At 47.6% G+C, this 72089-nt stretch overlaps 2 pseudogenes; both read left to right on the top strand.

Annotated features, from left to right (window-relative positions):
- The first annotated feature begins 23751 nt into the window (after window positions 1–23751).
- LOC149367435 (uncharacterized) lies at window positions 23752–45741 on the top strand (annotated as a pseudogene).
- On the top strand, window positions 29509–30123 carry LOC149367436 (large subunit ribosomal RNA; annotated as a pseudogene; the record flags this gene model as incomplete).
- Window positions 45742–72089: the final 26348 nt, after the last annotated feature.

Below are 72089 nucleotides of genomic sequence, written 5' to 3' on the forward strand. Positions count from 1 at the left end.
CAAAGTTTGATATTCTTCCTGTGTTTTGTTTATACAATTATAGGTTGATTGTACGCTATAAAGCTTTCGTTAAATTTCATATGGATTATGCAATTCGTCTTGCAGGACTACAGGTGAACACAAGTGATCGTCAAACCAGATACAAAGATATATGGTCCGTGCCCACCCCTAGGACATCCTACGATGAACAATCATTATCTTACACGTTGCCCTCATTGCTAAATTTACTAAACCGTGTGGAGTTTGATCCCACCTGTAACCAAAACGACATCGTCAAACACTTTTGCCAACTTGTTTTTTTGCAAGACTAAAATAATTTCATTTTGTTCGCGACAGCTTCTGTTGATTTGTACCGGCATTTTTGTTTGAGTTTCATTTGCGTTTGCCTTTTTTTAGTGTGTCCTTGATATTGTCTGTTTATTTTTTATGTATGACTGGCCGTCATCTTGCTGTTTGCCAACCAGTAAGGGGTCGGGACCTCGTCAAGCTCCCCGAGCTTTTAGTCCCGCACTCCTCCTTCTCAAAGGAAATAAAGGTGATTGATTGATTGATTGATTGATTTCAGTTGAGGCATTTAGTGGGAGTCCTAACGCAGCCTTATAGGCCTGCCGTATCATACTATCAAATTTGTCCTTTTCTGCTTTCGAAAATTTGAGATAAGGGGTGGCATAGAGTATCCTGCTTAGCGCAAAGGCCTGCACTAGTCGGCATAAATCTCTTTCCCTCACCCCTTGTCTGCGGTTAGCTATGCGGCGGATTAATCGCGCCGTCGCTTCTACCGTGCGTTTTAGCTTAGTGAGTGTGTCAGTATTCTTTCCATTTGTTTGTAAATACAACCCCAGTATTCTCATGGTCTGTACCTCTTTGACAGATCGTCCATTAACATAGACGTTTATTTGCGGGGGGGTTGTCGTGGTACGCCTACCTCTTTGTTTACGACGGATCACTAAAAGTTCAGATTTTTGCTCAGAACAAGTGAGGCCGGATTCCCATGCGCATGCCTCAATGATGTCCACTGCTGCTTGGAGTGTGTCTTCTATGTAGCCTTCGCATCCTTTGGTTACCCAAAGTGTGATGTCATCTGCATAGAACGTGTGATGTAGGTCTGGTATTTGTGCCAGTTTGGGGGGAATTTTGATGAGGGAGAGGTTAAAAAGGAAAGGGGACAGGACGGAGCCCTGTGGCGTTCCTTTACTTCCTAGTGTGATTGGGGCGGACTCTATTGTTCCGACCGTTATCACTGCTGTTCTGTTAGTGAGGAAGGATCGGATGTAGTTGTACGTCCTTTCTCCGGGGTTGATTTCTGACAAGTTTGTCAAAATGGCTTTGTGGGTGACGTTGTCGAAAGCTTTAACAAGGTCTAAACCCAATATTGCTTTCGTTCCTGTTCCCTCGTCAGCTTCAATTATGTCCTTGTTAAGCTGCAAGAGTATGTCCTGGGTAGATAGTTGGGCCCTGAATCCTAACATTGTTTCAGGTAGGAGTTTCATGTCCTCCGCATAGTTTTGGAGCCTATTGAGGATGACATGTTCCATGAGTTTGCCTAGGCATGATGTTAATGAAATTGGGCGTAGATTCTCAGTGCTGAGTTTCTTACCCGCTTTAGGAATAAAAGTGATTTTCGCGTGTTTCCACTCTGGTGGTATGTTGCCTGCATGCCAGTATTTGTTCATAAGGTCTGTAACCGCCGCGATCGACGTTGCGTCTAAGTTCCTGAGAGTCTTATTTGTTACTTTGTCTGGTCCTGCCGCAGATGTTGTCCGCAGTTTTCCAATTGCGTACCAGACCTCTGCGTCTGTGATGTCTGCGTCTAAATTTGGATTAGGAGTCCCCCGGTAGTCTGGTTGTGTGGTACCATCATCCGTGTTTAGATAACGTTCTGCTAGCTCTTTGATTAGGTCTTCAGTTGTACCCTCATATTTATGTATGAGTCTGTACAGTTGACTTTGTTGCACGGGACGTGTTTGTTCTGGGTCGAGCAGGTGTCTTAGAAGATGCCATGTCTTCTTATTTCCGAGCTGTCCATTGACGCTTTCACATATTTGGTTCCATTGTTGTGTTTGGAGAGTAAGTGTATGTTCCTCGATTCGCCTCTCGATTTCAGCGATCTTTTTGCGTAGTCGCTTGTTGTGTTTTTGCTTCTTCCAACGTTTTTGGAGGCCTTTTTGTGCCTGCCACAGGTGTAACAGTTTTGAGTCTGCAATCTGCTCCTCCTTCTCAACTGGCACCACAACGCTAGTGGAGCTGACATCCTCATTCAGGGAGATAACCCAGTCGCTAAGGTTAGAGATCTCCTTTGGAGCTGTTTTGTCGCGAAGTTGCCTGAACTTGTCCCAATCCGTGGTTCGTATTTCTTTTGCTTTGTTTTTAAGTTTTGTCGTGGGGAAGGTGATGCTAAGGATGAAGTGATCACTACCAAGGTTTTGCCCGGTGTTGACCCACTTTGCGTCCTTGACGTTTTTAGAGAGGGATAAGTCTGGAGATGTGTCGACACATACACTGTTACCCATGCGTGTGTGGTCGCTCGGGTTGTTTAGCGTTGTGAGCCCTAGTGACTGTATGATTTGCCAGAGCAGGTTCCCTTTAGGAGTTGCTTTGGTATATCCCCATGCTGGGTGTTGAGCGTTGAAGTCTCCCACAATTATTAGTTGAGCCCTAGCAGCCAGCTTTACTGGGTTTATCAACAAGTGTGGGAGTCCATTGCCTTTGTTTCTGGGCGGGTTGTATACATTAAGGATGAAGAGATTTGAGTCTCCTTTTTGCCTTGGTACTATTTCAAGTAGGGTGTAATCTTCTTCCGAATCATTTATAAAATGTTGAATTGCGGTGATATTTCTATGCACCAGAGTGGCTGTGAAGGAGCCGGCTGCGTTACTAGTATCATAATGAGGTGGCAGATATGCTTTATAGCCTGGCAGTGTAGCCCTGCCGCTAGCTTCTTGCAATGCAATCACGTCTGGGGTTGTAACAGACGGTGCTTGTTGGATGTGGAGCTGCAAGTGGGCCCGCTTGCGGCGGAAGCCTCTGCAGTTCCATTGCCAAATTTCAAATTTTTGGCGTGGTGCCATGTTGGGTTATAGATGGTTGTGGCGTCGTGGACAGATCCAAGATGGGGGGTAGGCGGGCCTCGATAGTTGTAAGCCTATCCATTATTTGCTGCATACACGTGGCTATTTGGGATACCTGTCCCTCTAGTGTTGCAAAGCGAATATCTATCTCAGCAAATTTGGTAGTAACGAGGCCTTGGAAGGTTGCTTGTTCTGTTGATATAGCGCTAGTTCTCTCTGACAGAGTATTGATGTCTGCCCTGAGTTTGGTAGGCGCTTTCGATGGCTGCGGGGTGTCGGCTTCCGAAGCCTCGGCCTTTCGTTTGGATTCCTCGCCTTCTTTTGTAGGAAGCGGTCTTTTAGTTGCTATTCTGGCGTCTGTGTCCGTCGCGTTATGGGCCGAAGACTGGGACGCGGTGGAGGGAGTGTGGCAAATGGCGTCTGTTTCCATCGCAATATTGGTCGAAGCCTGGGACGCGGTGGGTGGCGTTCTAGCCGCAGTGGCATTGTGTACCTGATGCGCTTGTAACAGGCGTTTAATGTCAGCCAACTCTTTTTTAAGGCTGGCAATTTCTCTGTCTCGGGATTGTAGTTGTATCTGAAACTCCTTCTCTCGAGCGTCAATAGATTGGGAGGCCTCTGCTGGCCAGCTCACCTTTTTGTTGGAGCGGCTATCGCTGCGTCCGCGGCTCGAGCTTCGCTTGTCGTTCCCTGCTGGGTTCCCCAGGGGCGGGAAGGAGCTGGAGTTGTTCCGGCTGTGGCTGCCTCCTTTTCCGGTAGCACCCTGTTCCTTCTTCCTGGGCCTAGACTGGTGTCCGTGTAGTGATGAGTCGTTGTCCCCTTGCTTGGGTGCCTGGTTGCCATGGGGCGTTCCTTGTTTGTTCCTGTTGATCAGCCGGAATTTGCAGTTCCGGCTGCCTGTGTTGTGGCCCCCGTTGCAGACGATGCAGACGGGTTGGCAGGTTGGCTGTTCTCCCTCAGGTGGAGGCGAGTGATTTTCTCCGCAGCGGCGGCAAAGGTTCGTTGTAGGTTTGTAGCAGACGTCGGCCCGGTGTCCTACCCTCCTGCAGTTGTAGCATACTTCATGTTGCTCCCTGAAGGGGTGGACCCGAAAGACGCCGCACTGATAGATTACTTGGCTGGGTAGCTTCTTTCCAAAAAAGGTGATTTGTATTGTTCTGGACTGTCCGATCCTTCGGGCATCCACAACTTCTATTCCTTCGTTTCTGTTTCCGAAGCCTTGGCGAACCGCTTCGGGCGAGTCTCCCGCGTAGGCGTTGTAAATGACCCCTTTTACCGAGTCTTCGGGCGCCGCCACGTACGACGTAACGTTGTAGGTTTGACCTTGGAGGTTCAGTTTTTCAATCTTGGCGTATGCAGTCGCCCGTTGACGATCGGGCGTGCATAGCGTGAAGGTGTTGTTGGCCGTATTGACTCTGATAATGTCTTCATTCTTCACCGTATCATACGGCAGCCTGGACACCTCGCAGGCGCAGAAGAGTAGTAGTCCGGGCGCAAAGTCCCTCAGATTCCAACCTTGTGGTCGGCAGACGATTTTGTAATCATCGGTTGGTAAGCGCGGGAGAAGTGCTTTCTTGCTGAGTGCAAGTAGCTTTTTCCCGTTCTTTCGCGATGGAAAATTGGAATTAGACTTGCCTTGGCCGTGCCCCTGCGCAGGCTGGTCGTCGGTTGATGCGGGCCCTTTATTCTTCAGGCCTCGTTGTCGGTCGCGGTACCGAAGAATGGTTTCCCATTTTCCGTCCTCGAGCTCCGACGCTGATATCTTCTCGCCTTCCACGGCGTACTCCATCTTTGCAGGTCCCTGGGAGCTCAGTTCCCGGCGGAGAGGTGACGAGCTAGGTCGAGCTCGATGGCTAGGCCGGTAGTCAGCCGGCAATATGCCTAGGTGTCCGTAGATTGGTAAAATCCGGCTTCAGCAGGCACTGGACAATGGCCCGGATGTCGTCCAAAATATTCGCGCCCGAAGGCTGACTCTGTCTGCCGAAAAGTGGCTTCGAGGCGGGAGCCCATGCGAGACACGTCAGCACAGCTCCGTCCTCTTCCTCTTCCCGCACTGACCGGCACCGCCATCCCGCCATCAGACCGGTCAAATGGCGACGAGCGCGCCCCCGCTCGGCGGTACAGCGAAGGGTGACACCAGCGGCGTCGGAGTTTGCAAACTGAAAGAGGTAATCTTCCTCCATGGGTAATCTCTTGGAGGAAGAAAAATTAGAGGAGAGGCCGTCACGTGACATTTTGTGAAGCCGGAAACAAGCTCGGCGCAATCTTGTCCGGGCTGACGTCATGCTGACGTTTCGCCGCCGCGCCGATTGCGCGCGCGTTTCAAAGCCAACGAAGGAGCGTGCTACCGCATGGGCACAGGCCGCCGCAGGTTTGCATGTACGGGGTAGAAGTTTTGATAAATGCCATTTGTTTGCAGTTGATGACTTTGTTGTAGAGCAGAAGCTTTTGTGTTGTTGTATATGATGTGAAAATGTTGTAAATAGCCACGTTTTTCCGTATGAGTTGTTTTTTGTCAGAAAATAATTGTTTTTTATGAATGAAGTTCTCGGGATCATGTGTGCATACGTATATTTATATAGATATTGCAGTGAACAAAACTAACCCTTCGCCTTTATTAAAGAAGAAAAATCTCTAAGGTATTGTTTAAGCGCAGGGCCTCTTTCTTTTTACCGGCGGCGTATAACACTCCCCGAAAAATACTTCTGCCTACGCCACTGGTAGTGGTTGTGTTGTGAAAGAATAAAAATTTACTCATCTGCTTCGGCGCACGTGTCTACCTTGAGTTTAGAATAACCTAAGGGCGCGTGTGATCAATGAATACGTAAAGTCGGGATCGAATTAATCGCAGGTGTAAGCAAGATGCCGGTAGAAACTACAGCGAGTGCATAAAGGTATACGCAACAATAGTCGCATATAAAATCAACGGTAAATTTCACATTCAACCGAACGAGCCCCTGCATTCTTTACTGAGTGAGTGAGTGAGTGAAGAAACTTTATTTCCGCCAGAAGAAGACCCGTGCCCCTCCGGGTCCGCACGCAGGCGTCCGGGGAGGGGCAGCGTCGCAGCTGGAAGACTAGCAACGGTATAGTCGCGCAGCTTCTGCTGCCAGGCGGGTAGCGTATCGTTGTATGCTAAGGTCGGCACTTCTGAGTATGGTCTCCCATTCCTCTGCATTATTGATTCTGCCATATCCTGGGGCACTGGGGCATCTCCATAGTATGTGTTCGAGTGTAGCGATATGCCCGCAGAACTCGCACACCTCCGCATCCTCCCTCGTGTCACCTCCTGTCCAGCTCCTCCAGAGCGGGGATGCGAAGTTTCTAGCTTGGAGTCTTCTCCAGTCATAGGCCTCAGCCGAGCTAAGCGATCTATCCGGAGGAGGATAGATCCTTTTGTTCTTTTTCTGAATGTCTGTGATGCTATTAAAGGTATTGGTTTCCTCTTTAGTGCTGAATTCGTATGAGGTGTCCACGGCTCCCCGGGGTAAAGAGGAGCGGGCGAGCCTGTGGGCGGCCTCGTTTCCAACCAGACCCGAGTGGGCTGGGGTCCAGATAATTTGAATATTGTGGGCTGCAATTAGAAATTACAGCAAGGGACGCATCCACGAAATGGCGGCTAAATATCTAAAAGACTTTACTGAGTATGGCATGCAATAGTCACCAGTAGCTCAGGTTTTTTTAATCATTTCTGCAAAAATATTTTGTCAAATTTTATAAGAGCTTTGGGGAACGTTCTAAAATTAAGAGATTTCACATACCGATTGCCTGAAAGCACTTTCTTTTTTCTTGTTCCGTTCTGTTTCTTTTTTCTTTTTCTTTTTAATGCTGTATGTCTTGGATATCACAGTGTATTTCATGAAGCTTCCAAACAAACTATCCCACCTTAATGCAGTGTAAAGTACTCCCTTTAAACTTAAGCTTCCTGAAATGTTTTAGTACGAGGTCTGTTAGAAAAGTATCCGACCATTGGCCGAGGAAAAAAAACTGGCATAACTGGAGCGTTAGAAACCTGATAACCTTCAAAGTAGTCTCCCTGGGGCTCCATATGCATCTCCCAGCGGTGCTGCCATTGTTGGAAGTATTCCGAAAATGCCCTTTTCGGAATGGAATTTAGCTCTGCTGTCGTTGCAGCCATAATGTCCTTTGTTTTCTGAAATCGCGCTCCTTTCAATGGCCTCTTGACTTTAGGAAACAGCCAGAAGTCCTAGGGGGACATACCAGTAGAGTAAGGAGCCTGTTGAACTACAGGAGTCTGGTTTTTCGCCAGAAAAGTCTGAATCAAATGCGAGGAATGTGCAGGAGCAATGCCGCGAGGGATGCGCCAATTTCTTGTTGACCTTAATTCCGGTCTCTTGCGCCACACAGCACCACGTAGGCGATGGAGGACATCCCTGTAGTACTCTTTAGTCATTCTTTGATCCTGTGGGGTGCGTACTCGTGGTGTGCCACACAGAGGGAGTCAAAAAAGCAGTCAGCATCACTTTGACATTGCTTCGCACTTGGCGGGCCTTCTTTGGTCTTGGTGACGTGGAATGCGTCCGCTGTGATGACTGGGATTTGGTTTCCGGATCGTACCCGTACATCCAAGACTCGTCACTAGTGATTACGGCGTCGGTGAAGTCAGGCTAACTGTTCGTGGAATCCAGCATCTCCTGTGAGACTTCAACACGAAGCTGCTTTTTCTTCACTGTCAGCAGCTTCGGCACGAATTTCGCCGCAACTCTCTCCATGGCCAAATCTTCGGTGATAATGGAATCTGCAGAAAAATTGCTGATGTCCACCTCTTCCGCAATTTCTCGGATAGTCACACAACAGTCCCGCATCACCACAGCGTTCACTTCGACAATTACCTGGTCATTTCGGCATGTTGATGGCCGACCGGAGCGTGGCTCTCTCTCCACGGATGTGCGGCTGTCTTTAAACCAGTTGCACCACTGCTTAATCTGTGTGCTGCTCATAGCATCATCACCGAAAGCCGTCTGAACATTTCGAATGGTTTCCACTTGGCTATCGCCAAGTTTCTGGCAAAATTTGAGGTAGTAGCGCTGCTCCTCTCGCTCCGCCATTTTCCTTGCAACAAAAAACCGACGAGAGCACTGCGCACTGCCTCACTCAAACGCTGCTTCCCAGCGACTGACGCTATCGGGAGGCCGGAAAAAATTCGTGCATGCGCACGAGGGTTCAAGGTCGGCTGGTGTAAGCGCGCTTGTTTCATATCCATCAGGTGTTCGCAAAAAAAAAATAAAGTCGGATACTTTTCTAACAGACATCTCAGGACGTTCTACGCCCGCCGCTTATGAACGTGGGTGGCGCTGATGAACACTCTCAAGGTTAGGTTACTTGTAAACATAAATACCCCCGAAAGCAGAAGATTTGACAGCCGTCGCCGTAGCTCAGAGGTAGAGCACCGGACGCGTAATTCGGAGGTCGTGGGTTCGGATCCCACCGGCGGCAGTGGTTGTTTTTTCTTCTGCTTTTCTAATCAATTAGCTTTAAGCGATAACATGTTCAGTAATATTCTAAATTGATCAACACCACAAAATAAATAAATAGATTAAAAATCTCCTGTGCCCCTTGGTTTCTGTGGCTGTTGGCTTCTTTCATATTTATAACGAGCCCCTCATACCCCTTCCCTTGTTTGCTTAATTGCTTAGCGAGGGCCTCGGTTCTGGCAGCCTTGACGCCATAGGAAGCATAAAGAGGGTTCTCACGCAGCTTCCACCCTCTCCGTTCGATGACGTTCTACGTCACACCTGCGGTATCTCAGGACGTTCTACGTCCGCCGCTTATGAACGTGGGTGGCGCTGATGAACACTCTCAAGGTTAGGTTACTTATAAACATAAATACCCCGAAAGCAGGAGATTTGACAGCCGTCGCCGTAGCTCAGAGGTAGAGCACCGGACGCGTAATTCGGAGGTCGTGGGTTCGGATCCCACCGGCGGCAGTGGTTGTTTTTTCTTCTGCTTTTCTAATCAATTAGCTTTAAGCGATAACATGTTCAGTAATATTCTAAATTGATCAACACCACAAAATAAATCAATAGGTTAAAAATCCCCTGTGCCCCTTGGTTTCTGTGGCTGTTGGCTTCTTTCAGACCTCGTATATGGCTACCCTGGAAGCCTTTCATGTACAGCTTGCTTGCACGAGACTTATATTTGAATGGTACTCTGCAACACTTTCTATTTAAAGAGCATAATGATTTTTGAGTGGACAGCTGTCAAATGTGATCATGTGGTTGCAAAAAAAATTCTTCTTTGCTAGAATTAGTTAAGAGGTTCATGCATGAGATCCCTGAGCAAGGTTATTGATATTGGGTTGTTTCCATGCTATGCTCGCATAAAAGTGTGCCGCATACTGGCCGCACTTTAATTACGCTCTCTGGAGGATAGCACAAACCTCTCAGTTTTATGCTGAATGAGTGTGCACTTGTCTGCTTTCGGCTGAGTCGTGAACAATGCTGCCATGCATGGTCACACCCCACCTTAATGTTCAACCTGCCTTTTAATGCAGCTCTTGCTGCTGAATGTTGCCATCTGCTTCCATTGCATATGTTTGGGAAGCTGGCTGTGCCAACGTTGCCTTGTGCTGCAGCAGTGAGGGTAGGAAAAATTCTGCAGTACTTTGTTATTGGCCATAAATACTATACTTATCTTCATAGCATGTTTTCGTGCGGCTGGTGATGCAAGGAATGCTTTCTTGAATACAGCAGTGAGGATGGGCAAGTATACTAAAAAGTTTGAGTTCTTGACCCTGAACGCAAAATGTAATAACGTGTTGTATTGGTGGCCGTGCCAGCAATGACTTTTGATTCACAACTCCAAGAGCCACTCACGCAGGTGACAGAAACGGAGAGGGCCAAAGTGCATATAGTAGACAGCAGGGGAGGGTTTATCTGAAATTTTACACAGGGTAACCATTCTGAACATCTTTTTCACAATGAAAAAATTCCAAGAAATAAATGTTTAAAATGTGACTGCCCCTCTCCATAAATCCATCCTTTGTAGCATGGCAACATAGCATGTTTCACATATCCACAGATCTAGTATTAAGGCGGAAGCCTTTAATGCCTCATCGTTGTAAGCAGAAGTTGTCGACAGAAAATGTCACCCTTTTCAATTGGTCGAATAGGTCGTGACGTCACAGTGCGCGAATTTCAAACGGGGCCAATCGCACTTTAGCTACTAACCATGCAACCAGTTAAAGGGATTGTATAGCGATTTTCCAAGTTAGCGGGACTTACTTAATTAATTAGCCTAATTAACCTTCCTAGTCAGACCGGACAAATAAATAAAACCGATTAGGAAATTGGCCGAGCTCGGGAATCGAACCCCGGTCTCCGGAGTGCGAGACGAGCACGCTACCACTCGTCCATGCCAGCTCGATGGCTTGGAATGAATAAAGGCGCGTCTAGTGAATACGGTGTCTTCGTTCACTCCCATCTTCCTCCCTTCCCGTTACGGCGAGGTTCAGGTGTCCACCGAAATATGAGAGACAGATACATTTCCTTTCCTCAAAAACCAATTCACCGACGAGCAAGGCGTAGAACCTTCCCTCAAAAAGCGTTGCATTCAAAGGGCAACGCATCGCGCCAAACAGGTGGTGGCGTTCCGTGGACCGCCTGGCAGCGCTACAACAGGTTGTCGCGTTCCACTCCTAAAGGTGAAGCTAAAGCGTCATTAATTGGCAGTTAATCCACCAACAGAATGTGAACAATCGCGTAGCAGAATGCAGCACTCAGGCTTTCGCCTTTCACCACTTAAGCCGCTAAAGTGCCTCGTAATTTTTGTGCATAATGTATATTACCATAGCTTTGCAGACTTCTAGAAGTCTAGGAGTACCCAGTGGCTGCAGTATAAGTTTCACGGTGTTGTGCATCATTTCAATCCCCTGTTTCATGTTTAATGTGCAGAGCTGCAGCTGTACGCACCGCTTTTCGCTACTTGATTAAATACTAGCTTCTAATGTCACTGCATAGTAGCACACTTTACTCGTGATGACAACACATCAAATGAAAGTTGATCTATTGTACGTAATGATCGAATGCATCAAATTATTTTTCTTCAACATAACCACAGACATCAATGAAATTCAGCGCACATGTGGGTCCTCATTTCACGAAGTACTTTTTACCCCAAAAAACACAATCACAGGACATGGGCACAATAAACACGTGAGAAAAGGCCTCCTAATTCAGTTAGAGCTTCGCCTTTTTCGCACTTCTCGACTATGACATCAGACAGAAACGCAATTGCAAACCTGCAACAGGAAACCGGTCTAAGCATAGCGCGCGACCAGAACACAGACTTGGCCACGATATGAACGAATACACTTGAGCCCGGCACGTCCCAGAAGCTAGAGCTCGCTAGACGCTTCAAACGTTACACGCTTGAAACGGGCGGGTAATAAAGTTTCTGCAGTATACTAAGAGCAAAGTCATGGCCCCGCCCATGTCATGGCCCCCACCGCTCACACAAGCGCAATCGCGAAAAACGAAAATGACAGTTACACTAACACCAGTGACGATCACTGGAGCGTTGCAAGAACACGCCTAATAGCAACGAGGATTCACTGCCGATGGAAACAGGAGCGCGAATGGTACACGCACACTGCACGCACAGGACGTGAAACGTCCGCACAATACGCCGACGACCTCTCTAGCGCACGGCGTATTGAATCACTGGTGAACGAACAGCGCGAGTGCTCCTCAGTGAGCAGCGTTAGTCTCCCGACGGCTCCGAGCAGTGACGCAGTAGACGAAATGCCCGTGCGATCGTGGTCGCCGAGCACGTTGAAATCAATGCACGCAACAACGAGAGTTTTGCAGCGAATTCCACCTGAGATATGAGTGAACGGCGCCAACGTCAGCCTGTGAGCACGATCAAAAAACAAACTCGAGCAGTTGAGGAAAGTACGCCTACGCCGCACCGCAAATGCTACGCCGCGGCCGTCTGCTACTGCCCGGTTTTCAAGCAGCAACTATGACGCCGTTGCTAAGCTGCCCGGACTAGATGGCCTCCCGATCGCGAAAAAACCACGTGATTTCCTCCACACTTTTCTCCCATGGTGTTGTGTGGAAAGGGCCTCTCCTCTCTTTTTCCTTCCTCCATGGATAATCTAGTAACGTTGGTATGGGTGGAGGAAAAGCGTACGGAGGAAGAGAAGAATCGAAGACAGGAAGCAGTCCAATGAAGAATCTAAACCGAGTGTAGTGAAATATCGGAATGTAAAAACAAAAAACGAAATAAAAATAAAAGCCTCTGGAGGCCAGGCTCGCTCCCTTGGCTGGGGTTCGCTGATGATGGTATTTACTTCTCTCCTTTTCGTTCTCTATTTTATACCCCCACTTTTCCATTCCATTTTTCCACCTTTTATTTCATTTAAAATAAAAAAAATTCAAATGTTGGTACTAGATCGATTTTTTTAAAGTCTATTGGCTTCTTCATCACAAGCGATACATTAGTGGTGCGGGAGAGTCCCAACCTAGGGTCTCAATCTATTCTGTCCCTATCTACTACTATCATCATCAGCGTTTCCTGGCCGTGGGGGCAGTCTGAAGCTCGCTGGGGAGTTTTTCTCCTTTTTCACCTGGAATTCCTTCAGAGTGAGTGAAAACTTTTCGCAGTCCTCCTTTATAAAGGTCTAGCGCATCTCTGTATCAAATTTGAGCTTAATTGGTCCTGTAGTTTTTAAATTATAAGTGTTTTTCTATCTTACTTGTACCGTATGGTGCGTTTTTATTGTAAATACTTTCAAAAATTTTCCCGCCTCAACTGCTCGCTCGTTTGCGGTGAACTTGCGCACAGAGCTTGTGCAATATGGTAACTTTTGTATCGCAGCAAGTTTTACGGCGGTACTTACTTAGTTCAGCCGTGCATGATGCGAAATCGTAGTTGTCTGCGTAGGGATCGTCGAACCAAAACCCGCAGACGCCGTTTTTTCGCTGAAAGGCGGCAGTGGCGCCATCTGTTTTCAGCAGTGAAAAACGTCACGACAAGATGCCGAGGTAGCGCGTGCTAGCGCGTTGCCTACACCACCGTGGCCAAAGTTAGTCTAGTAACGTTGACCGTGGCGGCCTACACTGTACGCGTGCCCTTTGAATATGCCGTTTTTTTTTTGGCTAACTGAGCGAAAAGAAATATCAAAACAACTGATTTAACGAGGCTTTACCTTTCAAATGATATTATTTGCAAAATCGCCGCGGCACCTTGTCGTGACGCTTTTCAGTGCTGAAAACAGATGGCGCGACGCCAACCGAGCCGCAAAGTAAGAGCCCAGGTGCAGGCTGCGGAAGCCGCCCAATGGCACTCAGACATGCAGAAGAAAACGACGCTTCAGCTGCACCGCGCGCATAGAAGGGAAATCGCCCCGGAGCAGCTGTACGACAACAGCGGGGGCACGGTGAGTGGGGGCAGCACTCTTCTCTTCGAGGCGCGTGCTGGTGCGCTGCGCACACTCGTGTACCGCCGCCGCTTTTCGGAGAGGAAGAGGAGCTCCCGGAGCACTTGGTGCTTCACTCGTGGCCTCCGCGATCGCAGCGCGCGATCGCGGCGGCCACGCTTCACTGCGACAGGTTGTCCCCTCCACAGGCAGATGGCTCCACCTTCCCACGGGCGCTGGGATTTGAAGCAGGCGAAGGGGAACAGGAGGGAAAGCGCGGTGCTAATAGGCGCACACCAACGAAAGCCGTGTCCACCACGAAGGCCCGGCTACAACGATGGTGGCAGATGACGCGGCGGTGTCCTATTCCGCGAACTGAACCGACACAGACGTAGTCGCGGTGCATATACGTTGTGACTTCTGGTTGCGTGTGCTTCATTCTTTTTTTTCTCTTCGTTCTTTTTTCTTTTTTTTCTTCGGCTAGGGCACAAATTCTGTGCCCGCCCGCTACAAAGGGCAATGCCACAATATCATCATCATCATCAGCGAAAAAACGGCGTCTGCGGGTTTTGGTTCGACGATCTCTACGCAGACAACTACGATTTCGCATCATGCACGGCTCAACTAAGTAAGTACCGTTGTAAAACTTGCTACCATACAAAAGTTACCGTATTGCGCAAGCTCTGTGTGCAGTTTCACCGCAAACGATAGAGTGGTTGAGGCGGGAAAATTTTTGAAAGTCTTTACGAAAAAACGCACAATACGGTATGTCAACAAAGCACATAGCCATGTGCTGAACACAAATAACGTGTTTTTGATCTTTTGTACCCTTTATAATCAGCCTAAACTCTATGTAGCTTAATCGCGCCGTCTTTCCGATCATTGTGATACCTTATTTATCCCTTTAGACCAATTTTTTCCAAAGTTAGAGGCAATTTTGTGATGTAATCAAACGGCCTCCCAACTAGGCCTTTATCAGTTAAGGATAGAAAATTGCTCCCGCACTTCGAATACTTAGTAGTTTTGACCCATAAAACTATATATTTTTAGATCCCTTCAAGTGTAAGGAATACACCCGTGTTTGTTTTATCTTTGCTGGTTGATTTCTAAAGAAGTTATTATCGAAAAACCTCACGCACGCGCTCACATGGAGGTGACTTTTGTGTTAAATTTTGTTTTTATAATTCTTTCTCTTAACTCAAATACGTTATGTAATATATCATTTTGACCACAAAAATCAGAGCATTCACATGCCGTTAATTTCAAGTCTGCAAATTTTTTAGGTGTCAAGTTATTTTGTTTTGTGCATCTGGGCTATAGGGAAGTTAATTGTTATTGCACTTTCCGCCAGATGTGGCGGAATTGCGTCAAATCGTTTCTGAGCATTCCAGCGCAAGCCTGCTGTGTTTTTCAGGTGTTTTTGAGTGTTGCTTAGCATTTTGAATACTTGGAAAAGTGTAAATCAACGAATTTGGAGTTTTCTTATGGGCAATTGATCATTGTCACTATACTGTCTAATTTCCATCGGATTGGGCGTGTTTGTACCTATTTTGTTTCTAAAGCCTTTAACTGTGCCTTCTAGTTGCTGATCCATCTTGACCACCTCATATCAGTCTAAATAGGCTGAGAAGAATATCCCAACGAATCTTATTTGTGCTTTTTTTAATTAAAAGGAGCAATACTCTGCACTTACATATATACACACGTTACACACCTGCAAAATGACAAAGGAAAAGAAGGGAAAAAAGGAAAAGGATCGTGAAAAGAAAAAAGGAAAGAAAAGGCTCGAACAATTGGAGCAGGCGCCGACCACAGTGACCAAAGATTCTCTCTTGAGGGAGCAAATTCAGGAAACTGTAGAGAGAACAGTTGGAGGACCTCGGCCTTCCCCTTCATTAAATACAGTAGAGGGTCAGACCACAGATGCCTGGAACGAGACATGGTCTGAAGAGGAACAAGGAGAGACAGATGTAAAAGTCAGAGAGCTTCATGGTCCAAGTGAGGAGGCTTGTAGCCTGACACAGGAGGACTTCCCGGCTCTTGGGACAGTACAGATGAACCAACCCTGCGAGGAGGGAAAAAAGGTTAAATCAGTCCTTCACCGACTCTCGGGCATTGATCAGGCTCCCATCACAGCTGCAACCAAGATTGCAGCAGCAACTCCAGGAAATGCGGAGGTGGAGATGCAACTCAACTGTATCATTACACAGATTGCCAAGATGAAGACGCTTCTATTAGAGTCAACACACAAGAACAAAGGACTGCAGGGACGGATTGAAGGGATGAAGGAATCATTGCATGTTGCACACAACGAAACAGGAAGCAAGATCATGTGGCCACCAGGGCAAGAGGAACGTTTGTGTCAGGTGGAGCAAGGTCCAAAGCGAATGGAGGCCCTAATGGTAACGTCAGAGAAAGGAACAATTGGGCAAACTTATTCAGAAAAATATTGATCCATATTCACTTGGGCTAGTGGATGTAGAGATGAGGCCATCCAGGGAAGGCCTAGTTATCACAGCAACCTCGGCAGAAACCATTAAGAAAGTCGAAAGGGAACTTCATGAAAACAGAGCCACGAGGAACGAGGTCGTGACACGGCTCCCTAAGAAGAAAAAAACCGCAGATAAAGGTCGTTGGCATATCCGAGGAGGTGCCTGAGGAAGAGATCACTGAGCGAATCATTAGCAGAATAATTTCAACAGTCACTCTGAGGACTTTCGGTTAGTGAGGACGTGGAAAGGGAAGAGCGGCACCACGGCCATTATAGAGTTGAGCAAACAAGCTTTTGAGGCTCTGCAAGGAAGAGAGAGAATTAACATCTTGGGGAGAAGATGTTTCTTCTATGACAACACGTACTTGCCACGCTGCAAGAATTGCTCTAGGATTGGGCACACAGAGCGAGTCCGCACAGCAGAAGCCCGATGTGTCGATTGTGGAGAAAATCATCACGTGCGACAATGCTCTAACGAGAGGAAAAACTGCAAGATTTGTGAGGACATAAATGTTCACGCCAGTGAAAGGAGGCATTCCTCTCTGAGTAACAATTGCCCAATTTTCAAGGCGGCACAGTTGAAGGAAACCCTTCAGATAGTTGCAAAACTATAAGAGATCAATAGTCGAGAAAACAAGAAACGTCAGATCATGGATATAACATCTCTGAAGTTTTTGCAAATCAGTTTAGCTGGTTCTTTTAAGGCTACACAGCATTTTACAAATACTCAATACAACAACAAGACATCACGTTAATTCAAGAACCTTATGCACTAAATAATAGTATAATCGGTTTCGGTATCAAAGAAAGAATGTTGGCATGTAAAGTTAATCCAAAATGTGCAATAATTATTCATAATGAAAAAATTGGCATGCTTCCTTTATTCTTAAATCAACTACTTGTGGCAGTTAGGATAAATTGGCAAGAGAAGAACATTATAGTTATTAATTGTTATATCCCTCCCACAGAAGATCACAAAATGAACAAGGGAGGGGAAAACCTCAGGTTGCTTGGGCCAACGTTTCGACAAGGGGACTTGTCTTCGTCTGGGCAAAGCGTTCATCATTGGCAGGGATTAAATAGGGCCTTCGCTCCGAGGAGGAAGGCCCCGGGGGTGGGGAAGGAAAGTGGTGTGAGAGGGGATGCGTGTCAGGAAGGGGAGGTGGACCTGAAAAACTCAGATAAGAGGATTAGTCAGCGTGGTACAGGAAAATGAGAACAAGGCAAACAAAATAGGCTGGCACTGGAAGGAGCACGAAAGGGGGGACATTTCCAAGGAAGGACAAGGCAAGGGGGGGGGGGTAGGGGGGGGAATGGCTCGAGTTCAGAGAAAGCCAAAAGGTGGGGGCAGAGGGGGTAACAGGAATGTCATGGTTTCCGAGAACTGATAGTAGGGGTTTAAGAGAAAAAAAAAAGGTGAACAAAGGGAGAGGGTGAGAAGGCCGGAAATGTGGTGGAAGATATGACGTGGGAAGGGTGCAAAGAGCGATAGTATACTCAGAAGTACTTGTATTTGGGCGTGTTGGTTCATAACTTTTCAGGAGGACACAGGGGCGCAACAAAAGACACCGACATAGAAGCAGACAGGGACAAGGGCTTGTCCCTGTCTACCTCCACGCCCGCGCCCCCCATCGCGCCCCCGTGTCCTCCTGAAAAGATAATATACTTATGCGAGATTCTAGGAAATGGTCTGACCACGTGCAAGACATTTGTTAAATTAAAATTATGCTAACCCTGGAATGTACCTGAGAGATTCCAGGTTTCCTCTGGACATGTTAATCCCTGTTGGTTGCAGTGTTTTAAATTTGTGGATTAGGAATGCTTCTCTGTATTTTCTGTCCCTAGTCGATTTGAAGCCTGACTGAAGAATGAACAATTTGAGTTCGTCGAATTTGTGATGGCGTTGATTAAAATGGGTCGACACTGCCTTCTGTTCATTCCGTGTTGTGTCTGCCCGGTGTCCGTTTAATCTGGCACTCATTGTTTGCCCGGTTTCTCCGATATATTGTTTCTGGCAGTAGGAGCACTGGAGCATGTAGATAATATTGGACGATGTGCAGTCAAAACTGGTCTTTATATCGAAACTGAAATCGCTTGCCGTACTTTTAACCGTAGTGTCCCTTTGTAAATGTTTGCATGTCTTGCATCTAGGTCGAGAGCATGAAGTTACTGTCGGTGGTGGTTTCTTACCGAGCCTAGCATGCACCAGGATGTCCTTCAGGTTTGTGTTGCGTCTGTATGTTACCCTTGGTGCGTCGGGAAATATTTTCTTGAGACGGTCGTTACCAGTTAAAATGAGGTGGTATTTCCGCAGGATATTGTTTGTTTGGAAGCGCGTTTGAGTATTTGGTTATAAGTGCAGGAGGTCGTTGACTGTTAGCTTTTGTTCGTTTTTTTAAGAACTACATCTCGTTTCAAAGTGGTTGCTCGTTGGAACGCATTATTAAGGGTTGTCTGTGGATGATGTCTGGTGATTAGTGTGTTTTTAGCGAGTGTAGGTGTTTCAGGTAGTCGTCGTCGTCGCTACATATTCTTCTTAGTCTCGTTGCCTGTCCTACGAATATACCTTGTTTGCAGTGTCTTGGATGATGGCTAGTGAAATCTAAGTATTGTTGTCGGTCAGTAGGCTTCCTGTAAAGTGTGGTTTTGAGCTTGCTATTTTCTAAATGGACAGTGGTGTCAAGGAAATTGACTTGCGTTTTCGAGGAGTTGAAGGTGAATTTAATGCTGGAGTGGAATGAATTGAAATGTGTGACGAATGCCTTCAGGGTCTCAGCCCCATGCTCCCATATCATGAAAATGTCGTCTATGTAACGCAGGTATATAGGTGGTTTTTTCTTAAATGAATTTAGAAGTTTAGATTCTAGTAGCCCCATAAAAATGTTCGCGTAGGTGGGTGCGAAGGGAGTGCCCATGCTTGTTCCAAATACTTGAAGGTAGTAATAAAAATCGAATTCAAAGTAGTTGAGTGTTAGTACCAATTCAAGTAGCGTGAGGTACACTTCAGTTTCTCGCGGGTGAGGACTTTCAGTTAGTATTTTGGAGAGTGCGTCGATACCTTCATTTATGGGAATATTTGTGTACAAAGCGGCGACATCAAGTCAGAGACTCTATATCCTCGACAAAGGAAGAGAGGTGGGTGGGAATATCGGCAAGATAGTTGTTCAGGAAAATTGATAAGTTCTCTGTGGGCGTGTTATTGTTTGAAACGATAGGTCTGCCGGGGATATCTGCGGTAAACAAGTCTTCTGCGGAAACCTTAAGGATTTTGGGAAGTAGGTAAAAGCGTCCTGCCTGTTTGTTTAGCGGATTTAAGAAGTGGTAGTCGGACTGCGTGATTAGTTCCCTTGATAATAAGTTTGCCAGTTTGTTCAGAATCAGTTTGCAGAACTCTGAAGTGGGATCTGAATCTAATTTCCTATAATGACTAAGGTTGTTGAGTTGCCTAAAAGCTTCTTTTTTGTATTTTTCGGCCGGCAGGATAACTACGCTACCTCCTTTGACTGCAGCCTTAATGACTATACCGGTTCTAGAAGCTAAGTGGTTCAGAGTAGCCTGTTCCTTTGGGGTGACGTTTCTGCGTTCTCGGGCTTGCTTTGTTTGGCCTATAATTTCTTCCGAGACAGATTTAATGTACAAGTCTAATTCAAGACTCTGCTGCGCTTCCGGCGTCCACGTGCTTTCGGCTTTGAGAGGGATGGGATTAAGGCTGGTTACTTCAGTAGGGTGAGTACGCGTTGACCACGTGTTACAGGAAAGAGCTAGGTTAGTAATCGGGGTGTTCTTTTTTTCGGCAAAGAATTCCTTAATTCGCAATCTTCGCGCAAATTCTGTGAGATCTCTGTGAAGTTCATACTCGTTAAAATTATTGTTAGTTGGACAAAATGTAAGGCCATGCTTCAGAATCCGTTTGTCGCTATCACTTAGGGATTTGGAAATATCGACAATGTTGCTGTCAGTGTCCTGCGGCGGAAAAGGCGTATCTTTTGTCTGTATCGAAATTGGCGGCCGGTTGTTAAACTGTCCAGATGTATTCGTATCTAGCGGAAATTTGTCTCTAATTTGTTTACGCTGTTGTTTATCGTGCAGCTTGTGTTCCTTTCTGGCTACAAAATCTGCTAGTGCCTGGCTTTCGTCCGAATTTAGTTCTATCTTACTAAGTTGATCATCGAGGGAATTTAACTGCTTTGAAGGCCCTATTTAATCCCTGCCAATGATGAACGCTTTGCCCAGACGAAGACAAGTCCCCTTGTCGAAACGTTGGCTCAAGCAACCTGAGGTTTTCCCCTCCCTTGTTCATTTTGTGATCGCCAAGGACCATCTACCACACCCTCTCTCTACCATGTCCCACAGAAGATGTGAACCATACTCTTAATGCAATAGAGAAAATCTTAGAGACAAATTCTGGACAGTTTGTAATAATTGCAGAAGATTTTAATGCAACAAATAAAATTTGGGGAGGAGAAAAACTGACGAGAAGGGAATTGAAATAGTAGAATTCATAGATAGAAATCAACTAAATTTAGTGAATTATGCAAACACTTCAACTTTTGAGACAAAAATGGCAAAAGTTGGATTGACCTCACAATTGTGTCTGATTCTCTTGTATCACATAATAACTGGGAAGTTTTCGAAGGTTTCACCAATAGTGACCATAAATATCTTGCATTGGAACTTTTCAGCGAAGAAAGGCCCAACGAACCTCACCTCACTCAAAAGGTAGAACTTAAAGTTTTACAGAGTCTAGCTCAAGACAGGTGGATGAAAGAGACAGCGGATACCTATATTAATTCGGGAAACCATTTGAATGACATAGTAAACCACCTTTATGATAAGATCAACGTTTTAATAAAAAGGTACTCTAAAAAACGAAAAAATAAAACAACAGAAAGCAAACCATGGTGGACGCCAGATTTGGAAATGGAAAGGAAAAAAGTAAACGCCGACAGACGTCGCTACCAGAGAGCTAATGATGATATGAGGAATGTTTATCGCACCTTGTATAAAGAAGCAGTTGAAATATACAATGAAAATCTTAAGAAAGCGAAAACAAACTCGTGGAGAGATTTTATGGCAATGTCGCTAACCACAACCCATTTACATTGCTACATAAACTAGCAGTAAATAAAATAAAAAGAACAGTAGCCATTCCTAATATTCAAATTAATGGAAGACTAGCGTCAAATTCAGAGCAAGAATCAGTCGAATATATTTTAAAGAATCTGTATGACATAGCTCTATCTCCGGAAGAAGGACTAATTCTTAGAAGTAATGAAGTAGAAAATGGGCTGCAAGAAAACGATATTCCTTTTACAGAACAAGAAGTAGATCACATAGTATCAACGTTAAAGAAATTTGTAGCACCCGGACCAGATTCTTTAAGAACGCCATTTATTCAGGCACTTTATATGAATAATAAGAAATTTTTCATGAACATTTTTAATTCGTGCTAAGACTGGGTTGCTTTCCAGACAGTTGGAAAATTTCAAAAGTAATTTTAATTCCCAAGGGAAAAGGAGAAGATAGCGAGAATAATATTAGACCAATAGCAATAAATTCAATCCTGGGTAAAGTACTGGAGAAGTTGCTTAATAACCGATTATACTTTTTCTTAGTTAAGAACGACAAGCGGCCAGAATTCTTGCAGTATTTTGTCAGACTCTGCTGTATCCACTGCGTTGACTGTACGGACTACGAGTCCCAGCGCCTCTGTTGCATGTAGTCCAGGTATCGCCTGTTTGCTTTTTTTCACTGTGAAGAAGGTGAAGGTGCCGGACTTGTCGTTAATGACCACTGGTAGGGTCGCCACGCCGAAGTGCTTAATTATGTCACCACTGTAAGACCGAAGAACGGAGCTACTTGGAGTCAGGCATGGCGTAGCTTTGTACTTGCGAAAAACCGAATAAGGCAGCAAGTTTGCCTGGGACCGAGTGTCTACTTTAAAAATAACATTCTGGTTCGACACCTTGGCTTCAACTGTCCAGTCAGCTGTCCTTTCGACTGTGCATACCCTTACATTGAGGATGTCGAAGTTGTCCTCGTCATGAACGACTGCACTGACTGCAGGCTCTTTCTGGCAGCAGGCCGCGAAATGATTGGCCGCTTTGCACGCCAAACATGTCTTCCCGAACGCCGGACACTTGTTCCGCTCGTGCAATCGGTTGCATCGGCTGCATCTGAACCGTTCACGCCGTTTTACCGACGCCACTTTCCTTTCCATTGGTCCCAGGTCTCATTTTGGTAAGCCGACACTTCGGCAGCTTTGCAGCTCTGTTCTGCTTTAAGCAGCGTTAGGTCTTTAACTTTGAGCAGTTTCTCCCGTAGCTTCGGATTATTTGTGCCGAACACAATCTGGTCACGGGTCGTTGCGTCGCTCAGTGTTGAGAAGTTGCAACTCTGGGCTAGCTTTCGCAGGTCGCGTAGAAATTGTTCAAAAGGTTCGTCTTCCGCTTGAATCCTTGAGCGAAACACGTACCTCTCGTAGACCTCATTTTGCTGCTCCTGACAGTACGCTTCAAATTTGCTCACAACCGTTGCATAGTCATTCTTGCTTTCTTGCGCCGAAAAAGTGAAGTTATTAAATACCTCAAGAGCGTCATCGCCGGCAACACTTAGCAGCAGCGCCGTCTTAGCAGCTTCCGTCCTTGGCTCCTTGGTCGATGCTGTTGCTTCCAAAAAGAGCTCGAACTTCTGCTTAAACAACGCCCACTTCTTTGCGATGTTCCCGGTCAGAAGTCGGGCGGCTTGAGTAGCTCCATTTTTCCTGGCTTGTAGGCGACGCCCTTGCGTTTCTTGTTCAAGCCACTGCTTGAGAGGCAGACAGTCGGCCCACTTCTGACACCATGTAACGACCAGGTCAAGCAAGAACAGAATGAACGTTTATTGATAGCAGCTGCTCGGTTTTATAGCGGCAGGTCGATGTAGGCACGTGTGTAGGCGACTACGGCAGCGGTCGGTTCGGGATGGGCTGGCACGCACAGCGCATGCGTATCATGTACGATACACGGCCGACCGAGACTTCATCTCCTGTCGGCATCATCAATGCTGCGGCCGCCCTGGCCTTGCGCGGTTCTTCTGACGCCGCGCAGACCTCGGGCGATGAAACTCTGTCGGAGGTCCCCTGCCCAGACGGCGCCGGGCCGGGGGACGTGCCGGATGGCTCGGTTCCCTCACCCGGGGAACCTGCGGACGCGGGAGCCAGGCTTGACGTGGCATTTTCCGCGATGCCCGACTTTGCGGCTGTCACGGCCCCTCAGGAGCGCCTCACGGCGTTCCTGAATTCCTATAAGAACAAGGTCCCAGTGCACGCTCGCACGAGCATCTCACAGATGTTCAGCGAGCTAGTGCTTCGCTGCGCCGAGTACCGGGCTCTGGCTTCGGATGCCAGGGGCCGGGCGGAGGTGCTCCGGACCATGTGGAGCGCGGAGCGCCGCGACGCTTCTGAGGCCCGGTCCCGGGCTTGCGTGGCGGAGGCCAGGCTGCGCGCCTGCCCGCCTCCACCTGCCGCGCCCACGTTCGCGGACGTTGTTCGGGGCAACCTCCAGCCTGCGCCCACACCGACGGCGGTGTCTACAACTCTGCCATCCTCACCCGCCACACAGCGACGTCGCCTTTCTAACACCTACAACACCCGCTACCACACCGACAGAGCTCATCCAAACTATTAAGAACAACATCATCCCAGAAGGCGAGGGCATTGGCCCCGTCCAATTTAAACCAACTGCGGCTGAGTTACGGTAATCGCCAAGCACCGCGACACACTTCACAATGTTACATCGGCGGTCCGCAACAACGCGGTCACTAACAACGCGATGGCAGTGCGGGTGGCAGAGCGCCGTCGGCCCCACATTCGCGTGTGGGGCGTCGATCCGGACGTCGCGGACGACGCCGTTGTTGCTCAGATCGCGGCAAAAAATATCGACCTCGGCATCGACGCCTCCTCGATGCTGAGGCCCTACACGTTCCGGGCTCGGAACGGAACAAAGACACACGTCCTGTCGGTGAGCCCGGACACGTTTAAAAAGATTATGACAAGGGGGCGACTGACGATAGGCTGGTCCTCGGCCCAGGTCGAGGAGGACCTCCACGTCCCCCTCTGCACATTTTGTGCTCAGTACGGCCACTCCCGTAGGAACTGCCGCCTCGCCTCCGATCCGGCGAGGGCGGCCGGCCCGAGATGCGCAGGTGCGCACGTTGTGGCTGCGCGTGCTGCCTCCGGCGGCGCTGTCGCCTGTGCGGGGCGGGAGGCTCCTCCTCACAGGGCCGGGGCGAAAGAGTGCCCATCCTTGCGGAACGAATCGCGAGGATGAGGCTATGTACCGATTATGAATGACATTAAACACTTCAACACACACAACGAGGGGCGGAGGGACGCAACTTGCCTGACGCCCAGCACTTCGCTTACGTCGCCGGCATTCTTCCCTTCAGCCACTTCTTCCCCCATCGTCGTTTGCAGACCGTACACCTTCTATTCACACATTCTATCACAATTCTCTTCCTTCGTTTACTCCTGAGGAATATGGTCTATCCATGTGCCTATTTCACTTTTTTTTCCTTTTTGCACTCCCCTTTTTCCGCAACACTTTCACTTATACGGTCGGTCCTTTCATTTCACAGCAAAGCCACGGTTCCTCCGCTCCTCGACACATGTACACTACACTGTCGCACCCACACGTCACACCACCGCTGGGCGCGACACGGTCGATGTACCTTCTTCCAAATTCACTACACTACCCAACTCCCTCCCTCGCATCCCCACAGTTAAACAGTTTCCTCTTCTCCCTCTTCACCACTCCGCCCACATCGTTTCTGTCCTCCACGCTACACTTCTCCTTTGCACGGGCCATTCCTGCTCCATCTGTACATACTCCCATCCCTAAAACTACACAACTGCAATGCTTCCTTTAACATTTTCATTTATCCAAGGTAACCTATACCATTGCAGGAATGCAGGTGCTAGTAGAAAGACTGAGGGAGGGAGACTTCCATTTCGCACTCTTCTCAAACCTCTACACACGAGCAGACATCATCACAGGCATTCCCCCAGAATGGACCGTGTTCGCCGCCCAGTCGCGTCACCGATCGGCCATCATTGCACGCCAACACCACTACGACATGTTTCCAATTAGTCACCACACGCGTCGTAGCCGTCATCTGCCCCGCGGCCACCGCATCATGTTTATTTATATCGGCATACGCTCCACCGCACACACCAATAACTCAGACATTTGACGACATTCGGCAAGCACTCATCCTCACGCAGGGCATGCCGGTTGTCTTGGGGGGGGGGGGGGGGGGGGGCGATTTTAACGCCAAACATACGGCCTGGGGACCACATATTTGTGACATCAGGGGTGGGGAATTACTAAATTTCGCCATGTCCTCAAGGCCTGTTAATTTTAAACGATCCGGCATCCCCTCCTACGTACTCCACACCTTACACAGGCAGTTGGATCGACATAACACTCGCTACCAACCACACGCTTACTTTACCGTACACATGGCTAGTTTCAGAGACAAGCACACTGTCGGAACACAGACACATCGAGGTGAAATTCGGAGAGCAATCCACAGCCAGACAGCGGAGATTAACACACAGAGGCACTACACGCCTATTACACGATATGTCAGACGACCCATTCTTCGATGCGGTGGCCGGCGTCCGTCTGGCTTCGGCGGACGCCATCGACACAATCATCAACAAATTACACTACATAATAGACAAATCACGCAAAAGGCACTCCTCATTCAGACCCGCTCCGACACGAACACGCCTCCCCACGCCATGGTGGACACAAGACCTTGCCACCGAGCAATCCCGCGTGCGTGCACTACGCCGGCGGTATCAGCGCACCAAACACAACCCAATCAGACAGCACTACGGACATCTTTACTACACTGCACTCCGCGTATTCAGACAACACATTGACGAGGCAAGCCACATAGACACGCAGTCATTAGCACGAGACTTCATTAAGAGCGGAATATTCGGTCGGCCCTTCAAAATCGCATTCGAAAAACTACGTGCACCACTCACAGTACCACCAATACAGCGGCCTGACGGAACTCTGACAACATCACTACTCGACACCGCCAGCAGACTGCTCGCCGCACACGTTGCCACTGATGACGCCACAGCAGACCTTCCACTGCACACGCACATCAGGTCTTTGGCGCAGGACGCCTCCCTGGGCGGCCCCGACGACGTGCCCTTCACTCACGGCGAGACAGACATGGCGGTCTCTCGCATAAAGCAGGGCACGGCGTCGGGCCTTGATGGCCTCACACCACGCGTAGTAACAACACTTTGGACACAACACCAAAACTTCTTCATCACAATATTATCGTCGGCCCTTCGCTTCGGTCATTTCCCGGTGGCTTGGCGAAAGGGTCGAATCATTTTCATCCACAAACCCGGCAGACCACAGCACGCAAACACTTCATACCGTCCAATCGTTATGAACTCGGTGCTAGACAAGGTGCTCGAGCGTCTTCTCTATGGTTCCCTCTACCACTTCATGGCCCACTAAAATTTGCTACATTGGAACCAATTCGGCTCCACCAGACAGCGGAGTGCCGTACAGGTGCTTTACGCTTTAGTTTCTAAATTAAGAGGGTTCCGCGCAGACGGCCTCTACGCCATACTAATTTCCATCGATTTCAGGGGCGCTTTCGACAGTGTATGGCATCCCCTAGTGCTCAGTTCACTTGCACAATGGGGATGTCCGAGAAACCTCCGCGCAGTGCTCCGGTCCTTTCTATCGGACCGCGAGGTGGTGTTGCGCTCTAAAGCGCGCGACGGGGTCGCGCGTCCCACCTCGGGGAGCCCGCAGGGATCTCCGCTGTCACCGCTCCTCTGGAATATAGCTGTGCGTGGTTTGCTCGAGCTGCCGATGCCAGAGGGCGTGTCGCTCCAGGCCTACGCAGACGACGTCGTCGTCGTTGTTCCCGGTCGTTGCAGGAAGGAGCTCACGGGTCTTGCGGAGGAGGCACTCGGCCGAGTAGCCTCGGGGCCAAGGGGGCGAGGGTTTCCATCAGCAGGGAGAAGACGGTGTGCCTTCTCATCTCCCCCCCCCCCCCCCCCCCCGATGGGGTATGGGCGGCACACCTCCCGCCATCCGCCTCGACGGAGCCCACCTGCAATTCAGGCCCTCCGTTCGAGTGCTGGGCGTAGTCTTCGACCGCACCCTTCATAGCTCACGGGGATTTGCTCAAGGAGCGCGCCGACATGCTCTCCGCACGCCTCAGCACATTCCTGCGGCTCAGTGGCACGCCGGCTCCCGGCCAGCTAAGGGCACTTTACAACCAGGTAGTCTTGCCGGCCCTCACGTACGCGTCCCCTGTGTGGTGGACCGAGAGTCCTCACTCGGGATTGCGTGCGCGTCTGGTTTCCGTCCAACGGGCCCGCTCCTCGCGTTGGTCCGGGCGTACTCCACTACGAGCACGAGGGCGCTCCAAATTCTGTTGCGGGCGCCTTCTCTGCATTTCGACCTCGACAGGTTGAATGTGGAGTTTGCGCTGTTCGCACGCAGATTGGATGTCGTGTTCGGTTCTAGAACGTACCGCGCCTCCGAAGTGGCGGCACCATTTGACGACACGCTTGAGCACCCGGCCTCTGCCGTCACATTTACACACATACAATTACACGCAGCGGACATACACACCCACTCTCGTCTACCCGGCTACCACATATACACAGATGGGTCGTACACCACAACATCGGCTGGCGCTTCATACGTCGCATTTACACCCATGGTTCATCTCATCTCGGTGGGCCGCTTCCGGGTGGAGTTGGCATCTAGGGCCTACGGTGCCGAGGTGATTGCCTTCAACAAGGCCCTCTCATATTCATTGACACTGCCCGGCACAACACCTATACATATTTACACAGACTGTTTCTCACTTTTAATAACATTGCAGAATTACATCACGACAGACACCCGTATATTTCATATTAAGACATCCTTACAGTATCGTCCTTTGCGTGGTTTTCGTTCTTAGTTCCTTACAGTCCCTTTCACAAATCAGACCAGTTCATTTGTACCACGTTTCATCGCATACGGGAGTGTTCGGAAACGAGCTCGCCGACGTCATCGCGTCTCGCGCCAACCGATCCACACGAATCAGAACATCTACATTAACACGATCATCAGTCAGGAAACACTTACACGCCACAGTGCTCGCGCATTGGCACGAGTGGTGGCAACAACACAACGAAGGCACAGGAATCTATTCATGGATACCCAGTGTACACAACATTCCCGACACATTTCCTCCACCGAAGCCTCTCACAACATTACTCACAGGACACGGCAGATTTCCTTAATACTTTCATTGTTTCGGCCTGGCGTCGTCATCAGCGTGTCCCTGCGGTCATCCCAACGGTCAACGGTGACGTTTCCCAATACCTATCTCCACATTGCCCCATTACACAAAACGTTGTCACACGCTTACCACATCCAAACACACAAACAAGTACCACTGCGGTGTGGCGGTCATGGTTGGATGACCGTCACACCGTCGCTTTACTACTTCGAATAGTATCACTAGTCACTCAGTCGCTCCCAAATTATTCACGCCACAACTAAAACATTACACGTATCCTACCCACACACACACATACACACGACTGTGTACCGCTTCCTCAGGGGGGACATTTGGCCCAATTATGGGTGGATGCTGATGTGTCCTCCCTTCTGTGGCGGCGAGTCGCAGTCACTCAGCACTCTTACATAATACACTTTTCTTTTACTCGACATCACTTTCAATGCACCTACACTACACTTACACATACCTTACATTCTATCCTATTCTATCCGATTCCTTTTTAAGTAACGCTTGCTACCTACTGATTTCGCACTTCCTTTCTCCCTACATATACTTTTCTCTTCCTTTTCACCTTCTTCCTTGCCTCTACTCTTTCACTCTCTCTTCAAATTCACACAGGACAGGCGCACTGACATAAAATGTAAATTGGCGCACTTCTCTTCCCCGCTACTCCTCTATATGCTTTCTCCTCACAGATTTCCTCTTTCTACCCCGTCTTCAAGATCTTCTGCCTCCTGCTGCCTGCATTCCTGTGTCATCTTGTTTTTTTTCCACAATTCTTGTTATTTCATACCCATTACACCACTTTCTTTTTTCTCTCTTTTCCTTCCTTCTCTCCTTTCGCTTCTTTTGTTTCCATTTGTAAATAAGCAAGTCACTTTCTTTTGTTTTTTGTAAATAATTATTCCCCCCCCCCGTTTCTTTTTCTTTTCTTCTTTTTGTTTTGTAAATGATTATGTCACTTCTTTTTTTTGTAATTAATCAAGTTCACCTTTTCTTTCTATTCTTTTCTTTGTTTTTTTGTTTTTGCAGTATTAGTTATTTTTCTCCTTGGCACCCTCATCGATGTTTATAAATAAAAGAAGCTCACCGGGTATTCATCATCCCTCTGTGCTCGTTGAGCCCTTCGGACACAATGCTACCGTGCCCTACTTTATTTCTCCCATTGGCTTTTTCCACCAAATTCGACTTTTGGCCACTTGGGCCCTGTTCTTTTATTTTTGATTGGTTTAAGCCTGTTGATGCTCCGCAGGTGCAGGCTCTTTCTCATTCCGCTTTATTTTTGCCGTTATTTTGATTTTAGCATGGAATGAGACTCCGACTGGGGCGCTACATCTGTCAAACGGTAACGCAGGTGTCCTAAGGCGATCTCAGCGAGGACAGAAACCTCGCGTACAGCAAAAGGGTAAATGCCTGCTTGATCTTGAATTTCAGTACGATTTGAGACCGCGAAAGCGGGGCCCCTCGATCCTTTTGGCTTTAAGCAAGAGGTGTCAGAAAAGTTACCACAGGGATAACTAGCTTCTGGCGGCCAAGCGTTCATAGCGACGTCGCTTTTTGATCCTTCGATGTCGGCTCTTCCTATCATTGCGAAGCAGAATTCGCCAAGCCTTGCATTGTTCACGCACTAATAGGGAACGTGAGCTGGGTTTAGACCGTCGTGAGACAGGTTAGTTTTAACCTACTGATGACTGGTCGTTGCGATAGTAATTCTGCTCAGTACGAGAGGAACCGCAGATTCGGACACTTGGTTCACTTCTTGGTCGAGAGACCAGTGGTGCGAAGCTACCATCCGTGGGATTACGACTGAACGCCTCTAAGTCAGAATCCCGTCTAACCACTGCAACGATATCGTGTGCGCTTGCGGCGAAAGCGGGTGAGATTAGCGCCGGGTCGAGCTCGACGGGCCGTCGCGCTTCCCGGATCGATGAAGCCAAATGTATACCCAGAGAGCGTTACACCGGAGGCCGAGTTTTGGGAATGCCACTGGTCGCTCTCCGGGGCTCCGGCTGGCCTGAATCTCTGCCGTGTGTTGTCTGTCTTTCTGTGTCCTTGTTTCTTTGCGCAATGTTTTTACCTTTGAACTATGAAGTCGTCCTTGACGAAATGACTGCATCCCAGCGACGCCGCGTACGACCAGAAGTTGTCCGTGTCGTGCGTCTAAAGCCCTATTCGCGCTAAACCACGTTGTGTTTACACCCTTGGTGTTTATGTATACACAATCCGTTTCAGTTGTTTGCGGCCGCATTATGTGCTGAAGCATCGGGTCGATGCTTCTTTGAGAGGGGAGTAATGCCGCCAATGTTTGTAGTGTTTGTTTGTTCATTCTACAAAGCTGCCGGCACATCGCTTTATCGCTTTGTTTGTGAGGCAAGACGCGCCTATACTCCATTTCATACACCTGGTGCAACGCTGTCAAAGCTAGCGCTCTTTTTTGCGCAGCCTGCATCCGTGACAGAAAATAGTGCGTTGCTTGTGGTGAGCGAAAAATAACAAATGCATTGCGGACAGGCTTCGTGGATAATACATTTGTCATCAGCGTGACAAAAAACGATGTTATTGCGAGCGAATCGGTCGAGATCTGTGATTTTGTATTTTGCGTTTGTCGTATTTTTCCATTTCACGTTTTCGCTGTCCCCGCTGGCCGCCGTGTTTACTCTTTCTGTCCGCCTCCCTTTCACTTTTGGGAAAATGGCGTCCTGCTGAGCGGCGCGGCCAGCTCTCCTGTACGCATTTTACCGAAGGTTCGTGCACGCCAAGCAAGTAATTGCGAATGTGTTCGGCCGCACCAAGATCCGTTTTCCGCAGAAGTCTGTTCGGGAAGTACTGAGTTCTGTGAGCGAGAACACCGGAGTATCTCCCCGTAGCGTTGCCAAAATCAAGGCGGAGCGTCTGTGTGGGCCTGTGGCGTCTCCGAAGAAAAGACCTCGCGAAGTGAAGATTTCAAGCTCGCGAATAGTCAAGAATGACAGCTTCACAGTCCATGCCATCCGTCTGAAAGTGCACAGTATGTACGCGAAGAGGGAAGTCCCAACACTGGGCAGTGTGCTAAAGGCTGTCAGTGAGGACAACGACCTGCCGAACTTCAAGAAAGCCACATTGTGGAGATTGATGAAGGACATCGGATTCACATTTCATAAAAGAAAACGGAATCTTGCACTGATCGAGCGAAGTTACATCATTGCCTGGCGTCGCAGAAACCTGCGGGCGATCAAGGAATTCCGAGAACAGGGCAGGTACGGGTCGTTCCTTGCTTACTTTTTTACGCAGCACGTTTAGACTGGCTTCACATAGAGCTTGGTGTTAGCTTTGCAACCTCGCAGTCAGAACAGTGAGTGTTGCTTCAGGATAACACGTTTAGAAGAAATCGTCTTAACCACGTTGCTGTTGCCGACCTTTTGCGTAGCGGCGATGTTTCACGACCAGTTTTGTGCTACGTTTCGGTGTTGCACGTGTCTGCATGGGTCAGATTAAATCGCTAAATCCCAATTGGTGCGGCAAGCAAAAACAGCACTGCCAAAAATGTAGCACTGCAATGGGTAGTGTCATCTCGTCGTCGCCGTAGGAACGAATGGACACCCACTGTACCACAGCAACGGAGCAACACTGCCAGTTGCTCCGGTGGTGCGAGTTACTGGCGCTACTGCTGCGAACGTGGGCAATTTTGGTTCGCAGTCGCCGCGAGTGAAGAGATTTCAAACGTTGCCGAATTAGACAAGTACCCCATGCAAACATGCAATGAATATAAACTGGCTACCAAATGCCGCCTGGGCGTGAAATATAAGCCCGAACAAGGGAGAAATTAAGCTGAGATAATTCTTTTTTCTCGAGCGTCTTTGAGCAGCTGTCTGTGAGAATTCAGGTGCTGCATTCCATCAATTGCTTTCATTTTCATTTTTTGGTTTGTTTTTTACAGGACTGCAGTCATCTCGTGGTGTACGGCGAAACGTTAGAGTCACTGAAACGCCATAATGAATGGCTAAAAGATAACGTTGCAACGGCTGATGATTTGGCTCTGAGGCCACGGCTTCTGGCTACAGCACAGGAGCGACACCAACAGCTGCGGACGCTGTCTATTTCAGATGCCCCCCTCCTCTTCCAATTCTTGTCTACCGAGGGAGCGGTAGGTTTATCGTGTTTTGCTCAGTGTGAACATTTACTGAACTTTAATACATTTCCAGCTCATCATGGAGTTCGATGTAGCATTCAAACGATGCCTGATGGACTGTATGGAGCGCGGCTTCCGGACGCTCAGCAATATGATTTTGAATTCTGGGCACGAGGAGGAAGTGGCAACACTGTCACGTGCATCACATGGTAATCTACTGCTCTTGATTTTAGAGATAAGGCAGTGAGACGAGATTCTTGGCATTGCAGAAGAAAATGATAAAGGGTTGAGGTGGAGCCTCAGCACGCTACGTAACATTATGACAAGAGGACTTGCCCTGATGAAGATAAGTCCTCTTGCTTAAGTGGCGCCTAGAGGACTGAGGCTTCCTATCAGGTCTTGTGTAGTGCACCTTAAGCATGTTTAAATCCCTCATGCCTTAAAAAATTCTTCTTTTGCATGGAAATGGAGGAAAATGGTTCAAATCCACTTACTGTTTTCATCCTTACACCACCCTGATAAGGCAGCCCATTGCCAAGTACAAACATTGGTACCAGGCATGCAGAAACAAGCATGGTTACTTGTACTCATGCAGTCGCCATAACTCGGCACCTCGAAGTGGTCCAGCTAGCCTAATTGGTTGCTTCCAATCCGCTGCCTGGTGCGCATAGCTTGCATGCATGCATCAGACTGGATGCTCAGCATTTCCACTGTTTCGGCATCTGTTGTTCACTTCGAACTGCCACTCGTTCCCCTAAAATGGTCAGGTTATGCAGACGAACGAGTGTGTTGTGAGCATCGACTGGAGACTCACACAGCAGTCCATTGACAGTGAGCTCTGTTTTAGGTTCCCCTTTCCACCTGTGTAGCAATGCTGTGCATTGCTGACCTTCTTTGCCTATTGTAGGACTCTAGGCTCATTGACAAACTTTGCAAGCGTTTTTGTGTATCTGATGTGTATTTTCTGTACACTGAAATTTATTTGAGCCCATTTCCAGGGCATTGGAAAACCTGACTGCATTCTCTTTTGCTTTACATACGGTTCAATGGCTGCACATATTTATTTCATTTCCTATTGCATATTCCCGCTCCTTCCCTTCTACCCTTTGCCTCCAAAAACCACTCTTCTGTTTTGTTCGGTTGCATGCCGTTACAAGCACATCACACCTTTATTTGCACTGTAGCTGCTCCAACTAGTTAGTCTGCACTGAACCGTTTGTTTCATCTTAACAGTTCTGAAATTAATCACCCCTAGTTGCGTTGGGACTTCATTTGCATGCCTTCATATCAGTGCTTGCAGAAAAATTTCGTTCACAAGCAACTGCAGTAAAAAAACCGCCAATTTCTTCTGCCTCGCAGAAGATGGAGTGGCAGGGCTGTTGGAAGTTGTGGCCTCAAGGTGCAATGAGTCCCTTCAAGCTATTGTCACTAAGGTGAGTTCTCAATATATCTATTACTGGATATGCATAGGACAGCTGCTATGCTAATAAGCATAAGTAATTCGCCACTATCATTATCATCTGCTTGACTAGATCCACTGCAGGGCAAAGGCCTCTCTCATGTCTTTCCTATGAACCCTGTCCTTCGCCAGCTCCGGCCACCGTATCCTCGCAAACTTCTTAATCTCATCCACCCACCTAACTTTCTGCCGCCCCCTGCAGCACTTGCCTTCTCTTGGAAGTAAATCATACTGACTGCCTATACCTGGTATCCAGCAATGATGCGCAACATTTATAATGCACACTGCACAGAAAAATATTTCACTCAATTTGTGCCAATCGTTACCACCACACAAATGTACAAGGATGCAAAGGAAGAACCTGACACGCCAGGGCTGTGTCTTCTGTATCGTCCATGTGCATTTATGCACTATTATAACTTAGTAGGAATGCTTCGCTGCAACTGTCTCTACTTTCTGTATGTTTTAATTTTGGTGGTTTATTTTTGGTGTATTGCATCTACAGGAGGACCCCTGCTTGACTCCCTGCCTGGTGGTTTGTGAGAACAAGATGGTTCTCTATGTCGATAGACAGCCACTTTTTGATGTCTCGAGTACATTATCTGGCATGTCATGCCTTCTCGCAGCTTTGTGGGTTTTCCACATTGCCTACCCCAGAAAGGCTCATCGAATGCTTTCATTTTATAAACACGCTTTCGTAAACCTCACATGCACAAAACCACATGTAAAGGCGCTTGAATTTATTAATTTTTTTAAAGCTGGTGCTCCCAGCGTCTGACCTCTTTCCCATCTTCTGTCATTCCCTCATATGAGACACGTGCAGAAACCTGCAAACAGGCCTGTCGACGCTTTTCTATCTTTTGTTTTTTAAGTGATGTGCCAGGCTTTGTAAACAGAGCACAAGCAGCTAATAGTAGCCCAAACTTTTGAAGTTATTATTCCTCACTTTTACATGTCATATTGTAGTTCCCAGTCTATTTTTCTTTGTCTACATCCCCTGCCCCTCTTACTGCGTCATGCACATGCCTAAGGGCATATTTACCTACCTGCTGCATTTTATGTTTTCCAGATTATTTCTGCTTACCTTTTCCCCATTTACAGTACATTTTAAGTAACAATGCTGCTTCTTGTAACGTACCTAGGTAGGTTTCAGTGTTTGACAGTATATATATATATATATATATATATATATATATATATATATATATATATATATATACACACACACACACAGGGTCTGTTCTGAAAGTAGTAGGACTGTTTTTCCTGAGCGAATGGGCGGACGAGAGGCGGTCTGCGCGTGCAGGATCGTTGAAGGGAGATTTTGGGAATGCTGAGAAAAATTACCAGTCGGCTCTCGGCCGTTGAAGGGAGGAGGTCGCTTGTACTGTGAACCCCTATCGAAGCGCCTCGTCACGCAGAATCATGGAGCGTTTACTAGATCAGCGATACGCGATAAAAGTTTGTGTACAACTTGGTAAAAGGGGCAAAGAGACTCACGAAATGGTTAAGAAGGCCTACAGTGATGCTTCCATGGGTACATCGAGTGTTTTTGAATGGCACAAACTGTTCCGAGAAGGTAGAGACAGAGTGGAAGATAACGACCTCTTCGGACGCCCTTCGACCAGCAAGACCAACAAAAATGTTTCGCGAGTGAAAACTTTACTAAACAGTGATCGTAGGATGAGTATCAGAATGATTGCGATGACTTGAGCATTCCACAAACCCAAGTTTTTGAGATTGTGACAGAAAACTTAGCCATGAGGAAAGTGTGCGCGGAGTTGGTGCCGCGAGTGTTGTCAGAGGAGTAGAAGACCAACCGGAAAGCTATCTGCCATGATGATCTCCTTCTTTGAATGAGAACTCCGATTTTGTGGACAATGTAGTGACTTGTGAAGAGACGTGGGTGTCTGAATACGACCCTGAGAGCAGGTGCAGAGCTCAGAATGGCACACCGTTTCTTCCCCACGCCCCAAGAAAGCGCGAATGAGCAAATCCAAGCAAAAGTCCATGCTCATTTTCTTTTTTTGATCGACATGGAGTCATCCACAAAGAGTTCGTACCACTCGGACAAATAATTAATGCAGTTTGTTATGTGAAAGTCCTCAAAAGACCGCAAAAACGCATTGTTCGTGTCCGCCCAGCCATCGCAAACAATTGGCGGCTGCACCATGGCAACGCGCCGAGCCACACAGCGTTCAGCGTAGTTGAGTATCTTGCCCAGCACAAGGTGGCAACGCTGCCTCAGCTCCCCTACAGCCCCGCCTTGGCCCTGTCAGACTTTTTTCTATTCCCAAAAATAAAATCGACGCTCAAGAGGAAGCATCACGGATCGGTAGAGGCGGTTCAACAGGCCGTGACGAGGGAGCTAAACCGCATTCCGGTCCAGGCGTTCCTGGAGGCGTACGAAAACTGAAAAACTCACTGGCAGCAGTGTGTAGATGCGGAAGGGTGTTACTTTGAAAAATTCTAATCATTTGTACTATTAACATGAATAAATGTTTTTTAAAAAAATGAGTCCTACTACTTTCAGAACAGAGCCTGTATATATATATATATATATATATATATATATATATATATATATATATACATACTTACATACTTACATACGTACATACATACATACATACATACATATACATTAAATGAGAACAACATTGGTTCAATCTGTACATTTCGTTTTGTGTCATCTCGCCTTTGATGTAATAAAGTCACGTTCACAGTGTTACTCATGGTGTTCTCAGATTGTCAAAACGGAGGCTTTGTTCCAAATGAAGCATTAAACCAGAACCCATTAACCATTAACAAATGCTGGAAAAAGGTTCCAAACCATCGCAAAAACGCTAAATACACTGCTCACAAAAACACCATAACGGCAAAGAAATACTCCCTTTTGTGCTCATAAAAACTCCAAATCAGTAAAAAATACTCCCTTTGCAGTGTGTAAAAAACACCCAGGTGGTTATAAAAAACTCCCATAAAACACCCCAAAAACACCATATATGGGGAGTAAAAAATTTACTCCCTTTTCACTCCAAAATAACTCCCTTATATAAGGGTGTAAATAAAAAACACCATACATAGGGAGTAAAAAAAACCTCCTTTTGGGTGTGCGTTAGAGGACAAGCCATTTACACCCTTTTGGGTGTTTTTTTGCTAAGTGTATGGCTTGAGTCTGGCGATGTGCACAATTTCGGAGGTTGGCGGGCGTCTTGAAGTGCGAACACTTCCTTGCGGTCGCACCTCGTGCATAACTTCGCTGAGTTTGCGGAGTACCTCGTAGGGGCCAAAGTGACCGCGCAAAAGCTTCTAGGGGTGACCGCGCAGGCGGATGGGGCTCTAAACCCACACTTGACCGCCTGGCTAGTAAATGACTTCGCGGTGACGAAGGTTGTAGCGGTGAGCATCGATTTCTTGCCGCACGCAGGTTCGTTGCCGAGCCAGCCTGCGGGCAGCCTCTGCGTCGAGAACGAAGGTATCAGCGGCGGCGACGGATGGATGCGCAATATCGGGCAACAACATCGTGTCCAGCATAGTCACGACTTCGCAACCATGTACCAAACGGAATGGCGTGAATCCCGTCGTCTCTTGAAGGGCAGTATTGTAGGCAAACGGGACGTAGGGAAGTATTTGGTCCCAGTTCTTATGGTCATCGTCGACGTACATAGAGTTTTGCGGGGGACTTCATTTTCATCTTGCTTGTACGATTTCATGTTTGCCACTCCTGCTAGGGCCAAAATACTGGCCTGCAGTATTTTTAAATAAATAAATATCAGCTATAATCTTATTAAGACGTTCGGTTAGGCCGTTGGTTAGAGGATGGTAAGCTGTGGTCTTGCGATGACTTGTGCCACTGAGCCGCGTAACTTCCTGAGTTAGTGTGGACGTGAACGCTGTGCCTCGGTCAGTTAAAACAACATAAGGGGCGCCATGACGGAGGACTATGCTGATGAAAAAGTGAGAAATTTCAGCAGCAGTACCGCGGGGAAGGGCCTTCGTCTCGCAATACTGGGTGAGGTAGTCAGTGGCAATCACAATTAACCGGTTACCCATTGAGTAAAGCTAATTTGGGCGAGTTGGTAAGTATTCATCTTATGGGGAACAGCGCAACAAGGGCGGGACACACACACACACAGAAGAAAAGCGCTGGCTAGCAACTGATTTTATTGAAAGACAGAACGTGGAATATAAGCAGGAAAAAATAACAAAAAACCTAGTCAAATGAAAGTATGTTATGTGGGAGGCAACATAGTCGATTTCTTTGTCAATCAATGTCACGGAAGGGTGGCTGACGCACTTTGCTCTCTGAATGTAGATAAAATACGCTTCCATGACTTCGCGGGTCACTTTGTCCTTGTGGCGAAAAAGCACTGCTGTTTTTTTTGTAGATAAGGGCGCTCTTGCAATTTTTGCAACGAAATTTTGTGTCAGGAACCAGCCCTTCTTCAAACCTTCTTTCGTGTTCCCCTTTCATGGTTCCACTTGCATTTGGCACAGTGGACGGCAGCATGGCAACATGCATATATTCCACGTTCTGTCTTTCAATAAAATCGGTTGATAGCGTTTGTCTTCTGTGTGTGTGTCCCTCCTTTGTAGCGCTCTTCCCCATAAGACGGTTACCCATAGATGACGTGCGAAATGGACCGAGTAAATCCATGCCGACTTGGCGGAAAGGGATTCTCGGTGGAGCAATGGGTTGGAGCAAGCCAGCCGGCTTGAAAAGTGGTTTCTTCCGACGTTGGCACTCGCGGCAAGTGCGTACATAACGCTCGAAAGCCGCAGCAAGCCTGGGCCAGTATTAACGGTGGTGACCTCGTGCCATCGTTCGAGAAAATTTGAGGTGGCCGGAAGGAAGCTCGTCGTGGCATGCCTGTAAAACGTAAGTGCGGAGCGCTGTTGGAACACGTGCAGGTATCCAGAGTCCGTGGGGCCGTAGTTTCGTTTGTAGAGGACTCCACCCCGGAAGCAAAACGAGAAGCGACGCGCGAATTGACAAGGTGGTAACGGTGCGGTGCCCTCGATATAATCGATGAGTGGCTGCAATTCCGTGTCGTCCCTCTGTTGCTGAGCGATGGCGGATGTGGTCAGGGCACCAATAAATGCAGGGTCATCTTCCAGGTCATCAGAGCTGCACGGGATAGGAGCATGGGACAAGCAGTCTGCATCGCTGTGTTTGTTACCCGACTTGTAGGCAATTGTAGCATCGAATTCCAGCAAGCGAAGGCTCCAACGAGCTAGCCGGCCCGAGGGGTCTTTAAGGTTCGCGAGCCAACGCTTAGACAAGTGTGAGCCATCTAAACTGTTAAAGTAGCCTGGAGCCCCCGATTATGCGCATGCGTGTGAAGACTGTAAATGTGTTTCTTGCATATTTCAGTAAATCAGTGGTTAGTAGCGCTCCGTGTGTGTTGGTTCCTTTCTTTGTGTACATCTTTTGCGCTGAACCAAGTTTCAACTATGTCCCACCAACTAGCCCAGCACGAAGTTTTGTTAACGCAAGGAGTGGTGGTCACTCACGACCCGAAACGGGCGACCATACAAGTAGGGTCGAAACTTCGTTATTGCCCACACAACAGCTAGACACTCCTTTTCAGCGGTTGAGTAATTCGCCTCGGACCTTGGCAGCGTGCGGCTTCCGCAAAGAGTCACGCGCTCACCACCGTCTTGCCACTGGACGAGGACTGCACCGAGGCCGACGTTGCTGGCATCGGTGTGAAGTTCCGTGTCCGCCTCCTCGTCAAAATGGGCATGAATGGGCGTTGTTTACAGGCTTTTTCTCAGCTCGTTGAAGGCGTCCTGCTGTTCCTGTGCCCAGGCGAAAGGCTGATCGTCTTTTGTCAGCCGTGTGAGAGGCTCAGCCAGCCTGGAGAAGTCTTGCACGAAGCGTCTGTAATATGCGCAGAGGCCAAGAAACCGGCGCACAGCTCGCTTATCAGTGGGGGTCGGGAACGCAGCTACTGCGGCCGTCTTGTCGGGGTCAGGGCTGACGCCCTGAGGGGTCGAAACATGGCCCAAAAACTTAGCCGTTGGTACGCGAAGTGGCATTTTTCGGGTTTTAGAGACAGAGCAGCCGATCGGATTGCCGCCATCACTGCACTCAAGCGCTTGGGATGTTCTTCGTAGCTCGCGGCGAAAATGACCACATCATCAAGGTAGACGACGCACGACTATCATTTGAGGCCAACCAGGACATAGTCCATCATTCTTTGAAATGTGGCAGGAGCGGTGCACAGGCCAAAGGGGAGCACCTTGATCTCGTACAAACCGTCGGGGGTTATGAACGCGATCTTTTCAGGGTCACGTTCATCGACCTCGATCGGCCAGTACTCAGTGCGTGGATCAAGAGAAGGAAAGTACCGGGCATGACGGAGGCGTTCGAACGAGTCTTCAATTAGGGGCAATGGATAACCGTCCTTTTTAGTAACCTTGTTGAGGAGACGATAGTCGGCTCAAAATCACAGAGTGCCATCCTTCTTGGCGACCAGCACAACGGGCGAAGCCCACGGGCTTGTTGACGGCTGGATAACCTCCCGTTCTTTCGCAGGCATTCGATAGGAGCGGTGTCGTATAGGCCCCTCGGCTTCATCAACTACAATGCGATGTTTAGCGACCGGTGTTTGCCGGACCGTAGTAGTGGTCGCAAAGCAGCCACGAAAAGAGTCGAGGATCATGTGGAGGCGGTGTTTCTGATCAGCGGTTAGGTCAGTGTTCACATCAGCCATAACGGGGGCATCAGACATCGCTTCATGGGTTTGGCTGAACAGGGATAACGCGCAGTGGGCGAGTGACTCATTAATTTAATCGAAATAGGCTATGGCGGTTGCTTGCGGCAAGTGGCGGTATTTGGTTCTAAAGTTGGTAACAAGAAGCTGCGTTAGCATTTCGCGGAGGGAAATAACACCCCGCGCAACGCAGACTTGTTGGCTAAACAGTAAGGACAGGTTACCTTCCGCAATCCCGTGAGGCGTGCGTGGCTTGGAGCACTCCACCGTAATAAACAAACTGGACCGTGGTAGCGTGACATTGTCGTCACACACGCGAGCGACAGGCCTGTCGTGCTCGCTCCTGTCGGCGATAGCACACTGAGCTGAGAACGTCACGACAAGTTCGCGGTGGCTGATTATCGCACCGTGTTTCTGAAGAAAATCAAGCCCGAGGATTAGGTCCATCGAGCAGTGAGCCAACACAACGATACAGCCAGTGAAGGTTACACCGCGAGTCTCGATTCCAGCGGTGCAGACACCAAGCGGTGTCACCATATGGCCTCCAGCTGTCCGGATGTGCGTTCCAGGCCAAGGTGTCAGGACTTCCCTCAGGACAGTCGTCAGACCACGACTCATGACGGAGAAATCGGCGCCGGTATCTACGAGAGCAGTCACACGGCGGCCATCAACGGCGACCGTGGTTTTAGCCGAAGTTTGGTCATCTTCGGGAAAACGCTGTGTGGAGGAGGTCGGACTACGGGGTCGTTCTCGTCGTCGAGTTGGGGTGTCAAGTGGCGTCTGTTCGTCGAAAGGTCGTCGGCCTTAGGGGTCCTTCGGGTTGTCCAGTTGAAGCGTCAACCCAAGGTTGTCGGGGCGTGTGATCGGAGGTCGGGTCGCATGCTAACGTCGCTGAGCGGAGGGTGTTCGTCATTATGTCTAGTGACAGAGGCCCTACCCCAGGGGGTCGCCGTCCTCAGTTTTCCCGGTGCGGGATGGAGGACTGTCGGACGTAGGACTGGCGGGTTGGTGAAGACGACCGTCGAGGCGACGGTGAGCTGGACTGATGGGCAGTTGGTGCAGGCGGGACGTTGACCGCCAGGTACTGGTCGATTTAAACTCATAGTTTTTCAGCGCAACGGCACACGGCCAAAGAAAAGAAGCAGGAAGGGAAGGACCAACAAAGCGCTGACTGTGAACTGTTTATTTAGGGACGCACACACAGCTTAAATACACTCAGACCAGCGCAGGGGCACACCGTGCAAGGTAAATAGGAAAAAAAAACTCGTTTCACATCTTTATCGCAAAAACTTTGATAGGAACATCTTTTCTGCAGCATACAGAAGAACTGAAGTATCGCTAACACAATCTGACCCTGCTCTCTGAATATAATATGCCTCTATCGTTTTACGGGTTGTTTTTGATTTACTTGTGCTCAGAATCCTCACTCCCGAAAAGACCGGTGTACAATCCTTGCAATTAGCATATTGCTCGACAAGTGTAGCACCTTCCCCTTTCCTTAGGTCTCTTGCGTGCTCCCTGAGCCGGTCGTTGAAGCAGCGCCCAGTTTGCCCGATGTACGATCTGCCACACGTCAAGGGGATTTCGTACACAACGCCTGTGGCGCATTCCGCAATGCGTTTCACGTGCCTCTTTTTAGACCCAGGTTTTTTTGTTTTCACCTGTGATGCGTCGGGCCAACTGGCCAAGCTTCCGAGCGGCTGAGAGGACCAACGGCACGTTGTGCCGGTTAGCCACCTTTTTGAGGCCATGGGATACTTTGTGCACGTATGGCATCACTTCAGGCCTTGCTTTAACCTGCGGAGGGTTTATTGCCTCCTTGCCAGTTCCGGGCTTCAACTTCTTCAAGACTGCTTCTGCAACAGCGACAACTGGTCGATGTTGCGGGGTCGTTCACCATAGCGTGGCCGGGGTGCGCCTGGCGAAAAGCCGTGCAGGCCAATTGGAGGTACGGGTGGTTACGACGGATGTTGCCTGCTTCGCCGCAGTGAAAGCACACACACGCACACACACACACACACACACACACACACACACACACACACACACACACACACACACACACACACACACACACACACACACACACACACACGCACGCACGCACGCACGCACGCACGCACACACACGCACGCACGCACGCACGCACGCAGAGAAAGAGCAAAACGAAAACGACCAAGAAGCTGCAACATCGAACTTCTCCGTCTCTAGCGAAAGCAGTGGTGGCATTGACAACAGTGTTGTGCTGGAGAGCAACACACAGCTGTTCACTGAGTTGTCGGACATGGCAGCAGCAGGCCAACGGATGCAGGGTTGGTCGCTTGATGTCGTTGGCACTACAATTGTGGTGTACAAGCTGGTAATGAGAGAAGACTTACCAGAAATCGACAGGGCTGTGGTAGTGTCGAAACACCTGACCGTGTCTGTCAGTGCCAAGGGGCAGCGTGTGCCATCTGCCGTGTATTCTACTGGTGTAGATGTCGAATTGAAATCATGCGATGACCTGAACTGCCTGCTTTCACGCATTGAAAGGCTGAATTCTTGTGAAGGTGGTCCTGCTGATAATTATCCCGATGTCTTGTCATCAGCTGTGGCCATTAAAAATGGTGAAACATGGCATCGCAAATCATGCACAGTTCTGTGTCTGACAGCAACGTGCCAGGAATGCAGGAGTCTCCATAAGCTCTTTTCACGGCGCCGCAAGACAAGCAACAGGTTGACATATAGAAACACCAAAGTGAGGTCTCTGCGTAGAAAGGCAATACGAGCAACTATTCAGAGAGAGAAAATGAAGAAAGAAGTAGCCACTATGAAAATACAACTTAAGAACTTGACCGAGGAGAGGATGGAACAAGCGCTTGACATTCTTCCAGCTAAGCAGCAACTCGCTTTCAAGACTGCTTTTCAGGCAGCAAAGGCAATATTGAAAAACGAGAGGAGATACACAGAAGAGTAGTTAATGACGTGTCTTCTCCTGCAAATTTCAAGCCCGAAAGCTTACAAGCTATTATCTGATATGCAGCTTTTGCCGCTTCCTACAAGAGCACGCCTTCTTCAGATTATTAGTGGCATCCCTTGCAGATTCGGTTTCAGTGAGGTTTCGCTGAAGAGTATTCGAGAGCATTTTCATGAGAAGAGCCGCCTTCGAAGGTGTGGTGTCCTACTCCTTGATGAAATAAAGCTCAAGCAATGTGTTGCTTTCAGCAAAACGTCATACAAGATGGATGGCTTCGTTGATTATGGTGATGTGACAAATGCCGCCACTGGCCAACTCGCTGACCACGCACTGGTGTTGATGTTTGTCCCGCTTTTTGAGGGCTGGGTTCAACCCATAGCATCTTTTGCCACAAGAGGTGCAGCACCAGGCCGTATCCTTGCACAGCTTTTGTTAAGTGCTGTGCTGCAGCTTCACAAGCATAATGCCTCAGTGCTTGCTGTTATAAGTGATGGGGCAGGTAATAACCGCTCAATGTGGATGAACCTTGGAGTGTCAGGAGATATGATGTCACCATGCCACAGCATCGAGCACCCCGGGAGCCTTCACAGAAGATCTTTATCTGTGATGTGCCGCAAATAGTCAAGTGCATCAGAAATCATCTGAAAAAGCACACCTATGGAATGGTAAGGGAAAATATGTACACTGATTTGCAAGGGAGCTCAAAAAACTCTTTTGGTTATTTCAGGCTGGGGATCATCAGATCAACTTCGCACATTATGTTGCGCTGTATAAATGCGAGAAAAGCAAACATGCAAGAGTAGTGCCGAAGCTGACTAGAGCACATGTTGCACCAGACAACCTCCAGAAGATGAGCGTCCGACTTGCTACACAGGTTGCACCCTTAAAGACAGCGTATACCATTTTTGGTTATTTTTAATTAATTCATCAATGCACTTTTTTTACAGCTATTCAGTCGTGGAACAGCTATAGGCATCCGCATATACAGAGAAGCCGGTGCTGAAGACCTGAGGGGTCCTGAGGGAACAGAAGCATTTACCAAGTTGCTTAAATACCTGTTTGATGCTTTGAACATAAAGCTACCTGAAAGAGGCATCAAACGCCACTCAAAGGAAATACAGGTAAGCCAAGAACCCTTTCATGCATGTTGATCGATGCTCATCATGTGCTGACATTTTACCTTATTCGTTCAGGTCATTAGAGACTTCTTGGAAATATTGAATACCACAGAGAAGAACTCCGTGGAAAAAGGTCTCAAGCTCTTTGCGTCGAAACTAACAACTGAATCTCTGCGTGCTACCTTGTTGTCAACGCTTGACATCATTGAGTTCTTGCTGGATCAGGGTGCACACTTTGTTTTGACAGCAAAGTTGAACCAGGACCCCTTAGAGGTGAGAATGTGATTACTGCTGGTTTTTGAGTGTTTAGCTATCGGTGGTGAAGTTCTTTGTAAATTAACAAGCCCTGTGTCTTTTCCAGCGCCTCTTCAGACTTGTCCGTTCATTCGGAGGAGATGAATCTCATCCTACCGTCGTCAATGTTACTCAGATATTCCGGCTTCTCAGTTTGTACACTCCGATAAAGACTGCATTGCACGGCAGTGTGCAAGGTGTACCTGGGAGTGTGCTTGTCAGCGTACAGGACACACTGAAGAAGACAGAGTTTTACCGCAGCAAACATGCTTCCTTACGTGAGTGTATAAAAAAAAAGCTGCTGGAGATGACATCTGAAGCAGGCAATGAGCCTGGAGAGCAGGATGACGATCACTACTACTTCAAGGGAGGAGTGGATTATGCTGTTGTCTACTACTTGAGTGGATATGTAGTGCATAAATTTGAAAAGCACGCAGTATGCATTCTGTGCTTAGAAGACATAAGCAGTCCACTGCCCGTTGTTGGCTCTGATGCGCACCTGACAACTTACAGAAGTTTCAAGGAAGGCTGTATGAAGCACCGAACAGGCAAAATGTTGACTGTTATGAAAGTTGTCAATGAAGTAGTTTCTGCCACGTTAGATGAGGCTGGTGCTTGTGAAAACATATTCTGGAAGGTGCTCGAAAAGTGCAGCCTTGCTCGCTTGGGCTTTGCCGACCACATGTCTACATTCACTTGCCAGGTATTAAACTTCGTCATTGTGACTAGAATGCACTTTTTCTCGCGAGATTTTAACCATAAATTAGAATGCAAGGAAAAGGTAGCTGTAGCTAACAAGAAAGCGCGTCTCTTGTAATTCTGGCTCTGGAAAACTGGTTCCCAGATCATGTTTGCTGCATTGATTCAGTAAATTGTTTTAGTTTGACTGTAACTTTGTCTCTTGAAAACAGGTTTTCAGTTATGTTTCGTGTATCGATTCAATAAATTGTTTTAGTTTGACTTTCTGACTTTCGTCATCGTCGTTTTTCTCGTTTTATAGCCTTAAATACGGCCAGCTTTCACTCAAGTAGTTCGGTACCTTGCTTTTAATCATGGAAGACAGTTGGGCTAGTTGGTGTGAATTCGTTAATGACTGCGACATTGCAACTACCGGGGAAAGCACAAGGACAGCGACACAAGAAACGGACGGGACAGCACGCTTTTAAATAACGCGCATCACAGCCTTGAGTGCTCTGGAACAAACGCGACCGCAACACGTAATTTCATAAAGAACTAAATTCAAAAGAACAGCAACGTAATTAATCTTCACAGGAAAATGTTTAGTTCTTCCGCGTAGCACTATGTGGGCATCTCAGCGAAATCTCGTCCATGTGACATCGCTCTAGGGGCTCAAACGATATCCTAGTTGCACAATCGAAATAGTGTTTGCTCGCTATCTCGGTAATAGCTCCCCTTAAACGGAATTGATTGCTGTTAACGCCGTTGGTTAACGCCGCGCGCTGGCTCCGTGACGATGCGACCGGGCCAACAGCGTCGGAAGCGCCACCTCGCGAGTGGGAACCGAAGGGGGCCACGTTTCGCCGCCGCATCCCAGCGGAGTTTGCAAACTGAAAGAGGTAATCTAGTAACGTTGACCCATACAGCCAGATGTAGCCCAGCGAGGACTTAGTTGTGGTACTTGAAGTTCTTGATTTGTCTTCTGTCATCTTCCATTGACTGTCCACTTAATAACCTTAATAACACTTCGACACACACCACAAAAAGCACAAGCACTGCTGCTCTTCACTTGGTGCACTTTCACTGGTCACTGAACTCCTTGTCACCTTTTGCCACAAACACCTTAATAACATTAGCATAATAGCATAGCATTATCGGGCGGGGGAAATCTAAGCGTGAGCTATTGGAGGCATTCATGACCAGAAAGAATAAGCAGAAATGCGTCAGTGAGCCGTCTGTGATTATCACCGAAAAGGAGTGCAAGTTTTAAGGCGGAAGCCTTTAATGCCTCATCGTTGTAAGCAGGAGTTGTCGACAGAAAATGTCACGCTTTTCAATTGGTCGAAATGCTCGTGACGTCACAGTGCGCGAATTTCAAATGGGGCTAATTGTACTTTCGCTAGTAACCATGCAACCAATCAAAGGGATCGTATAGTGATGCTCTAACTAAGTGGGACTGAGTTTAGTTAATTGATTAATTAATCAATTAGCCTAATTAAGATAGAGGAGAACGAAGAGGTCAGAAGAGAGAGGAAAAGAGAAGAAAGACGCACGTCGCAGCGACAACAGCGTCCGCGGAAGGAGACGCTGCTGAAAAAACAGATAAGTACGAAGCCGCGTTCGCTCCACCACCACGCACTTCCCCACTCAGTTCGACGTTGCTCGTTTCATATACGTTGTGTCGAACATCCTAGACAGTTCCAGCACTTGACAGGTGAATGACAGAACACGATGGATAGAAATGCAATAATATAAATATGAAATAGCCTAATTAACATTTCTAGTTAGACCGTATAAATCAATAAAACCGAGAACGAAATTGGTTGAGTTGGGGAATCGAACCAGGGTCTCCGGAGTGCGATACGAGCACGCTAGCCACTCCGTAATGCCAGCTGAATGGTTTGGAATGAACAAAGGCGCGTCTAGCTAATACGGCGTCTTCGTTCACTCCCATCTTCCCCCTTTCCCTTACGGCGAGGTGCAGGTGTCCACCCAGATATGCGAGAGAGATACATTTCCTTTCCTCAAAAAATAAATTTACCGTCCAGCAAGGCGTACAGCCGAATTGGCGATGGCGTTCTGTGGACTCCCTGGCAGCGTTGCAAGACGCTGTCGCGTTCCACTCTTACAGGCGAAGCTTAACATGTTAACCACACATCAGTAACACACGCAGACAGCCAATGGACGCGTCATTCGCTGGCAGCACTTGAATCATCATTCGCAACCACATTCGTGGCAGAATGCTGTACTCAGGCTTTCGCCTTGCACCACTTTAGTCGCCAAAGTGACTCCTAATTTTTTATCATTATAGTAGCCATGTCACCATGTGGTGCGCGAAGTGTATTGTCTGTAGGGTGTGTGCGCAGGCAGGAAATTCTTTTAAAATGAGCAATTCTTCATCGCAATAAATCAGTTGTAAGTTCAGCGTTGTGGTGTGTGCCTTCTTTGTTCTTGTCTTGCGTCTATTTTCGCTGGTTCCATTTCTATGTAATAACACGTCGACACACACAACACAAAAAGCACAAGCACTGCTGCACTTCACTTGGTGCGCTTTCACTGATGACTGAACTCCTTGTCACTTTGCCACAAACACGGTCACAAACCTAATCACTAGATTAGTTCACAAGATTACGATAACACATGGCTAGCACATGATTGTTATTCACTCGCTGTTCTCCTCTGTAGCTATTTTCCATTTCAGTGATGACTGTTTTTGTTACACACACCAAACACATACCCGGTCGCACGGTTGCTTTTCACACAACCTTCATTATGATGATTGGAGCTCTTGACTTGTCTTCAAGCTCTTGCACTCTCTGTGTGTAGACTTGAAGCACTTTTAGGAACACAGCACAGAACACTCACAAACACTTGTCGACTTCAATTCTCCACACTTGCACGAGTCACTTGACATACTTGATAATCTTTTGTTTTTCCACACTTCACTTCAACAGAAATACACTTTCACTTCACTATTCATCATGATCGGTGTACCGGACGCATACCTTGAGGTTTTCTCGCCGTTATTCTCGTCAGTACACTGTTCTTTCATTGCTATTTTCACTGCACACACTCACACCACCTGCGGTTACTTACAGCTGTGTTCTTTGGTCAGCACTTCACACGCACATTGTTTCTTGTTGTTGTCTCAAGTTCTTTTGTCCATTTCAGCCTTAGCCCTCTTCACCAATTAACAGACCAGTCAATACCCTCCCTGTGCCTACAGTTTCCTTACATTTTTTAATCCTTAGCACTGTTTATTTAAGTGGTACGTCTACGTTGAAGTACAAGGAATAATTGATTATTTATTAATTTACTTTTTTTTCCACTAGCAATTTTCTTCATTCCCAGTTATGACTCATATGATTTTTCTAATATTACTTCTACCATAGTATTAAGTATATTATAAGTATCCAATTGTTTAATTGTTTGTGGTTTCCTAAGTGCTAAATTAGGGAGAGAGAACAACTGATTAATAAATTAGGGCCTAATTTATTAATCAGTTGTTCTCTCTCTTTTCTTGTTATCGAGCATTTTTCAAGATAATGATCAAAGCTTATAGCATTTTCTCCGCATGTACATTTTAATGAATTCGAAATATGAAACCTACATAAGTAAAAGGGAATCTCCCATGTGCGGAGATTGCCTGAGATGTGCGATGGTTAGTTGGAAAATGCTGTGGCAAATTCTTAGTACTTCTAATCCACTGAAATGCATAGCTATTTTTTCCCTCCTGGTTCCATGTTTCATTCCATGTATCATACATACCCTTCGTTAAATGCTTTTTGATGTACCGCTTGGAAATTGGTGCTTTTATCTCCTCTCCAATCTCTGCCGCACTTTTGGCCAATGTATCTGCTATTTCATTTCCTCTGTGCTCGCTGTGATCTTTAATGTAGGTTAAAACGATGTTCTTATTTTGCTTTTTATTAAAGGGAGACTGAGGCGGTTTTCGAATCAGCTAATTTTTTAGGGTTTTGAAGTAGTGTCATTGCTGATCACGTCTGTGAAATTATTTTTTCGATTTTGTCCAGAACAGTGGCGCAATCACCAGTTAAAAACGCGATGTTTAAATCTCCCGCGCCGCGCGCGACCGCAGCAGAGGAGAACAGCGGAGAGGGAAACCTCGTCCATGTCGGCCAACGTGACGTCACGTTGAGGAGCCGGGGATACTTCGGCTATAGTGCCTAGAATATACGGGCTAGTGTGCTGAGCGCGGGCGGCGCGGTGGCACCCGAGGTGATGCCTGCCGCGGCGCTGTGGTGCGAGAGGGTGTCGGGTGAGCGCGCGCGTCGGGGCGAGCCGGTTTCTCGCACGCGTCGCGCCGTTGAGGGTTGCAAAGGTCTAACCAAACCAAACGCTAACCAAATGTAAGCACACGCGAGCGTAAGCGGTTGATGGAATTAAAACTAAAAAAAAAAACACGTTTCACAAAACACACAATTCGGTTTAATAGAATGAATGCAGCATATGTTTAATCAAAGGGGAAGTGCGAGTGGGGGTAATGCTTTTTGGCCAACAGAAAGTACGAAAAAGCGCGTATTCAATTGCAGTGCCAACAGATAGACACTGTGTAGGCTTCACCTACACAAATTAACTTTGAGTGTGATAGAGTAGCACTTTTATATTTGCCACAGCGGCAGGATATCAAACTTACAGCTTTTGACTATATTACGGAAACAGATAAACCACTACCCTATTATGAATCTATTGCAGCCTATAGTTTATATAAATTTTAAAAGTTCCAAGTAAAGAGAACTTGTTACGATTACGGCTGAACGTGTCCATGCTTTTGGTCTTTTCGCTTAAGGCCTCAAAAACCTGCGTGTTCAGACCAAAGCCACCCTTAAATCGTTGCAGATATTTTTGTAAGCATTTTCGCCCAGGAAAAATCATAATGCTCTGCTCTCGAGTGCTCGTAGAGCTTTGGGCTCCGCATCCTCATTATAGCAAACACTCCACAATCCAGGCACCATCATAAGGCATGCCTCTCAGAGACTTTCGTCTTGCGGCCAGGAAACAAGCTCTCACAGCTAACTGCTGCTTCTTCGGGAGTGACTGTATTTTTGCCTCGAGTGCTTCTTCGCTCATTGCATTGTTTTGCTCCTTCGTTGGGGTAACATGCTGCTGAGCATTGACCCGGCTTTTCTTTGTCTTTCTCAAAGCACGAGAAAAATTCTTGATTTTTTTTTTGTCACTAGGATCTTTCGTCTTTTTCCTTCTGTAGATGTTGTTCTGCGAGAGCGTCCGTAAATATTTGCAGTGCAAGCATGACTCTCCTTTTCCATCGGTGGTCAGCAAGCATTTCTCTGCAAAGTACATACTTCTGTATGAAGTGTGCTTGCCTGCAACAGGAATCATGCCACACCCATTACAGAGGCCGCAGAGCCATTTCTTGATTAATGATGATGATGATGATGTCCTCGGGCTGAATGGCACATACCCACGGCGGGGGATTGGCTCTGCCTCATGGCGGGCTGTAAGCACGCGCTTTTCCTTTTCTCTTCCTCGGAAGTAAATTGTGGCAATTATAGAACCGTGCTCACGCAAAAGTTTTCCAAAAGTCACCATTCTTTCGATGAATAGTTTCGAGAAGTCACCTGCTTCGGTCTCGCAACAAGCATAAGTTAAAGCTCCATTTGACGCAGCAGGCAACTTCATCCATGTCACCTGAATCAGAATTCAGGTGACGGGAACGGGTGCCGAATTAACATCACTTGGGCACGGACACTGCAGTATCGCTTCGCTATCACACACCGGTCCTGTATCATTGTCTGTCTGCTCGGAATCGGAACGCTTCTGGAGTTCCTCTGATGCACCTCCACGAGCGACGCAATGAGAGTCAACCCGCGTATCATCACTGTCGACTGCAGAGCAAAATTCGGGACCCACCAACTCGACATTTCGCTTCCGTTGTTTAGGTGCCCGTCCTTGGTCGCAAATGTTTCGCACCTTCCTTTTCACCGTCTTTTTAGGCACAAGATGAGGTGGATAATTTTCGAATACTTTAGGGACAGCATCGGGCTTCAGGCGTGGCTTCACTCGGTCGGGCGAGTTCGTTCACGACGCCGTTCCCCGTAATCTTAAAAGATCTTTCGATGCATTCGTTCTCGAAATGTTTTTCGCATACGACAGCCTTCGGTGTCAGCCTTCTGTCGGCCCTCTTGACCTTATTTTTCCATTCAGCAAGCCGTGCTGGGTCCCCCGATGCAGTGAACAAAGACACCTTTTCTTCGTTAGGCCGATAACCGCTTCGACACAATGGAACGAAACGCCGTCCTCTCTTTGCATTGCCGCTTAGCCTTTAACATTTCAGGATGTTTTTGCTCGCGTTTAGCGTCTTCTAAAATCACAATCCAAGAGATGATGCCTGTCAAACATTGATTTCACAGGAGCAATCGCGCGAGGCTGCGGTATCGGCGCGACAGCAGACGACAGGAGTTCGGCGGCTTTCGCGCACCCTCCCGACCGGCAGCGCCCCTTGCGGCCTCTCCGCGCAGGCATCGCGGCGGGGGCCTCGCCCTCCCGTACGAAACGCGCGCGCTGCGCACACTAGCCAGTATATTCTAGGCACTATACTTCGGCGCACTCGAGAGAGCTTTCAGCGCGCGTTGTTTCTCGTGCTGCATGCGTTGTTCCTCGTACTGCGTGCGTTGTGACGTACAAAGCGTGTCAGCCGACCTTGAGAATCAGATTCAACACGAGGTACTACTCTGCTTTCGTGTCCACGAACAACTACGCCCGCGACTGTGTCGTCTTCCACTGTTTTCCGCAAGATCATACGCTCGCAGCGCAAGCGCTCGCTGCTTTGACGAAGAATTCAAGCCGACCAAAGCAAGCGTACTCTGCTCGAAGCACTTTCGTGAGACCGGCTACATGCAGAGCTTGTCCCTAATGTGATCTCTGGAGATTTCGGTCGCGGCTGAACCATGACGCAGTTCCTTTCATTTCCTCGCGCATGAGAGGCGCGTCACCATTTCGAAGAAGCGCCTCTTCTAAAAGCAGAAATATGCTCACTAGAAACACGCCCCTGCAGAAACCTAATAGATGCTCAAGCATGTGTTGCTCTTCTCAGCTTATAGGTGCGGCCAGACCACCTGAGGCGTGCTCAGCAAGGCTCGGTTAGTGATTTTGTACTCGGTTCGACGTGTCCAAGCAAGCAAGCAAGCAAAGCAAAACACAATAAAGCAAAGCAAGCAAGCATTGAAGCTCTTCATATGCGGCATCTCGTTTAATCGTATCTAAGCGATTAAAATGAAAGCGGTCGACGTTCTGATTTCGGATGCAAATTTAACAGAGAAATGAATGCCAATCAAGTTTTTGCAAAAAAAACATCATGTCTCGCAACCTTAGTCGGTTTATTCTTCAAGTTGTGGCTGCGAACGAGTTGCAGCTAGCTTGGCTTTTAAACACACATATAGTTGGCCACTACTTCACTGAACTTAAACTGCAAATCTAGGAAGGGCGAACGTTTCCGAGGCAGCGATTAATATTTTCTGGCATCTGCTGAACGCGCCACGAGTGAAGCAGCAGCCTTGTGCGCGTATTTAGCTTGGTTTCCAGCGCACAATGATTCCTTCAATATCCTGTGGTCACATGCCTCGCAGTGCTTGGCCACTGCGCTTCGCTAATTTTGACATCAGCTTTGTGCTGCTTCATCCTTTCCTTGAAATACTTTCTTGCCCCAACCTACGCCGGGTAGTGAGAATAGGATTTTTTGTACACAGCGCTTTGAGCCTTTTCTTTAGGATGACGCTCTTTCGGGCGAGCCAGGAGACGTCCGGTGGTGGTAATTGACTTGAGTATTGTTCGCACCCCTTCCTTTCCGAGAATACCAGCCGAGGTTGTGCTGGCACCTTTTACGCATGATCTGCGTACGTGTCTTTCACGCTAGCGTATGCTTGTGTTAGGCGTAGAATTTTTTGCTCGTGTCTTTTTTGCTTTCACGTGATACGTGGAATGAACAAACTGTAGTATCCTTTTCTTTGGAGGTCAGTAAAAGAAATAGTCGCCATCTTCGCTATTACAACGCCACGGAAAGCTGCGATCTGCACTCAGCGCAGCGCCGGATCCGCATCGGCAGCTTCTCCAGTCCTCAAAATGACGTCACGACCTCGCTTGACCAATCACGGGCGGCGGCGCGCCGCGCGGCGTGCCCCGCGGCACAGGCCGCATATTTCTGCTAATAAAGGCAATTCGCGCTTGTTTTTGCCTCATTTGGATGCGATATTCGAGCATACAGCATGAAAAACTATAGGTCGCCGCTGCCAGCCGGACCTCCCAATTTGAAACACTAGCTTTCAAAGCCTCATTTCCCATTGTTAAATCTATCCACCCTTGTGCTCTTACAGTTTTGAACGTTGGTGGAGAATTTGAGTCGTTCAAAATTGTGAGGTTATTTCTTATGGCCAATTCACACACTTCATCTCCTCTTTGATCCGTCTCTTTGCTGCCCCACAATACATTCTTGGCGCTGAAGTCTCCTATAACTAGAATATTTTCTGTTGAAAATTGTGCTATCGCCATCTCTATTTTCAACAATAACGTTGTTACGTCTTCGCTAGGAGGACAACAAACATTTACAGCTACATATTTTTTATCGCGTTTTGTTATTCTTGCAATAATCAGTTTCTCCTCAACCTTGATGGGAAATATTTGTATATTATCTTTATGCACTAAAATTGCTGTTTTTGGGTTTTTCTTACTTGCAATTATTTTATGCTTGATTGAAATGGGATTATTTTATCATTTAGACTATATGGCCCCTGTACTAAATACACATCATGTTGCTGGTCTTCAGAATAATCTCTAAGTGACTGGTTGGCCTTAAAGGCCCGCCCCAAATTAACCTGAATTACTTTCATCACTTCTCCTGTTCGGTCTGCCGTTGCACCGTCTTGATGTTTCCACACATAGGAAGTAGATCCCGCCATGGTGATGACGATTAGAACATTCTCTGCAGAATTCTCTTCTTTTCTTTTTGAACCTTCCTTTGCAGTAGCTCACAGTATTCTGAAAGCAAAGGGTGGTTGACCTCTTCCTCTGAACGTCCCTCGTTTTTGCACGCCGAACAGAATGCCTCGTTGTCACATTCTGTAGCCGAGTGCCCAACTTTTGAACACTTGACGCACCCTTCTGGTGCTCTGCAGAATTTTCCCGAATTATCAAGAGAGGGTCACTTGGTGCATCTTGTAACAAAAACATTGTCGTACACGGCACACCTCTCCTAGCCGATGTTTATGTGCGTTCTGTCCTTCAAGTCTTCATACGCCTGCTCGCTAATTGCGATGATGACGTTCTTGCCATAGCGTCCTCTGTACTTAGTTTTGATCTCAATGTCCTCTTCTTGGCATTGCAAGTTGTTTTGGCAGATGACTCTTGTGACTATCTCTTCATCTACCACGTCCTGGTCTACCCCGACGATCTTCATCTCCATTTGTCGTCCTTTGGGGTGCTGGATCTCCAGGTCATGAAGACTACTGTCGTTCCTTATCTTTTCGGCTACTTTTTCCAGAGAGAGGGGATCAGAAGAGACGATCACCACGCCCTCCTTCCCGGGTCTCATTGGCGTCCCTTTAAGATCCATCTCCATAGGGTCCATACTCTTCTTGAGGTCTTCAAGGATTTTTTCCTTCTTCCTTCTCTTTGACGTCACTATGATGGCTTTTGTCTCGTGTTCGGGTTTCGTCTCCAGATCCGAATTTTATGGCCTCGAGTTCCTCACCACTTCAGAAAAGGTGGGGAGCTGCGTCTGAGCCTTACGCTCTGCAACTTGGCCTCTGAGAAACTCGTTCTCATGTGTGGCTTCCATTGTTGATGCTTTCAGCCTGCAAACTTCATTTATAATTTTATCAATGAGTTCTCCAACCTTCTCATCTGTCGCTGTCATCTGTGAAAATTTGACAAGACTGCTGAAGATGTTCCTGTCAATCCTAGACAGTCTAGTCAGCATCGACTCAGGATCCTCCTTGTCGCTGCCTTCATCCTGCCGGGGCATTCTTGAAGGCTGCTTGTTTCTTGAGAGGTTCTCTCTTTGCTGAACTTGTCTCTCCTATTCCGAGCCGATGGTTTCAATCTCTGTGTCTTATCCACAGGTTGATTGGTGTTATTCCTTGCTTCTAAGTTTCTTCTTTTTGTTCTGCGGCCTTTTGAATGGGTCCTTACCATAGTAGATAGGGACAGAGTAGATTGAGACCCTATATTGGGTCTCTCCCGCATTTCTGTTGTATCGCGGGAGTAGATAAGGACAAATGGTAGTTGAGGCGTCAAAAATGCATAAGAAAATTTGCCTCTCCCGCACCACAAATGTATTCCGGGTATAAGCCCAATAGAAAGATAAAATATTTGGCCCGAGGCCAATTGTGATTTTGCCACCCGAAGGTGGAAAGAAACCAATGGGGAAAGCTCTACTTTAGCGACCAACGACTGGGGGAGCGGGCCCGGGGAGACTCCCCTGATCTCCCCTGGGAAGTAGAGGGTTGGGATGGGCTGTGGGAATGGGAAGTTGGAGGTTGGTTTGGTTGTGGGAATTAGGTGGGATTGGGGACAGCAGGGATTTTGACCAGATTTGGCTTGATTTGATCCTGAGTTCCTTTTCAGGCCTCCTTGAAGGGCGAGCACTCAGTGCACCAATAGTGGGCCCTCGGCGTCGAGCGTACTCCCACACCACAGAGAACGTTTTGCCGGCGATGTCCGACCGTCCGAGACAGGGAAAATCCTACAGGGGCTCGACTAGGATTCCGTTCCCCAAGCCAGGTTCCGCCCCCCCACCCCCCCCCCCCTTCCCGACCATCCCACAGTACTAAGAAGACGGATATTTCGCAGAACTCGTTCGGTACTTCGGCTCTTCCTCCGGCAGTACTCGCACACGCTGCAGCCATCCTTTCACGGTTTTCGCGGCGTTCGTGGCCCCAACGATCGCCCCTGGCATAGTATGTGAAACTTCAATCCATACACCCACACTGTCATGGTTGAAGTCTCGGTTGATGTCCGCAGTTCCCATCACGTGCTACCACAAGGTATATCTGCACGGGCCCCCTCAACCCAATGAGAAGCAGGCTTTACTGAGCCCGTCGAGGTATTTAGGAGCTTGATGCTCCCTGCGATTTCGCGAGGTATACTAACCGTTACTCAGATAGCCGCCGGGCTTTCCCGCGTTTCGGAGCTTTCTGGCCTCGGAGTTTGCTGCTAGTTACTCCATCCCTTTTCGTGCTTTCAGGCCAAGGGCGACTTCCCCAAAACCTAAGCTTGGATCGCCCAGCCGCATGCCCCCGCGAGGCACCGAGCTTTTCGTGATCGGAAACCAACGCGTCCGCGGCTGGGTGGTACGCCCTCGTACCGAGAGGGAACCGTGTGACTTTCAATTTTGCGAATTTAGGAACGACCGCGTCTGCCCGGGCGATCTCGTCGCTCGGCAAAACAGCTAAGTCGGAACCGCGTCTGCCGAGGCGCCAGCACCAACGGCAAAACGACAAAGTCCCGACCGCGTCTACCGGGGCGACCAAGCCAAAAGCAAACAGTCGTTCTAGTCACCAGTTCTGCTTTTAAGCCGGATTCCACGTGCCGAGTCCGTCTCCTTTCTCGGACCTGCCCTCCCACCGAGGCATTGGGCATCGTGGGTGCGACACGCTCACAATGTCGCGGAAAGTCTGCTGCACCTTTCCAGGGATTCACAACCCCAAGAGTGCATTCCGGCGGATCCACCCACCGCTGTGCGTTGCACCAAAACAAAACCTAGCAGCCGAAACCGCACCGGTCCGTATTTGGTGGCGGGGGGGGAGGGGGGGGGGCACGGGCATGGTGTAAAACATTTATGTACAGGTATAATACAGGAGGTTATACATGAGCTGACCCAGAGGGGGCCAGCCCTTACAAATACTAGGTGGAGGTCCCTAGTTCGGGACCCCAGTGGCATCGGCCGCCGCCCAGGCTCGCCCGACCAAGGCCCGTTGGGCCTGCAGGTCAGAGCAGCCGAGCAGGGTCGCCTCCCAGTCCTCCCGGGTTGGGTTGGGGTGACGGGGGATAGCAGGGTTGGAGGGGCAGGCCCACACCATGTGGTAGATGTCCGAAGACTTCTCCGCACAGTGCGGACAGCTGCCCGAGAAAGAAGGGTCGAAGTGTTTCAGAGCTGCCGGGCACAGCAAAGTATTAGTATACAGGCGGAGCAGAAGCCGCTCCTCCGCCTTTGACAGACCTTTACACGGGCGGGGATAAAGACCATGGCCAGATTGATAGAGTAAAATGATGTCTTTGAAGGTGTAAGCTGGAATAAATTCGAGTTCCTGATCGTCAGGGTCGGAGGGGAATGTCCGGTGAGAGAGCGCGCGGGCGGCGGCGTCAGCTGCCTCATTTCCCTCAAGGCCCATGTGAGCGGGAGCCCAAACGATACGCCGGTGCGCGGGGTCACCGGTGTAGACGCTGTTTTGAAGAATGCGGTAGGCTAGATACGGTACCCAGCCCTGCTCTACGTTCCTACATGCCCCTCGCGAGTCGGAAATAATTGTTTTTGAATTGGAATCAGATGCAGCCAACGCAATGGCGACCTCCTCCGCGTGTGTTATGTCACGGGCTCGGAAAGTAAGGCCGTTCACTGTTTTGGATTGGTGGATGACTGCGGCTGTGTACCATCCCCCATGGTGGGGGCCTGAGGCATCCACGTAGAATACGCGTGGTTTCGATCCATAGTGGCGGGCCAGGGCTTCCGCCCGCGCCAGGCGCCGTCCATTATGGTCCTCACGGTTCATGTTCGCGGGAAGAGGGCGCACGTGGAGGGCGCATCTCCACTGGGATGGAATACGTACGCGCTCTTCCATGAGAGTGGTATGTTGGATGTGTAGTCGGGCAAGGAGGCGGCGACCCGACGATGTCTTCGAGAGACGTGTGTATTGGTTAGTCAAGTGGGCTTCCCGGAGCTCCCGAAATGTGTTCACCATGCCTAGCCCCAGGAGGCGCTTGTTGGAGGTGGTCACGGGGAGGCCTAGAGCCCGCTTAATAATTTTGCGGAGGATGACTTCGAGTAAATCCTCGTCTTGCTTCCGCAGGTGGAGGTATGGAGTCGAATATAGAATTCGACTGGTTACAAATGCATGCGCCAGCCGCAAGGCGTCCTTACATCGTAACCCCCCGCGCTTGTTAGAAACCCGGCGGACCAAGCGGCCCACCTGGTCCCCCACCTGACGGAGTTTGGCCTGTGTTGTTTCTGACCGTCTGTCTTGATGTATAAAGAGCCCCAGTACCCGGACTTCGATATTTTCAGGGATTGGACCTGTCTCGAGAGACAATGAAATTTTGGCTGTGCACTTTGGTGAGGGGCGTATGTGCACAAATTCAGACTTTTGGGTGGAGCATTGGAGGCCGCAGCGGCGAGCATAACGGTCCACTATGGTCGCCGCCTCCTGCAGGTTAGCCTCAATGTCTGCAAGGGAACCCTGCGTGGCCCACAGGTTGATGTCATCAGCATACAGCGCATGCTGCACACCGGCGACAGCGTCCAGCTGGGCCGGTAGGCGCATCATAGCCAAATTGAATAAGAGGGGAGAGAGCACCGCGCCCTGGGGTGTACCCCTGGTTCCTAAATGAAAAGGGCCATGTTCTTTATCCTGGATCCGAATATAAGATTGTCTGTCGGTTAAAAATTGCCGAATGTATTGAAAGGCATTTCTGCCGCAGTTAGTTTGTGAGAGGTGGGTGAGAATGATCTCGTGGGTAACGTTGTCGAATGCACCCTTCAAATCCAAGGCGAGTACGACCTTGTCATTGTGAGGGTATTCCACGGGGTCGAGGACAGCCCGATTGAGTTGTAGCAGGACATCTTGTGCAGATCCGTGTGGGCGAAACCCGAACATGGTGTCTGCGAAAAGGTGTTTGGATTCCATGAACTCGGACAACCTGTCACGTACCATCGTCTCCATGAGTTTGCCCACACAGGAAGTCAGAGAGATGGGGCGGAGGTTGTCCGTGTTGATGGCCTTGCCAGCTTTAGGAATGAAGGTGACCAGGGCGGTCTTCCACTCGATGGGTAGTGGCACTTCCCCAAGCCAGATTGAGTTAATGTAATTCAATAAAGACGGGTATGCTGGGTCGGGGAGGTTGGCTAACAATTTGACTGTAATTTTGTCCCGACCCGGAGCGGTGCCACGTTTCATTTTTGCCAGGGCCGCCCTCAGGTCATGGAGCTGGAACGGTTGATCCAACTCAACGTTCTCAGAACCTGCATAAGGAAGGGTCCTAATCGTAGTATTCAGGAGGCAGTGGTCGCTTCCGAGGGTTTACTCGGTGTTGACCCGGTCTGCATATTGAATGTTGCGGGTGAAGGTCAAGTCCGGACATGTATCCCTAGTCACGGAGTTGCCTATACGAGTTGGGTGGACTGGGTCAGTGTGAAGAGTGAGGCCCAGCGTTGACGCAAGCTCCGCCAACTTGCGTCCCCGCTTCTCTTCACGGCAGTAACCCCACATTCGAGCGGGAGCGTTGAAATCGCCCACAATCAGGAGGGGGTCTCGACCCGCAACTCTCAGTGCGCGGCTAAAGAGGTCCGCAAATAATACATTCAACAATTTCGGATTGCAGTATACATTGAGTATGTGTAGCGGTGGGTCCTGTTTGCGGAGTGGGAGGAGGGTCACCATTACATAGGAGTATTCAAGTTGCACGTCTAAGTCGATCTGGTTGGCTGTATAATTTCTATGGACTAATAGACAAGACGCGGGATCCTGCTGGAACGTCGTATAATTTGTTAGTACGGCGCCTTTCCCTGGCTCTTGGAGGGCAACTACGGCAGGCAAATGCTGAAAGGTTGAAAGGAAAAGTCGGAGGTCGGCCCGCTTGGAACGGGACCGGAGCCCCCGACAGTTCCATTGAGTAATCGTAATGGGGGAAGCCGATTTGGAAAGAGGAGAGCGCCTACACCGGTGGTGTCCCGCCATGATCAGATTTAGAGGTGAGAGGTGGAAGTGAGGTTGCCCCCGAGCCAGATACCAGGGGCTGAAGCTCAGCAACTGGAAGGGGGCAGCTGTCTTCGTCATCGTCAAGGTCATTTACTCGGCGGGACAATCTGGAGGGCCGACCAGATACGTCCTTAAGAGGACCGGTTCTGCGAGAAAGGCGGGTATTAGTCGCGACGTGTTGAGCGATCATAGAGGAGATAGCCTCCATGACTCTAGCGATGAGGCGTTCCATCACAGTTTCCAACAGGGTGTCAATTTTCGCATTAAGACGGGCTTCGAGTTCGGCAAGGGAAGGTTCCAGAGCCGACGCCACCGCCGTCTCGCTCTCCATAGCGTCCGCGTCGGGGGTACTAGGGGGAGGGGGAGTTGTTTTAGCTTCTAAGGCTTCAATTTTGGCAAGTAGCATCTCGTTTTGTGCCCGGAGAGAAGCTACAAGGTTGTGGAGCTCAGCGTCAGCCGCCGAGCGAGGGGGAGGGGAGAGGGGGTGGGAGGAGGAGGCAACCCTGCCTGAACCGCTCACCTGTTTGCCATTTTTGACGACGCTGGCCCAGGAACCGGCCGCGCCATTCTTGTCCTGAGAGCGGGCTTGCTTCTCCTGGCCGCCGTGTGGAGGCGGTGGTTGCACTGGACAGCTCTTGACGTCCTTCCCGCTAGTAGGCGTCTCTCGTTTTGAAGCATCGCTGCTTGGGTGACGTGGCTGCCTGCCCGTCCCGCTGGATTTCCCGCCCTTAGGGGCGGCTGGCTTGGTATGCCGATATTTAGCACTGCAGTCCCGCGAGTTCGTGGCATGGCCACCACCACAAACCGCACATTTTGGCATACACTGGTGAGGGGCCCGCACCCCCTCTTTTATGGGTGCCTGCTGTCCACACAGGCCACACTTGTCTTGTGTTGGGTTGGGACAAGAGTCCGCCCGATGGCCGACAGTTCCACACAAACTGCAGGCCGGAATAGTGCGCAAATATTGGTGCACTGTGACAATCTCGGAGTTGTAGTGTACGTATCGAGGCCTCACCGTGCCGGCAAAAGTGAGCCGAGCCTTGTTTGAGGAGCCGAATTTGCGGATATCGAGTAAAGTGCCGCTCCTCCACTGCACGCAAGGTTGGAGAGACTCAGACGTCTCTTGGTTGGCCACCGTAATGACCCCATAGCATACGTCCGCTTCGTGTTCTTTGAGATGGCCGGCGAGAGGCACATCTCCTATGGTCGATTTGATAGAAAAGTCGCCTAGCAGACGGTCTGCGACGTGAGTATTCCGGGTGCTGGCGAGGATTAAATTTCGTTCCTTGCTCAAAAGGAGGCTCAACTCGGCTGCCTGAGGCGCCCCGAGGAAAGCGCCGAACGCGGCACCGAGCTCGCCGTGTTGAAAGGCGTCCCGGATGGCCAACGATTTCCGGGGCTTGATCACGATGACAAAGTCGTTCTTTTGAAACTTTGGTAAAGGCTTGGGCCTCCACTTGGTCACTGGGTTGCGGCCCTTACGGCCGGAGTCCTTCGCCGCTTGCGAGGCGGGAGCTTGGTGGGTAACATTTTCGGCGGTTGCCGAGGCGTCCGCCGCTATTTTGGCCTCTCGTCTGGAGCGACGCTCAAGTAGACGGAGGAGAGATTCATTGTGGATCGGGTCCGCGGGTGCCGATTTGGGTTCCACAGTGACGGGAACGGTCGACCAAGACATGGCGTCCGGGTCATAACCGCGTTGAACGGGCGTCTCCGTCATCTTGCTGAAAGCAGGAGCTCCCTCGCAGCCGAACGCCGGCGCAGCCGTTAGGCTTAGAGTCGGCGCCGGAGGCGGCAAGGAAAACCCGCTTTAAAATTTGAAAAACTGGGCCCACCTGAATGAAATTGGTGTCCACGGATGCCGATCAGCTTGCCGAATCCAAAGTGAGCAAAATTGATGAGGTCCAACGACTTGAGTCGTGGCTCCTGTCAAAAAATGACGGAGCCGAAGCGCCACACGTCTGACAGACGCGATACGCTGCCGGGGCACGGGCAGGCCGCACAGTCGGATTTCCCCCCCAGTAGATAGGGACAGATGGTAGATGAGTCCTATAGAGAGGACTCCCCGCACCACATAAGTACCGCAGGTAGTAGATAGGGACAGAGTAGATTGAGACCCTAGATTGGGTCTCTCCCGCACCACTGATGTATCGCGGGTGATGAAGAAGCCAACAGACTTTAAAAAAATCTGTCTAGTACCAAAATATTAATTTTGTAATTTTAAATGAAATAAAAGGTGGAAAGGTGGACTTGAAAAGTGGGGGTATAAAAGAGAGAACGAAAAGGAGAGAAGTAGATACCATCATCAGCGAACCCCAGCCAAGAGAGCGAGCCCGGCCTCCGGCGGTTTTTATTCTTATTTATTTTTTTTACATTCCGATATTTCACTGTATTCCAAGTTGAATTCTTCCTGAACTGTCCTTGTCACTTCTTGGCCTGCTTTCCTGATGTCATTTTTTGTTTTGCACACACAAACACCAAACACATACACAGTCACACACTTGCTTGTTGCCGACTTCATTATGATGATACTTTCCTGATGCGTGTTTTTGTTTCGTACACACAAACACCAAACACAGTCGCACAGTTGCTAGTTGACGACTTCTTGGCCTGCTTTCCTGATGTCAGTTTTTGTTTCGCACCCACAAACACCAAACACCAAGCACATACACAGTCGCACACTTGCTTGTTGCTGACCTTCATTATGATGATACTTTCCTGATGCCTGTTTTTGTTTCGTACCACAAACACTAAACACATACACAGTCGCACCGTTGCTTGTTGCCAACTTCTTGGACTGCTTTTCCTGGTGCCTGTTTTTGTTTGGCACCCACAAACACCAAGCACATACACAGTCACACACTTGCTTGTTGCCGACTTCATTATGATGATACTTTCCTGATGTCTGTTTTTGTTTCGTACCACAAACACCAAACACATACACAGTCGCACAGTTGCTAGTTGCCGACTTCTTGGGCTGCTTTCCTGGTGCCTGTTTTTGTTTGGCACCCACAAACACCAAACACAAAGCACATACACAGTCACACACTTGCTTGTTGCCGACTTCATTATGATGATACTTTCCTGAAGCCTGTTTTTGTTTCGTACATATTAACACCAAACACATACACAGTCGCACAGTTGCTTGTTGCCGACTTCTTGGACTGCTTTTCCTGGTGCCTGTTTTTGTTTGGCACCCACAAACACCAAGCACATACACAGTCGCACACTTGCTTGTTGCCGACCTTCATTATGATGATACTTTCCTGATGCCTGTTTTTGTTTCGTACCGCAAACACCAAACACATACGCAGTCGCACAGTTGCTAGTTGCCGACTTCTTGGACTGCTTTCCTGGTGCCTGTTTTGTTTGGCACCCACAAACACCAAACACCAAGCACATACACAGTCACACACTTGCTTGTTGCCGACTTCATTATGATGATACTTTCCTGATGCCTGTTTTTGTTTCGTACATATTAACACCAAACACACACACAGTCGCACAGATGCTAGTTGCCGACTTCTTGGGCTGCTTTCCTGGTGCCTGTTTTTGTTTGGCACCCACAAACACTAAACACCAAGCACATACACAGTCGCACACTTGCTTGTTGCCGACCTTCATTATGATGATATTTTTTGATGCCTGTTTTTGTTTCGTACCACAAACACCAAACACATACACAGTCGCACCGTTGCTGTTGTCGAGTTTTTGGACTGCTTTTCCTGGTGCCTGTTGTTGTTTCGCACACACAAACACCAAGCACATACACAGTCGCACATTTGCTTGTTGCCGACCTTCATTATATGATACTTTCCTGATTCCTGTTTTTGTTTCGTACCACAAACACCAAATACATACACAGTCGCACCGTTGCTTGTCGCCGACTTCTTGGACTGCTTTTCCTGGTGCCTGTTTTTGCTTCGCACACACAAACACCAAGCACATACACAGTCGCACACTTGCTTGTTGCCGACCTTCATTATGATGATACTTTCCTGATGCCTGTTTTTGTTTCGTACACACAAACACCAAACACATACACAGTCGCACAGTTGCTAGTTGACGACTTCTTGGCCTGCTTTCCTGATGTCAGTTTTTGTTTCGCACCCACAAACACCAAACACCAAGCACATACACAGTCGCACACTTGCTTGTTGCCGACCTTCATTATGATGATACTCTCCTGATGTTTGTTTTTGTTTCGTACCACAAACACCAAACACATACACAGTCGCACCGTTGCTTGTTGCCGACTTCTTGGACTGCTTTTCCTGGTGCCTGTTTTTGTTTCGCACACACAAACAAAAAACATCAAGCACATAAACAGTCGCACACTTCCTTGTTGCCAACCTTCATTATGATGATACTTTCCTGATGCCTGTTTTTGTTTCGTACACAAAAACACCAAACACGTACACAGTCGCACTGTTGCTTGTTGCCGACTTCTTGGACTGCTTTTCCTGGCGCCCGTTTTTGTTTCGCACACACAAACACCAAACACCAAGCACATACACAGTCGCACACTTGCTTGTTGCCGACCTTCATTATGATGATACTTTCCTGATGCCTGTTTTTGTTTCGTACACACAAACACCAAACACATACACAGTCGCACAGCTGCTTGTTGCCGACTTCTTGGACTGGTTTTCCTGGCGCCCGTTTTTGTTTCGCACACACAAACACTAAACACATACACAGTCGCACAGTTGCTTGTTGTCGACCTTCATTATGATGAACACTTCTCACGCACATTGTTTTTTGTGTTGTCCCAAGTTCTTTTGTCCATTTCAACCTTAGCCCTCTTCACCAATTAACAGACCAAGCAGTCAATACCCTCCCTGTGCCGACAGTTTCCTTACATTTTTTAATCCTTTGCACTGTTTATTTAAGTGTTACGTCTATGTTGAAGTACAAGTGGATAATTGATTATTTATTAATTTACTTTTTTTAGCAATTTTCTTCATTCTCATTTATGAGTCATATGATTTTTCTAATATTAGTTCTACCATGATATTAAGCATATTATAAGTATCCAATTCTTTAATTATTTCTGGTTTCCTAAGATCTAAGTTAGGGCCTAATTTGCTAATCAGTTGTTCTCTCTCCTTTCTCGTTATTGAGCAATTTTCAAGATAATGATCAAAGCTTAAAGCATTTTCTCCGCATATACATTTTAGTGAATTCGAAATCTGAAACCTACATAAATAAAAAGGGAATCTCCCATGTGCGGAGATTGCCTGCTATTTGCGATGATTAGTTGGAAAATGCTGTAGCAAATTCTTAGTACTTCTGATCCACTGAAATGCATAACTATTTTTTCCCTCCTGATTCCATGTTTCATTCCATGTATGATACATACCCTTCGTTAAACGCTTTTTGATATACCGCTTAGAAATTGGTACTTCTATCTCCTCTGCAATCTTTGCCGCACTTTTGGCCAATGTATCTGCTATTTCGTTTCCTTTGTGCCCGCTGTGTCCTTTAATGTAGGTTACAATGATGTTGTTATTTTGCTTTTTACTAAGTTCTGCTTTGATCTCTTGTATTGCAGGATTGGTATTATTTGGATTTTTAATTCCCTTGAGTGTAGAAAGGCTATCCGTAAGCATTAGGATATTGCTTGTATTATCGTCTTTTATGTAATCGATAGCCCTTCTTACTGCCACTACCTCTGCATCAAAATTGTTGGCATACTGAGGAAGCTTAAATTGCTTAGCTTCAATCTGTACCCCTGCGGAATTAAACACAACAAAAGCTGCCCTTATATTTTCTTCCATTTGTGAGCCATCGGTGTAAATTTTTTTATCCGCTTCAGAGTTAATGTCCTCCATGTAATCGTAAGCTAGCTTTTCTGCTGGATGATATGTCCATAAATCAAACTTATTTTCTATGTCTTTTCTTTCAAAAGTCTGCTCGTTGAGCTGAAATGTTTTCTTTCCTTGCATTATTTCGTACATTTCCTTTTCTAATTGAATTTTTAATTGGACTGGAGATATGTTAGCAATCGCATTAAGAGCTACATTTGCTGTAGTCCTATATGCCTTGGTTATGAGAATTAGCGGACTTCGTTGTATTGATTTTATTTACGATTAATAGCGACTTTATTACTGTACCATACAGGGGCTCCGTATACTATCATTCTTTCAATTCCTAGAGTATATACCTTCCTTAAGTGCTGCCCTTGCATCCCTTTATTTGCTCTTGAAAATTTTGCTAAATTGGCCGTCAGTGCCTGGAACTTTTCTTTCATATATTTTAGATGTGGTAAAAATGACAATGCATTATCAAAAATTACTCCTAGGAGTTTTAATTCGTTTGTAATTTTAAGTTTTTCGTTGCTTCATTTAATTATTGGAGGTCGGCTTCCATAGTTTTTCTTAATAAGCATAATTTATGACTTCTCAGGATTGAATTCCTAATTTGTTCCTTTCCCCCATTCTCCTATAACATTAAGCGTTAAATTTGCCAAATGTTCTGCTTGTTGACGGGATCTGAATTTGATTGCCACTATCAAATCACCGGCAAACGCCTGTAGGTGCACCTCCCCTGGCAATTTCAATTCAAATATCCCTGAAATCATTAAATTCCAGTAAAGTGGGCTTAACGGCGAGCCCTGAGGAGAGCCCGATGCTAAGTTTTTTGTGACCCTTACTCCTTGATCCTCATAAATAATTTTCCTCTGCGACAATATCGAATTTGTTATTTTAACTAAATTTGAATGGCATTTAAGTTGTTTCAGTTTCTCTACAATTATTGAATGTTGAATTGAATTAAATGCATTTTTTATATCCAACGAGATTATTACAGTTTCTAGCTTGTCTAATGAGGCATGTTCAATTCTTTTCTTTAATTGTAACAATGCATTTGTTGATGTATTATGCTGGAACCCATATTGATGTTTTGGAAATAAATTCCTGCTATTAAGAAAGAAATATAATCTGTCTTTTATTAATTTTTCTAGAATTTTTCCTAAAATTGAATTGATCTGAATTGAACTGTCACACAACTGCTATCGACTGTGCATGAACTGGGATGTGTGTTAGACGGGAACGGTCAACTCGATGTATTGTTCCTAGACTTCTCTAGAGCTTTTGACCTGGTTTCACATGCAAAACTGTTGTTTAAATTGGAATGTATCGGTATTCCTCAAAATATTGTCCACTGGATCAAGGCCTACCTTAGTGATAGGAAACAATACGTCACCATTAGGAACTGTTCTTCTCGGATGTTAGATGTTACTTCTGGTGTGCCTCAGGGAAGTGTCTTGGGCCCGCTCCTTTTTTTAGTTTTTATCAATGACCTGTTAGATGTTATTCCTGCCCAGGTTTCTGCCCGATTATTTGCCGACGACTGTGTTGTGTTTAAAGAAATTACGTGCACAAAGGATGAAGAAATTTTACAGGATACTTTAGAAGCTATTTCCCACTGGTGTACAAATTGGGGTATGCAGTTAAACACTGATAAAACGGTACTTTTAAGAGTAACAAGCAAAATATACCCGTGTTCCTTTACATATCAGCTTAACAACAATAATATCTTAGAGTTGGACTCATATAAATACTTAGGGGTTACGTTTACAAATAAATTAACTTGGTCAAAACACATATCAGAAACTTCTGCTGCTGCACTTCGCAAACTGGTTTCTTAAGCGAAAACTTAGGAATGCTCCTGCCAGTACTAAGTGCCTTGCCTATAACAACTGCGTAAGAGCTAAACTTGAGTACGCGGCGGTTGTATGGGACCCCCATAATAAAAAAGATATCATACAACTCGAGCGTGTGCAAAGAAAAGCTGTGCGATTTATATTTGGAAAATATAGAAGACACGATTCCCCATCTACGCTTATGAAGCAACACAACATTCACACCCTAGAATCCCGAAGGAAGGTTAGTCGCCTCATCTTGCTTCATCACTGCCTGCAAGGAAAAATAAAAATGAACTTGCCTAATTGCGTCAAAGCTCATTGTACGAGAAGAACCAGACATACGCAGGAACACTCAATGGCACCAATTTTCGCCCGCACAAACACATTTAAAAATAGTTACTTCCCTAGAACTGTATCCGAATGGAATGCATTACCTTCTCATATTTTTCTGTCCAGCAATTTTGTAGCAGAGTTGGAACGTCATCTCTTTATTTCATGAGTATTGTTTGTTTTGTGTTGCGATGCCTGTCTATATATTCAATTCTGATTGATTGTCTGACTTATTTCTTTTTTTCTCTATGCATATGCTTGTCATTTTTTGTATTGAAAAATGTTTCAATGTGCCCCTCCTGCTAGGACCATGCATGGTCCGCAGTATTTCAAATAAATAAAAAATTGCAATTGGTCGGAATTTTCCTATTTCCGGCTTTTCCTTAGCTCCAACTTTAGGTATTAGAAGTACTCTTGATTGTTTCCAGTGACTAGGCATATACCCTACTCTTAAGCAGGCATTGAATAACCTCACAAAGAAAAGTTTATGAGCAGCAAAAAGTTCTTGAATGAAGGTTGTCCTTAATTGGTCCGGCCCGACGGCCACATCCTACCTGAGATTCCTGGCGACGTTTTCAATTTCTTTTTCTGTAAACAGCTTGTCTGGTTCTACTTCACTTTCTCCAGGTGAATCAGCTCGCTGTTCTTCCTCGATTTTGCTTTCGTACAAAGACTCTAAAATATACTCGACTGTTTCTTCTACTGAAGTTGTGTTTTCTCCGTCGTTTTTCGTGATGCTGTCTAAAATCTGAGCAGTTTTTAACTGCCCCCTGGCAATTTCGTATGGTAGCGTAAATGGTTTTTTTGATGCACTACTGCATAATTTGTCCCAATTTTTTTCCCGAGCTTCACTCAACATATTGTTATAAATTGTGTGTTCTTTATAATATTGTTTTATACAGCTGCCTTAACTCTCCTTGGGCTCTCTGATATCTAGTTCTCATCGCACGTACTTTCTTTCGTTCTAATTCCAATTCTGGATTCCACCAAGTGTTTAATTTATGCTTTCTTTCTTTCCATCTGCTTCGAAATTTATTTCGTAATTTCCTAATTTTTTGGTAAAATTGTTCTACAAGTTTTTCTACTTCCTCCGATGTATTGAGGTCATGTTCTCCTTCGAACCATTCATCCTCTTTTAATTTTTAAGTATTTCCTGTTCCCCCTTTAAAGTTATATGATATCTTGTCGATTTTTTCACTTTGCCTATTAAGATTTCAATATATCTATGATCGCTATCATTTGCTTCCTTTAATACCTCCCAATTTTGAACACTAGCTTTCAATGCCTCATTTACCATTGTTAAATCTATCCACCCTTGTGCTCTTACAGTTTTGAACGTTGGTGGAGAATTTGAGTCATTCAAAATTGTGAGGTTATTTCTTGTGGCCAATTCACACACTTCATCTCTTCTTTGATCCGTCTCTTTGCTGCCCCAGAATACATTCTTGGCGTTGAAGTCTCCTATAACTAGAATATTTTCTGTTGAAAATTCTGCTATCGCCATTTCTATTTTCAACAATAACGTTGTTACGTGCTCGCTAGGAGGACAATAAACATTTACAGCTACAAATTTTTTATCGCCTTTTGTTATTCTTGCAATAATCAGTTCCTCCTCAACCTTAATGGGAAATATTAGTATATTATCTTTATGCACTAAAATTGCTGTTTTTGGTTTTTCTTACTTGCAATTATTTTATGCTTGATTGAAATGGGATTATTTTATCATATAGAATATATGGCTCCTGTACTAAAGACACATCATCTTGCTGGTCTTCAAAATAATCACTAAGTGACTGGTTGGCCTTAAAGGCCCGCCCCAAATTAACCTGAATTACTTTCATCACTTCTTCTCCTGTTCGGTCTGCCGTTGCACCATGGTTGACCTCTTCCTCTGAACATCCCTCGTTTTTGCACGCCGAACAGAATGCCTCGTTGTCACATTCTGTAGCCGAGTGCCCAACTTTTGAACAGTTGACGCACCTTTCTGGTGCTCTGCTGAATTTTCCCGAATGATCAAGAGAGGGACACTTGGTGCATCTTGTAACAAAAACATTGTCGTACAGGGCACACCTCTCCCAGCCGATGTTTATGTGCGTTCTTTCCTTCAAACCTTCATACGCCTGCTTGCTAATTGCGATGATTACGTTCTTGCCATAGCGTCCTCTGTACTTAGTTTTGATCTCAATATCCTCTTCTTGGCATTGCAAGTTGTTTTGGCAGATGACTCTTGTGACTATCTCTTCATCTACCATGTCCTTGTCTACCCCGACGATCTTCATCTCCATTCGTCGTCCTTTGGGGTGCTGGATCTCCAGGTCATGAAGACTACTTTCTTTCCTTATTTTTTTGGCTACTTTTTCCATAGAGAGGGGATCAGAAGAGACGATCACCACGCCCTCCTTCCCGGGTCTCATTGTCGTCCCTTTAAGATCCATCTCCATAGGGTCCATACTCTTCTTGAGCTCTTCAAGGATTTTTTCCTTCTTCCTTCTCTTTGACGTCACTATGGTGGCTTTTGTCTCGTGTTCGGGTTTCGTCTCCAGATCCGGATTTTATGGCCTCGATTTCCTCAACACTTCAGAAAAGGTGGGGAACTGTGTCTGAGCCTTACGCTCTGCAAGTTGGCTTCTGAGAAACTCGTTCTCATGCGTGGCTTCCATTGTGTATGCTTTGAGCCTGCAAACTTCATTGATAATTTTATCAATGAGTTCTCCAACCTTCTCATCTGTCGCTGTCATCTGTGAAACCTTGACAAGACTGCTGAAGATGTTCCTGTCAATCCTAGACAGTCTAGTCAGCATCGACTCAGGCTCCTCCTTGTCGCTGCCTTCATCCTGCTGGGGCCCTCTTGAAGGCTGCTTGTTTCTTGAGAGGTTCTGTCTTTGCTGAACTTGTCTCTCCTCTTCCGAGCCGATGGATTCAATCTCTGGGTCTGATCCACAGGTTGATTGATGTGATTCCTTGCTTCTAAGTTTCTTCTTTTTGCTCTGCGGCCTTTTGAATGGCTCCTTACCATTGTAGATAGGGACAGAGTAGATTGAGACCCTATATTGGGTCTCTCCCTCATTACTGATGTATCGCGGGAGTAGATAAGGACAAATGGTAGTTGAGGCGTCAAAAATTAATAAGAAAATTTGCCTCTCCCGCACCACTAATGTATCGTGGGTATAAGCCCAATAGAAAGATAAAATATTCGGCCCGAGGCCTATTGTGATTTTCCCATCCGAAGGTTGAAAGAAATCAATGGGGCCGCCGCGGTGGCTCAGTGGCTATGGTGCTCGGCTGCTGTCCCGAAAGACGCGGGTTCGATCCCGGCCGCGGCGGTTGAATTTCTTTGGAGGAGAAATTCGAGGCCCGTGTACTGTGCGATGTCAGAGCACGTTAAAGAACCCCAGGTGGTCGAAATTTCCGGAGCCCTCCACTACGGCGTCTCTCATAGCCTTAGTCGCTTTGGGACGTTAAACCCCATAAACCAAACCAAACCAAATCAATGGGGAAGACTATTTTAGCGACCCACGACCGGGGCAGCGGGCTCGGGGAGACTCCCCTGATCTTCCCTGGGAAGTA

Source organism: Amblyomma mixtum, chromosome 1 (assembly GCF_055824585.1).
Source record: "Amblyomma mixtum isolate Tamu chromosome 1, ASM5582458v1, whole genome shotgun sequence".
Lineage (NCBI taxonomy): Eukaryota > Metazoa > Arthropoda > Arachnida > Ixodida > Ixodidae > Amblyomma > Amblyomma mixtum.